Source organism: Cynocephalus volans, chromosome X (genome assembly GCF_027409185.1).
Source record: "Cynocephalus volans isolate mCynVol1 chromosome X, mCynVol1.pri, whole genome shotgun sequence".
In the NCBI taxonomy this organism is placed as follows: Eukaryota; Metazoa; Chordata; class Mammalia; order Dermoptera; family Cynocephalidae; genus Cynocephalus; species Cynocephalus volans.
This window is the reverse complement of record NC_084478.1, coordinates 124325488-124397576: the sequence shown is the minus strand read 5'-3', so window position 1 is coordinate 124397576 and position 72089 is coordinate 124325488.

Sequence of the window (72089 nt, the reverse complement as noted above, 5' to 3'; positions counted from 1 at the left end):
ATGTTAAAAATCCTTAAAATGGAAATTCTTATGTCTTACCACAATAATAAAAATTAAAAAGATGTTTTATAGTTTAGAATTATAAATGCTCTTTAGTTTAGAACTAATTTTAGTGTATCCTGTGAGGTAGAAATCTAGTTCATTTTTTCCACATGGTTAACCAATGGTCCCAACAACCTTTTGTGAAATTTGTTTTTCTTTTTTACTGACCTTAATAATAGGATTGTCATAAAATAATTCCACTCGTGGGTGGGTCTGTTTCTATTCTCAGTTTTATTATTTTAGTTAACATCTATTACTGCACTAAGACCAAAAAGCCTTATTTTACCTTTTTGATAATGGCATATTTTCCTTCTTCAGCAATATCTTGGCTATTGTTAACTCTTAGATCTCCACATATATTTATTTATTTACTTTTTTATTTTTTAAATATTTTTAGTTTTTATTATTTTTTACTCAAATATAATTGATTATACATATTTGTGGGGTACAGAGTCGAGCATCAATACCTTTATACAATGTGCAATTGATCAAGTCAGGGTAATTGTCCTATTCATCATTACAAAACATAATCATTTCTTGGCGATGAGGACATTTGATCTCCTCTCTTCCAGTCATTTTATAACATGCCGTAAATTATCAACAGTTATAGGTACCTAGCTTGACTGTATACATCAATAGAGCTTATTTTTCTTAATTCACTGTTTTGTATTCATTAGCCCATTTCTTGGTATAGCTTGTCAATTTCAGCACCAAAACAAGCAACAACAGCAAAACTTCTGGGATGTAGATTGGTATTGCTTTAAATCTATAGGCCAATTTGTGGAGAATTGACATCTCTACAATATTAAGTATTCTAGTCCAAGAACAAAGAATATCTCCCCTTTTATCAATGCTTTTAAATAGGACTTTATAATTTTCTCCACAAGATCTTGTGCATATTTTAAACTTGTTCTTCAGAAATTTATATTTTTGATACTATTTAAAATATTTTAAAATGATATATTCTGTTTGATGTTAGTGTATAAAAATTCAACTTATATATATATATATATATATATATATATATATATATTAATCCAGCAGACCTGCTCAACTCATCTTCATTTTAATAATTTTTCAGTAGATTTTGGGAAGCGTTTAAAGTAGATAATTATATCATCTGAGAACAAAGACAGTTTAATTTCTTCCTTTCCAATTCTTACATCTTTTTTGGGAAGGGTGTTTATCCTGTACTAGCGAAGACCTCCTGTATAATATTGAATAGAGGTGTTAATACTAATCCATCTTGTTCCTAATCGCAGAGGGAAAATTTTCAGTGTTGAATCATCCGATATAATATTTGCTGTAGGTTTTTGGTGGTGTACAGTCTTTACCAGATAAAATTTTTCTGTGCATTATTAGTTTTGTAAGAGTTATTTTTGCTGTTTTTGCTGTATGTGTGCATGTATGTATTCACAGATGGATACTTAATCCAATCCTGGGAGGTTAGTGAGAAATTGGGAAAGGGCCACAGAAAATGATTACAATGTGTAGGTTGAATATACTAATTATCCTTATTTGAACATCACATGTATTGCACACAGGTATTGATATTTAATGATGTACCCCACAGATACGGACTATCAACTATGTTTCAATAAACAAAACAAAACAAAACTTTTTTTCCCCATCTATTGAGCTCATTGTATGATTTTTCTCTTTTAACATGTTAAAGTGGTAAGTCAACTAAATGACGTGATTGATAGCTTCGATATCCCCAATTAATGTTCTCCTTGTATCCCTCCACTTTGCTTACTGATTTTGTTGTCCCCAACCATTCTGATTCTAGGTTGGCCTTCTGATTTATTTTGTTCAATAGAATGTGAAAGAAGTGACAGTGTGACAGTTCTAAACCTAAGACTCAATAGGCTTCGTATCTCACGTGCTGTCTTACATTATTTGGCTTTTGCACCCTTGGAACTCAGTCTCCACCATGAGAGCAAGGCCAGACTAGTCTGCTGAAGAATTGGAGACCTCATGGAGCAGAGACAATTAGTCTCAGCTGAGACCATTCTATACCATTCAGCCTCCAACAGACCTATCAGCCACAGATGCATGAAGGCACCCTGCTGAGATCAGTAAAACTTGGTTCAGATCAGGAAAATCATCTAGTGGAACTGTAGACATATGAGCAAAAAATAATAAATGTTTGTTGTTTTGAGCCACTATGTTTTAGGGTGGATTTTTGTACAGCAATAGATAACTGAAAGATACACTAGGTTAAACCTAACTTGGTTTTTGTGTATTAACTTTTTTATGCATAACTACCTTTGTTTGCTGTATGTTGTAGGATTTCAGCATCTATCTTTGTGAATTATATTGGCCCATAATTTTTTTCCTTATATCTTTTGAAGGTTTTCCCATAAGGTAATGCCAGATACTTGAAGCAACTTGGGGAGTATATAGGTTAGAACAAGTCAGGCCATTCTACAACCCTTTGTTCATTCACATACATTTAGAATTAGTTTGCCAGTCTCATTGGACTAACACAGGAAATGTTTATGGTTTCTTTGTGTTACATTCTGTTCACGTACTCATCCAACAGCCTTTCATGTGTCGATTCAACAACCGAGGGTCCTTCCATGGCTTGGCTCTGGGATCTTCAAAACATGACTAGGAGATGAGAAAAAAGTCTAGGTGGCGTGGAAAAGACATACCCACTTCTAAATGATTTAGAACAAAAGTGACGTAATTTCATCTTGTATTCCATTGGTGAGAACTAGTCACATGACCCACCTAGGTCCAAACCTCAAAAGAAGGAAATGATTTCACTGAGTATCTGGGCAACTGCCTAGGAAAGTTTTGTGTACTACTGTAATTAAATGTTCCATGAATGTTTGTTAGAACTTGCCAGTCAAAACTTGAAAGATTGGAAACTTTTCATAGGAATATTTTAAACTATTGGTTCAATATTTTTAATGGTTATCAAATTATGTTAGTTTTTTCATTTCTTCTTTAGTCAGTATTGGCAAATTATTCTAGGAACTTATATTTCCTCTAAGTTTTTATTTTTTGTGTGAAGTTTATAATAGTTCCATTTAATCCTTATAATATCTGTAACATCTATACTTATTTCTTCCTTCTCATTCCTAATCTTATTTATTAGTATCTTCTCTCATTTTCTGTATTTGTCTTATCAGATTTTTGTCAATTTTATTTACATTTTTCAAAGAACCAAATTTAAGTGGTTAGAATTTACACTTTTGCCTTGAAGTGAATATTTTATTATTATTTGGTCATCCTTTTTAACTCTAATGAAACATTTTGCACTAAAATTTATTTTGTATGATATTAATGTAGATATTTGGGCTTAATTTTATTTGCCTGGTGATCACTTTTTTCATTCTTTTACTTTCAAACTTTTTGTATTCTTATATTCCAGCATAGCTCTTGTAGACAATGTAGCTGGATTTTGTTTTATTATATGCTTTTCCAATTTGTGCCCTTTAACTTGGAGTATTTAGTCCCTTTTTACTTATCGTGATTGGTAATATGATATTACTATCACCTTCTCTGTACTTAGAATTTATTCCCTCTTTCTATATTTTCATTTCATTTTATCTTGTCTTATTTTGAATCAAGTTTTTTGTTATTGTTGTTTTGCTTTTCGTTTGTGTTTTTAATTCTGGCTTTTATAACACATATCACCTTATTCAGATTATGTCTAACCTACTATACACAGAGATAGGAAACATGTCTGTCCTTCATCGCTGTTCCTCAATATCTAATACAATGCCTGATATAGAGGAGATGCTCAAAAATAGTTACTAAATGATTTTCTTTTAATTAGCCACATAAGAATCATAAAAAATTTGGGGCACATCAGTTTTCTAAACCTTCAGGTATAAAAGTTTGACCTTGGATACTGGTGAAATTACCAAAATAGTGCTGGCCTGAAAACACCAGCTGGCTGGCAATTTCTCCCATTCTTGTTGATTGTGCACATCCTCTTGTATTAACCTTCACAAAAGTTATTTTATCATGTCTTTCACTTACGCAAGAACATGCTGTATTCCTACCCTTTCTCGTGTACTGCAGTCAACACTGTACATTTTGGCATTCTATCCTATGTACAACTACCTATTTACTTATCCAAGTCTGTCTTCCACTACTTCCCAATGCAAACATCCCAAACCATATCAGTTAGATAATTCTACTAACCGTCTTTTATTTTTGCACATCATATTCTGTTCTTCAGCTCATGTCAAACCTGTCCATCTGCAGGGCTTTTCTGCCTTGATTCCGTCATTCCCAATTCGAGCCAACTTGCATGGACTAGCAAAGGTCCTACAGACAGAAACGTGATGTCATAAATACTTAACATCATCTTCTCTGTCACTTGTCAGCTGTGTATAACCTTGGATAAATTACTTAGATTTCCATGCCTCCATTTCCTTATTTGTAAAATTAATATAATAACAGTAACTTATTTTATAATATCTTTGAGATGATTTCATGAGTTAATATATTAAGTACATAGAATGGATTCTGGTATACAGTAAGACATCAATAATTTTTAGTTATATTGAACTCCTCCTTGAAATCTTCCAATTCTATCTCCCTGTATTTATGGTGAGCTTATTTTGTACCAAACCCTTCACTAAGCATTGCTTGCAGAGAAATGAACAAGAAACCTCGAGGAACTCACAGAAGAATTCATTATAAGTACAGTATGCTTTCGAACATGAAGCAGGGCCACCAAAATCAACCCAGGGTAAGGGTTGAAGAGTGAATTATCAAGAAAAGACTGTCCTGGGGTAGTGAGCTGGAAGAGACTTAATGTATGTCACAGTTAACCAGATGAAGAAAGTGGTGGGAACTGGGCCAGCAAGAAAGGGTGAGAAGAGAAGAGTTTATTCTGGCAGTATGTGCAGAAGCCTCAGAGATTAGAGAGAACAAAGCACATTTAAGAGAACCACAAGTAGTTCTTCATGACGGTGCCTGTAATGGATTGAATTATGTCCCCCCAAAACTCACTGAAGCTTGAATTGTGTTTACCAAGTTTTATGTATTAGAAACTTGGCCCCACTGTGACTGTTAAGAGGATGGGAAATCCTATTATGGTAATTGAAAGGTGGAGCCTTGAAGAGGTGATTGGATTGTAGGACTGTGCAGTAGTGAATGGAAAAAATGGTGGTCAGGTGCATGGTTCTGAGGGCTTTAACAGGGGAGCATGTAGAGTCTGTCTCTGCTCTGCCATTTTCTCAATGTGGTATCCTGCTGTCACTGAAGTCACCACCAAGACCCTCACCAGATGTTTTCCCTGGACTTTGGACATTCCAGCCACAGAAACTGTAAGCAATAGATTTTGTTTTCTCATAAATTACGCAGTCTGTGTATTTTGTTATAAGCAACAGAAACGTACTAATACAGTGACATATGGTGGGAAGAAAAGAGTGGAAAGTTTGGAATACGCAAAAATAATGTGACCTCATAAACTTGTCATGACAGGATATTAGATCCATTGGTCCTACTTGTCAGTTGGAGCATTTTGAGAGAAAATTTGTTAGCAACTTACTGTTATCAGATTTTAATGATGAAAGAAATGTCCTTGGCACTGATATGGCATTCGTTTTTCCCCTTTATTTCTCAAATATTAATTAACTTCCTAATATATACTAAGCCATAGTGAAAGATATAGCAATAAATAAAGACTGGTGCCTGCTTTCAAGGAACTCACATTTTTTTGAAGGGGCACAAACAAACAGGTCATTATGATGCAGAGTGAGAAAAACTGAGTTACAGGCAAATGCAAGATGATAAGGGAGTACAGAATGGGCCCCTAACCCCATTGTATATGTGCATTGTTGTGGGGGCTGGAGAGGGCATAGTTCAGAGAAGGCTTTCCACAGTTTCCATCAATGCAAAGCCCTGCTATTAGCCAGGTGAAGGGAACAGAGAGTAAGGGGAATCCAAGCTTTGGAAAAACATGTGTGGCCTGGCCTGCTTTCATCTCTCTCCTTTCTAGATACTGATCTCATTTATTGTCTGAACTACTCATTTTGGCACCAGGTTATAATGCATCTTATGCATGTTTATTTTGTTGAATGACTGTTAATTTTGTCTTCCTAGTGAAAGTATAAACTCCTTGTTATCGGAGATAATGCCATGTAGTTTTTCTTATCAGAAAAGCGAGCATTATTAGATAGAAAAAATATATTTATTGCATTTATTTACTGAATTAGTTGGTCAACATTCAACCTCTTTTATTTAATCAGCCTTAGGCTATTTTTCTAAAACAAGTGTACACTTTCTTCTCTCTCTGTCTGTCTCTGTCTGACTCTCTCTCTCTCATATACACAAACATACAACCTCCAAAGAAAAAAGGTGCTTTAAACTTTGTTTCAGTCTCTTAGATTTCTTTAATAATTTTTAGTTGCACTCTTCTAAAACAACTGTACAACACCTACATTCCTTTCCAACTACAAAATCTTAAACTAAATGCAGCTCCACATTCCGTAGTAAAGATTTAGTCATGCCAAGTACAGACAGAAGATTATTTACTGGGTTTTACACATAGCTTACTTCTGTCATTACGTTTAATCATTAGATTCTTAAATTCTGTAGGTTACACATTCTTTGCTCTTCAGGAATTTTCTTTTTCTTTTGCCTTTTTAATGTTAATATGTAAAAATTCTGATTAATGCCTAGCACATAGTGAACATTGTAGTCATGTTAACTGTTAGTATTCATTTAATCATAATCATTTTCATCTCAATCCATTTTCTAACATAATTTTCACTTCCGTTTATTTGTGTTTGTGTTAACAATATTTGTATGACCCTATACTTTCCTTTAACAAACTTCTCATATTTAATGGATCAGCTTGAAATGTTATCTTGAATATGCTACCTATTTTTAGTAATACATCCAGAGGGCTAGAAGAGATCTTTAACTTTTACAGGTGTGTAAACAGACTCAGAAAAGTTTACTAACTTTCTCAAAGTCACATAGCTTGTTAATAGTGTTAAAGAGCCTTAAGCCAAAGAAATAAAGTACCAAATATTAATAGCTTGTTTTGGAGAACGACAAATTTTTCCCAGAGTGTCTAAAATAACACCATAGCTACCTGCTCCAAAGACCAGCCTTAGAGAAAAATATGGGAAAAATTAAGACTTGGCAAGATGGAAACATTAAAATGGTGTTTGCAGGCATATAATGACTCTTTCCTCCCTCTCTATAAATGATATCACTTTGGTGGAGAGGGAAATAAAATGTGCCTGATGTTATTTGTTCTTTGTGAAGCCATGTTGTTCATTATTTAGCATTTTACACCCTGTAGGCATTTTCAAATTGATAGTATAATGACTTTTTCCATTATCAACCCAGGTACTGAAGTTAAACTAACAGGTCTACAATTTTCTAAGATCATTCTTTTAATAAAATTTGGCATTGAGCTCTATTTCAGACTTCTGGCATTTCTCCTGTTCTAAGCAACTTCCTCAAAATAGCAGCAGAGAGCTTTGCAATAACATGCACCATTGCCTTTAGAATCCTTAGTCACCAATCTTTATGACCTGCTGATTTAAATGCCATCCAGAGTTTTCAGGTAATCTCCAACTATTTCCATTCCCAACTTACTTTGTTTCAGTACTTTTACATCACAGGCAGTTATCTAACTACCTTAGATGTAGGAGAAATCAAAAATGAAGAATAAACCTAAGTGCATTTCTAAGCAATTGATCAGAATTTAATTTTTTGTAGCACATTATAATTTCAGATTCTTTTCTGGGTTTTTTGTTTGTTTTTTTGTTTGTTAATTCTAAATTATTTCTAAGCAGTTTTTTCTTATTAACTGTTGAGATTTCTGCTCCAGAACCCAAAAAACAAGGGATGGGTATTGTCTTAAGTCAATGGCTTTCAGATAGAGTATTAGTTCTGCCCCTGTTCTTTTGGTTGGCATAAGTAAATTGCTATATGACTCATCTCATGGGATGAAGAGAGATTTGGGTAAAAGAATATTGGTTAAAACAAAAACAAAACAAAATATTGCTTTCCAGTTATGCTGCAAATCACTTTAGCAATAAGGAAACAAAATGTAAGATCATTCTTTTAATAAAATTGGGCATTGAGCTCAAGGAAACAAAATGTTTTCCTATCAGTTGGGGGAATTTCCTTATGTTATATTAGTAATGGGCGGGCTTTCCTACTGTTCTTTGAATTCAGTTGTATCTTGAAAGATCAATTTTAATTACTTTTTCCCCCATTTTCAAAATATCTCCATCACTTATATGGGAAATAAAAGCATCATCCATTCACATCAGACTGTGTATGAAACTTAAAGGCATCTAAACAACACTTATTATCCTCACCACCAGAAAAAAAAGTCAATTGTAGTTCCAACCAGGAAATATTTGAATGAGATAATTGAATGTTGTAAAGTTAGTAATGAAATTGACAGTGAGGAATAACATACATTTTAAGAATTTGTAGCAATATGATTTAGTAAATACCACACCATAAGCGGGTACATAACTCTGGTGAATGACTTAAGATTTATTTCTAAATATGTGAAAGCCTTGAAAATAAAAAGACAAGTTAAAGGGAACAAAACCTGCCTGAATATTCATAAAATCTTCTAAGAGAAATATTTGGACAAAATATTTGCATAGAAATTAGTGCCGTGGTAATAAAGTTTCTGTTAAAGATAACATACCAAATTAAACCAGGAAAAGTTCACAATAAAAAAAAAAGTCCTATGTTGATATTATGACTCCTGAGTCATTAATTTAGTAGATGACTGCAAAAGAAAGGTCTTTGCAAATTCAGGTTGACAAACAGCAAGCCCTTCCTTGGAGTGGCCAAAGGAAGAAGTGATGTAGCAATTTGGCGATCGTGCAACTTGGCCTTCCAATATGGTGAGTCATGATTCACATTTTAGACTTTAATTTTATAATCACAAAGCCCATTCTAATTATTTCTGGTCATTTTGATCATGGGAATTTGTATGAATGACACAGAGGTGAAAGTAGTTCTCATTTGTTTTCATGTCTACCACACAATCCTCCTTTTCTTCTACCATTGAAACAAAATTCATTTTTATTAATAGTCTTTACCTGCATCTGAACTATTAAAAGATAAATGAATGTAATTTCAATTAATTTTATTTCTTATATAACTTGCTTCAAGTTTTAATGCATGTTTTAATATTTCATTCTATAACTAAAATATGATATTACATTTATGATATTTTAATTAAAATCAATATACATTTTCTGTTATTCATGATTTCTTGATGAAGAGCACTGTACCTCCCACCCACTCAATTATTAGCCAAGAATAAGTTTAAAAATTTACTTTGTTTAAATTATTATGAACTGCCTGAAAATGTAAATTATAAGATTATTAAATTATATCCCTGGAATCATGAATGATATTCTCTAAGAAAGCGAACTAAGGGAATTGCCTCACTTTAGTATTTTTATTAAATTTCTCTAGAGTTATATATGATGATAGTCCCAATAATAATTTCTTCTAAAATAGTGAAGTAAAACTCAGAACATTTCATGGTCAGTCAGAAGCACAAAGTATAAATGGCATACAAATCAAAATAATATTTTTACTAGTAAATGGGGCATATATCTATTGGTTGCTGGTAATAATTGGTTGCTTGATAAAAAAATTTGCAAACCAATCAGAACCAGCAGTCTGTCAACCTGAAAAACTAGACAACTAAAGGAGTATGTTTGCATTCTTTTTTTCATATATGAAAAAGACATTTATGAATGTGTAGAAGAGCTATAATTGAACTGATTTGTAAAAGGGGATAATAACTTATTCATTTGTGATTACCTTACAAAAAATGATTAATAAGAAATAGCTTAACTTCAAGGTAAATTTCCTGTGGCTCAAATTTGTTTTTAGTACTTTTTCCCCTAACTTTTTTCTTAAGAAGTGTGTCCCATGAAATGTCGGGAGTTACATAGCCAAATTAATTTGAGAGATGCTGTATACTCTATCCTTCCTCTTGGTAATTCAGTGCATATTAGCATGTTACAGTCTTCTAGAAATGTCTCAATAAAGACATCTGTTTCATTTTGAGTAATGAAACATTTCTTGCTCATTTGACCATGATACATTTTTTTCTATCATTCTAAATAGTAGCCAGCAAACTGAAGTTCTATTTAAGCCAGTTTGGGAAATGCTGCTGTGAGGGAAATGGTAAACTTGAATCTTTCCATGAACTTGTTGAAGTACCCTTATTGTATCAGTCTGTTTCTGTTGCTTATGACAAATTACAAGGAACTGAGTGATTTATAAAGAAAAGCAAAATTTATTGCTTACAGTTTCTGAGCCTAGGAAGTCCAAAGTCCATCTCATGGTGGCAACAGTGACCCAGGGGTCTCACATTGCGAGATTGTGGAAGCAGAGAGAGAAAGGCAGACTCTCCTCTTCTTTTAATGTCTTCAGAACCATGCTCCTGACCACCATTTTTAATCCATTCACTACTCATGATCTTATAGTCCAATCACCTCTTCAAGGCTCCACCTTTCAATTACAGTGAATAGGATTTCCCACCCTCTTAACAGTCAGTGGGGGCTAAGTTTCTAATACATAACAGTTGGGGGACACAATTCAAATTTCAATGAGTTTTGGGGGGACATAAATCAATCCACTACACTCATACACATACACACACAGACATACTCCTGGCACATAGGAACATGGTGGCTCCTTAAATATTGTCAGATAAATGAATGGGTGAATAATGCTAGAGACAAAACTCAAGGTTCATGTTTCTCAGTCCATTTAATTTTTCAAAGGACTTCCCTTATTTTCTCTTAAGGACAATGTAATAAGATCACTGGTGTCTTTTATAAAAGGAGTTATTAACTCTGTAGCCTTGGGCACATATTCTCTTTAAAATCAGAATAATAACTCTTTCACAAGGTTATTTGTCCATATTAAGAAGTCATGCATGAGGAAGTGCTTAGTACACAATGCATATTAGGTATTCACTGTATGTTAGTTTATATTCATTTCTCCGACCAATTATCTATGAAAATGATAGTATCTATGATAGTATTGTCCCATTTGCTAAAACTATTTTATATATTTTTAAGATTATAACATAGCATAGAGAGTACAAATCATATGTGTACAGCTTGTTGAACAAGCTAACAAACCTGGGTAATCAGTAATCAATACTCAGGCTAATAAGCAGAGCATTATTAGAACTAAGGAAGACATGCCCATGCGCTCTTCCATTCAGTAATCATCAGGGGAGTTTTATGTAAATAGAATTACACAGTACATACTCCTCTGCATTTGACTTTTTTTTTTTTTTGCTGAAATTATGCTTGTTAGATCCATCCATATTGTATGCAGTTGTAGAGCATTCACTGTCATTGCTGTGTAGTATTATGTTATGTGAACATACTACTATGTTTATTTGTCCATTCTACTGTTGATGGATATTTGGATAGCTTCCAGTTTGGGGTCATAATGGAGAGTTCTGCAATGAACATTCATGCACATATTCTCTAGTGAACATATATATACATTTGTATTGGATTATACTTAAAAGTGGAATTTATGGGTCACAGGACATGTGTATGTTCAATTTTAGTAAATATCACTGTACAGTTTTCCAAAGTGTTTGTAACAATTTATACCCCCCACCATCAGTGCTTGAGACATCCAATACTTTCCAAAAGACTAAAAATAAAATTATTGCCATGGATTTAATATAGAGCAATAAAATACAAAATGCATGAATTGAAGGCAGCAGGTATTAATGAAAGAGCAATAGATTTTGACTGATTTCTTGGGTTCTAGAATAGGCTCTTCTGGAAACTCACTGTGTGATTTTGGAAAAAAACTATTAAATTTTAAATTAAACTATTAAACTATTTAATCCCTGTAAATTCAGGGATTTGAAGGGCTATAACTCCTATCTTTAGAAAGATGCATGATTCATTAGAGGTTACCAGAAACTGGGGGGAAGAAATAATGGGAAGTTATTGCTTTAATAGGTACAGAATTTATGTTTAGGATGAAGAAAATGTTTTGCAAATAGAGAGAGATGATGGCTATACAGCATTGTGAATGCAATTAATTCCACAGAAATGTATGCTTAAAAATGGTTAAAACAGCAAATCTTACGTTATGTACATATTATCACAATAAAATTGTTTTTATAAAGATTTTATTTTTTTAGAGCAATTTTAGGTACACAGAAAAATTGAGGAACATAACAGAGATTTCCCATATACCTTCTATTCCACATAGGCACAGCTTCCCCTATTATCAACATTCCCTACCAAAGTGGTACATTTGTTACAGTTGAACTGATATTGACACGTCATAATCATCCAAAGCCCATAGTTTACATTAGGGTTCGCTCTTCTATGGATTTGGGTAAATGTATAATAATATGTATCTAACATGACAGTGCCATACAGAATAGTTTCACAGTCCGAAAAATCCTCTGTGCTCTGTCTATTCATCCCTCCCCTGCCCTAGCCCCTGGCAACCACTGATCTTTTTACTATCTCCATAGTTTTGCCTTTTTCAGAATGACTTAGAGTTGGAATCATAAAGTACGTAGCCTTTTCAGATTGCCTTCTTTTACTTAGTAATATGCATTTAAGTTTCCTCCACTTCTTTTCATGGCTTGATAGCTTATTTCTTTTTAGCAGTGAGTATTATACCATTGTCTGGATGTATCACAGTTTTTCCATTCACCTACTGAAGGACATCTTGGTTGCTTCAGTTTTGGCAATTATGAATAAAGCTGCTATAAACATCTACGTGCAGGTTTTTGTGTGGATGTAAGTTTTCATCTCTTTTAGGTAAATAGCAAGGAGCACAACTGTGATTTGTATGGTAAGAGTATGTTTAGTTTTGTAAGAAACTGCCAAACTGTCTTCCAGAGTGGCTGTATCACTTTGCATTCCCACCAGCAGTGAATGAGAGTTCCTGCTGCTCCACATTCTTGCTAGCATTTGGTGCCGTCAGCATTCCAGATATTGACTGTTCTAATAGGTGTGTAATGGTATCACATTGTTGTTTTAATTTGCGTTTCCCTGATGACATATGATGTAGAGCTTCATTGCATATGCTTATTTGCCATCCACGTATCTTTTTTAGTGTGGTTTCTGTTAAGGTCTGTGAACCATTTTTTATTTGCTCTGTTTGTTTTCTTATTGTTAAGAGTAAGTGTTTTGTTCTTTTTTATTATTTCATTAATGTTTAGATAGAAAATTATATATTTTACCACAATAAAAAAAGTTTTTAAAAAAGAAAAATGCATAATTCATAAACAAACACAACTTTGATTATAATTGGGGGGAATGCTTCAAGGAACCCATAATGAGAGTTGGTGACTGGTACACATCATGAATTTTAGTTACAAATATCTGTACTAGGTGATATTTAAAGTTTCTTCCAATAGTAAGAACAGTAACAGGAATTTTTTTAAAAGCCAACATATCAAATATTTTTAATGTTATATTTCAAACATATATCTGGTATAATAAAATATTACCCAAATAAATCGTAACTGATGGTGCCAGCGGAGATAGGTATTTCCAAATCAGTTGTTATTTAAAAAAATATTTTTGAATCATATTCAGCTGATTTGGTGTCTTAGTCCATTTTGTGCTACTATAACAGAATACCTGATACTGGGTAATTTACAAAGAACAGAGATTTATTTCTTACAGTTCTGAAGTCTGGGAAGTTCAAAGTTGAGTAACCTGCAACTTTGAGTAACCTGCAATTGAAAGCCTTCCTGTTGTGTCATCCCATCGGGAAAAGCAGAAGTACAAGAGAGCACATGCACAAGAGAGCAAGAGATGGAACTCACCACCTCGGGCCCTTTTATAACGTGCACTAATCCATTCATGAGGGCTCCACCCTCATGACCTAAACACCACCCATTAGGACCCTCCTCCCAACACTGTTGCTTTGGATATTAAGTTTCCAACATATGCTTTTTGGAGGACACATTCAAACCATAGCATGTGGTCACAAGGTCACCAATAACCAATAATAAAAACCTGAAACATAGATAATACTCTACTATTATTATTGAATGCCAATTCATGCTATCATTCCAATAAAATCATGGGGGCATGAAAATAACTACATTTTCAAAAAATTACTCTTGATATTATTCATTTTTAAACAGGATAGATTTGATAATGTTTCAAACTAAGGAAAATTTAACATTATTTAAGTGGATGCAACTCATGCGGTGTTTGTAGAGATGACCCTCACTGTGACATATTCAACTGAATTGAGCAGTTTCCAAAAACAGTGTTGCCTTTTGTTAACTATGCACTTTAATATGAAAATATTCCCTTTGTGAAACCACCTCTAAGTTTTCCAGCCTAAAGTAAATGGAATGATTTGAAAATCAATCAGAAGTCTTATAACTCAAAATTTTACACCACAGTTCTTTATATTACTGTCATCATTAGTCACTCTTTAAGGACTTTAGTTGGACATTAAGAAGATGAAAACAGTAATGGCAATGCGTTAGCTAGCCATTACATGAGCCGGTATTCATTTATCTGGTCAACTCATTATCACTCATCCTGATGTTGGTGGACAATAGATCTCTAAAAGAATTAGTTGCTGGATGAGAAAGTGCCAAAGGGGAAAGAGTTTGGGAGCATAAGGAATGAATTAGGCTAAAAGGTTGCTGCTGTAATGGGTTGTGTGTGGAAAAAAACACACATGAAGAAAAGTGCTTTTCCAATATTCTTATTCTGCAACAATCAACACCAAAGACAGACTTCTGTGACTACATGTTTGGGGATGTCTCCCCACTATCAAGTAAGCAACCAGTTCTGCAGTGGATACGACCTTGATGTCTTCTGATTCAATTCTTATACTATATAACTGGTGATAGTGTCAGATCTCACAGGTTGAGTGAGGGCTCAGTCCCCAAGATTTGCACCACCCCAGCCACTGGTATGCCAGTTGTTTTATCTGGCCTTCTGACCTACTGGCTATAAATTGGGGTTCCCATAACCTCTTCCTTGGGTTGAATTAATTTGCTGAGCAGCTCACAGAACTCAGGGAAACACGTTTACCCATTTATTATAAAAGATATTACAAAGGATAGAGATAAAGAGATGCATAGGGCAATATACAGGAGAAGGGGCATGGAGCTTCCATGACATCCCTGGGACCACTACCCTCCAGGACCCTCCATGTGTTCAGCTATCCAGAAGCTTCCTGAACTAAGTTCTTTGGGGGGTTTTATGGAAGCTTCATTACTTAGACATGATTGATTAAATCATTGGCCACTGGTGATCAACTTAACCTTCAACTTCTCTCACCTTCCCAGAGGTTTTTCTAGGTCTTTTCTGTGACCAGCTGCCATCCTGAAGCTACTTAGGAGCTGCCAGTCATCAGTCAACACATTATCATAAAAAAGACACTTTGTAAATTCTAAGGATTATAGGAGTTGTATGCCAGGAGACAGGGAGGAAGACCAAATACATATTTCACAATATCACAGGTTGGTTACTCTCAGGGAAAATAAGTTGAGTAGGATATAGGGAAGAATCCTGAAAAGAGATGTGTTTTCCAAATTGCTGCATGGAATAAGCCCATTTAAAACAGATACCTAAAAATGAACCCTATCCTGCTTTTCCAGAAACAGTAAGAATAATCTGCTACATTATTTCTAGAGTTCAAAAGCAACATATTGCAATTATCTACTTCCTCTGTAGTGTTTAATAATAGAATAGATACCTCTAGTTATGTGCTGTCTTACCCGGGAGTAGGTGACTGAACTGTTTGAACTTCCCAAATCCTTTCTGGTAGCAGTATTCTTTAATATTTTTTGCTCCTGGGACACAAAGTAAGCACAGAGAGTACCAGAAAATGTCAGAAAAAAGCACCTGCAATATGTTTTTACATTATTTTAATGAAGAATAACATTTCTCCATATAAAACTGCTGAGACTGCCCATGCTTGTCTCCACAATAAAAATCTCTAAAAAAGGATCACTCAGATTCCCATCATCTTCAAAGACTCAACCTTGGAAATTAACAAGAGCCAGCAAATCATTTCATATAGATCTGTAATGAAAAAAACTCACAGTTCATTTATAAACAAGGGAATTTACAAAGCACTGTAGGGGTCAGAGGAAAACTTCATCCTTAAAGATTCATTAATAAAAATCACTGGCAAATTTAGATCAATAGGAAGAAAAGGCAGAACAAATTTTATTATTATTTAATGTGCTGGGCAAGGGGCATAGCACAGGGGAATCACAAGAGAAGAATGTCCAGATTCCAGTGGGAGTCACAAAGCTTATATACCTGTGTTCATGAGAGAGAGAAGGTGGGGGGAGGTAGAAGCCCCAGAACAATGGCCTGAGACCAGATTTTTCTGAAGTTCTGGGGGGAGGTGTTGTCACAGGTGAAAGAAGGAAGTCAGAAGTTAAAGATAAGTAGAGAAATCTTGAATGCAGACAAAAATATTTCAGGTAGTCTCATAGCTACCCTCAGGGTGAACAGATAGTAGCCAAAGGAGGGGTGCCTCAGAATAAACACGGGTGTTTGCATTTACAGATGTGAATATTTTCCACAAAAAAATAGCCTTCTACCTAATCTTGTTTTTCCAGTTTCTGAATTAGCCATCTTGAAATATGTCAAAGAATTATATTTTGGGGCTGAAATATTTTGCTTTCCCACAGTCCCCCCTTTGAAACTTGAATATTTAGAAAGTTTAACACATTAAAATAAGATTTGTAGCTATGGAGAGATTTGGGTTAAGTGTTTAGGTAAGAGCTAGGCAAAGAAAAACAAATTGGAACAAGAAGAAAATACAAATCTGTGTACTCCATTTCATATTTTCTTGAATCAGTCTTAGTCCTGAGAATGGGTCAGTTTGGTTAAGCAGTTCGTGTCCCATTCCAAGAAGTGGCATTGCAGATGGGTTCCCATTAAGGCTACATTTCTGCATGGTGTACATATACAGGTATTAAATAAAAGATTTTCTATGAAAACAATAGAAAACAAAGGTTGATGTCTGGAGTTGCCTATAATCTAAATTTTCTAGAGTCTCTGAAACATCTTCAGTTTAAGTAGCCAGGCTGTGGCAATCAGACAGTTTTTTTCTGGATTGCAGATGGCATGTACAAAGTTTGGCCAAATATAAGTTGCTAATGGTGATTTCTCTTCAGTCTGCAAAGCCTTAGGAAAAAGACAGCTTCATTTTCTAGTGGTTCCAAGTCAGAAATGTGCTAGAAAAAAAACCCCGAAAATGTTAGGGGGAAAAAAAAAAAAAACCTGAAAATGAGGCAGAGCAGAGTAGGGACACGTCCCAGGAGGCTGCTCATAAATATTCAGACTGGATCAGCCAGCACCTGTGCATTAGGTGGAACAGGAAAGGCAGAGGATGGGGGCCATTAGGAGTTTCCACATGGGACAGAGAGGAAGGAGATCGATGGCGCATGCGTCTCTCTCTGGCAAAGATACCTGTGCACTTTGGAACGTACCTTTGCTTGGTAACAAAGGCCTGTATTGTTCTGTTTCCCTGTCACTCTCTTCCCTTCCTTTAGCTGGTCCCGTGAAAAGATTTTTCTTCTCACAGATAGACCAAGAACCTGAATCTGCCACATGGTAACAAAAATGTTAGTCTGGAGAGTCACAGCCAGATACTGGAAGAAATTAAAAATTCAGGATTCAGTCCAGACAATAAAAATTCAAAAATAATGGACAGGGCTAGAATGCAATAAGAGGTGTACTATAGATTTCTTCTTCTGAAACATAATTTTTTTTTCTCTCTCCAAGTCCCCCCTTTTTACCAAAGATATTTATAACAAGACTAATTTATTGCAAAATAAGTTTAAGTCTCTGGCCTGATTATTTGCATAAAATGCAGCAAGAATAATGATTTATCACATAGGCTCTTTTTAAATTGGCTTTGCTGGGACTTATATAAGGAATCTCAGATTAGACACTTAAAAGCCTCTCAGGGCTTAGGAAGCCAAGCTGAGGATTTGACCAAGTCTGATTATGTGTAAGAATTGGGTGAATTCCTCTCTGTTGGAAGTCCCCCAAATATATCGAGGTTCTGGCCTATCAGAAAGCTACTTTCTTTACTTACTGCAAGGCCAGGAACCCTGTAATCATGTAGACAAGGTATCAGGCCAATCTTTCCAAGGGACTTTTTATTGGCTCCACAGAAAGGTCAATCTCAATTCCTTAAAGCAGTCTGGTCATATCTGAAAATGTGACATTCCAGTCAAAGCTTTGGTAAAATAACCAGTGTCTCCAATTTTGTCCTGTTACAAAAGAAAGCAGGTTCTTATTGAACTTACGCAATAACTATATCACCATAAAATAACAATACTCAAGAATACTTTCAAAATCCTGGAGGGATCAAGTACAGAGAAAACTCAGTGTTCCAGTTTTGCTCATAAGAATATACTTTACGAAATAGCCCAAAAGAGAAAAAACATTTTTTTTTAGTGTGGAAAAGAAAACATAAAAACAATTAGCAATGCTTCAAACAAAAATGTAAAAAGAAAAATCATCTTAGTCTTTTATCAGTTCAGTCCCATGTAATTAATTCTTGTTCTTCTTGATGTTAGGTTAGCAATTTTATGAGTCCCGTTTTTCCACTGGAGTTCAAACCAGTCCAATTGATCAGCAGAGGCCTGTATTCCAGAGTACCTGTCAGAGTCTTTTTATCTTTTTCATGAACTTCTTTGAGGAAATAACACTTTAGGATTTGTAAGGACCTTTTAAAAACAGTATCAAAATAAAACAATTTACTGTAGCATTGCTGAAGACACAATTATCCAGAAAAAAAAACTTAGTTATTCCCATGGGCTACAATAACTATGACTAATAACATACCAAGACATATCAAAATTCCAAGAATTTCATACAATTTTGGAGCACATATTAATAACACATTTATACAAATATAAAGTTACACATTCAGAAAAATAAGTAAATTTTTACTTCAGTTTTCCTAAGTAATCAAAAAACATAATAATGACACAGAATATGTTTCTCCCTCCTACCTGCCTTTTTTTTCTTTTTTGCAGTTTACTCAAAAGGTGAACAAGTCTTTTATTATCTCATATCAATGTTACATGAAAATCTTATTTAAAAGAGAAAAAAACAAATTTCATTTTTGTATCAGTGTACTATTAATACTAAAGCTAATTTCAATAAAAACTTATAAACGAATGTATCCAACCTCAAGTCAGTTTTGACCACACAAGACAAGATTTCTATACTTTTTACAACATCCTACAAATGTTTCCCAATTATGTCTATTCAGTTATGTCCATAACACTTCTATTTTTAAACTTGAAATAAGTTTTAAATACCCTTTAAACTAGACAAATTCTTTCTTTAACAAAAACCACACTACATCATTACATCCTTTATAACCTTCTTTACCAAAACCATGTTTTACTTTCCTCACATCCTACTTTCTTTAAACACTCTGTGTATATAATTTTTTATGCCTAGCAGTTTGAATTATGTATATTAACTATTATTAACTCTTGGTAAGCATAATTTCAACTGAAAAATTTAGGAAAGCAATTTTGAATTATTTTATATTAATATTTGTACATAAAAACTGTTTCTAATTTCTGAAGAAATATATTTTTAATTCTTTTAACAAATCGAAATATATTTAACTTTGGCTGAAATATTTTGCTTTCCCACAGCATTAAACTATCACTTTTTCTATTTTATATGGCTTCTGATGATGAAAACATTGCACTGTGAAATTTTCAAAAGTAAACAACTCATTATAGATATTTATAAACTTAATTAAATAAAAATTTAATTAAATAGATAAATGGATAAAAAGGTAAGTGGAATCAATATTAGGTGCAATAACAAAAATTTGTGATTGAACATTTGGTATACAAAGGATTAACAACCATTCTATTTTTCCATGGTTTGCAGAATCACATTACATGTGTCTATATATGATACTTATTATATGTGATACATATATGCACTGTATATATAGAAACAATTTCTTCAAAACCTGCCTTGTTCTGGCCTCAAGCTCACCAACCTTGCACATTACTATACCCACTCTTACTATACCCCTTGTTCTCGCCAGACTGGTCAACTCTTGTCTATTTTAGAATACATCCTATCTTTCTGGCTCTATGCTTTTGCTGACATTTTGTTTTCAATGTAAGATGCTTTCTGCCTTGGATTGAATATCTTCCCCACAAAACTTTATCCCCACTCTGACACTGTTAAGAGAGTGGGAAATCCTACTATGGTTACTGAAAAGTGGGGCCGTGAAGAGGTGATTAGATTGTAAGACCATGCCATAGAGAATGGATTAAAAATGGTGGTCATGGGCATGGTTTGGAGGGTTTTAAAAGGAGAGTGAATGAGGAGGTTGGTCTCTTGCTCTCTCTGCTCCACTATTTTTCTACCATGTGGGACCCCTGCATTGCTGTAAAACCACCACCAAAGAGAACATTTACTGGATGTGTTCCCTGGACTTTGGACTTTCCAGACTCTGAAACTGTATGCAATAAGTCTTTTCTTTATAAATTGCCCAGTTCCAAATATTTTGTTATAAGCAACAGAAACAGACTAATACACTTTCCCTCTAGGACTTTCCCCTCCCATTCTCATCTGTCTTCTAAGTACAACATATTCCCCCAGACTCAAGTCCCTTTTTAAGCAGCCTTACGTATATACATATTGAGTATGTAAACTGATCCTTTCATACTCAATATGATATAATTAAATTAAAATGCTTATGATTTTTAAAGCACTACTAGATTTGGGCATAATTACAAGTTATGAAAATTGTATTTGGTGTCTTTCTACTTCCCCTTTGAGTTTTTGTTTGTTTGTCTTCCCTTAGGAAACTAGTAGTAAGCAATTTCTCTGTGTTACTAGACATCCTTAGTTCACTATTCTACCCAGGACTTGGAAGTCAGTTAAAAATGACTCAGATTTCTATCTGCTGACTTCTAATTCTTCCCATCCTGTATCCTAGTCCTTGCTGATATCAAGTTAAAAAGCAATAAAAGGTAATTTCCTAAATTATGTAAATTATACATATATTAACATAATGACTTCCTCATAGATATGTACTTACACCTTAATGTTAGTTAGGTCCCTATATTTGTATATTGATTGTATCTTGAAAGTACTTCCATAACTATCATTTGTCTTATATATACAATAGAATGGAGAGTAAATTACGATTTTCATGTTACTGATGAGGAAACTGAGACCAGGAAACCTTAAATAGTGTAAAATCACATAGCTAGTAAGTAGTTTTGCACAGACTAGAAGTAAAATTTTCTGACTCCAAACAATAAATCTCTGTGGATTTTTAATTCACTTTTGAGGAATAAAAGTATTTTAGGGCAGGTAGTCCTTTCTAGTGTCTTTCAGTCATGCTATGTAGGAACCTGTCTATGTAGACTACCAACTCTGAAAGCATGATAGAACATTATAAAATGTTTGGGTTTTGCTCCCACGTACAGGCAAAAAGTTAGACTCACCTAAAGGCCACCTAAAATTTAATGAATTTTAAATGAAACTATATACTTTTTTCATTAAAATTAATTCTATAAGTAGGATATAGTAGCATAAATAATATATCATTGACTTCTTAGGATGTACAAACATTAAAAGTTGATAGGAAAAGGAATTATAGTATATTTCCTTAAATTTTTATTTTAAACAAAGTGAATTTTCTATTTTAAGTTAAATGGGAGGATGATGTCTCATAATTGGCGGAGTTCAGAAAGGCCAAGGGCATTAGCTATAAGTAGTATTCAGTAGTATTCAGGTCAGCATTCTCTTGCAAATACTAACAATTTAAGTTTTACAAACATAAACCAAAACATAACTTTGAGCAAAACTCTTCAGTTTTCTCATGTTTTCAATCCCAAAATTTCCTAACTCTATCTCTAGTAAGTACATTCATATCTATGTTATGCTATATTTCTAACTTGTACTTACCCCTCAAAAAAGTCCCAAAAAATGAAACAAAATACAAAACAAAACGAGCTGTGAATTGAAAATTTATTTTACTTTTTTGTAATTTTTTGTTTACTTATTTATTTTTTAATTGAAACATAGTTGATTGTACATATCTGTAAGGTTTAGAGTTTAATATCAATACCTGTGTGCAATATGTGAAGCTCAAATCAGAATAATTACTACATTCAACATTACACAATATAATCATTTTTTGTGTCCCTTTAACAATTTCTCACTAACCCCCCTCTCCCTCCCCTTTTGCCACCTCTGGTGGCCTCAGTTCTGCTTTGTGAATTTAAAATTTATCAGGAACTAAAAAAGCTCTGATCCTCATATATTCTTTCTCTCATCCTTGCTCTTCCTCTTACTCTTGCTTTCTTTTCACTTTCCTTTTTGCTTTGTGTTGCTTCACCCCCAATGGATTTGTCACCCCATTTCCCCTGGGTGATGGAGATGCAAAGGATTACTCAAAGGCCATCTCTTCTGAGCAGTGAGAGACCATGAAGTGGTTAACTTCCCTGGGACCCTCCAGTGAGAGGCAACCCTTCATCAGGAAATTAACCCCGAATTGGGGTTCTCTTCCTGCATTTATTTTCCAGACCAGGAAGTTACAGGAAGAGAACATAGGTGGGGTTATTGTTTAACAATATAGTCTGGTAACTTTCAGTGAATCAAGCCAGATGACATTCCAGTAAGGCAATTAAGTGGTCCACCAACAAAAGCTTGATCTTAGCAAACATTCCTTCTTACTGCAATTTTCCAGTATCTACACATATCAAGCAGTAACCTGTCTGTCCTTGAGCCAGCGACCTTGCTATGCCACAAATCTTTATCTTACACTAGAGACTTATAGCCTGAGGAAAATTTCTGGTCCTCTGCAAGGTCAATATTTGAAACTGCAAGACTTTGGAAAACCAGGCCCTGTGAAGTACATATGCTTTATAGTATATTCTGCATCTCCCCCGTTTTATTTATTTAAAAGAAAAAGCAAGGGCTATAGATCAGGTTGGTACAGTTAAGACAAAAAGCATTTTGGTAAATCAAAGTTAGTATCATTTAGCATGGCAAGTCCTTTTAATTTACTTCAGGTGAGGACTGATGAGGTCATCATCTCTCAGGGTGGCTGCAGCGGCATCACTCCAGGTGCTGTGAATTGGGTGTAATTACCAATTGTTGAAACTCTGGAATGGGATTCTGCTCCAAATAATATTTAATTTTGAGTCCAGAGAGTTTGTTATCATTAGTTCACCTGTCCAGGACATTACTGCTTTCAATGTGTCTAGTCTTACCTAAAATTTTTGATCTATTACAAGTCTTTTGTTTAAGAACAGGATGTCTCATCCAAGTTGCAAACACCCTCTTTAAGGCCAGGAAAATTTAGAGAACTGCTTTCGTAGAGAAGACGTTATTTCCCCCTTTATGATCAAGGCATTCCTCATAAAAGCATTGATGACCAATATCTTGATTGAAAAGGTCTTACTTTTCTTTGTATAAGTCCCAAGCTGCTGGGAATGCTGTTTCCCAGGTGAAGATCTGTCTGTCCCACGTTGGGGGGAAAGATGAACAGCAGGATGAAGCAGCAGTTTGGGCCAAGTTATGGAAAACATGAAAGAGAGATCAGCGACTTGGAAATGAGACATGCTATGTTATATCCAAAGTTTTAAATTATATCCTGTTATAAAGAGAGAGAGAGTTAATTTTCATTGAACTTATAAAAATAGCCACATTGCCATAATAATTATAAGGATACTTAAAGTTATTAAATTTTGGGGGGATCAAATATGGAGAAAACAAATGCTTTTATCTCTGTTTTAAATGAAATTTTACCAAACTGTTGTTAGTTATAGATAGCTGAAGAGAGGGAGAGTTTTCTTACATTTGGAAAAACATTAGGAGAACCAGCACTGTTTTAAAATAAGGAAACTGTAAAAACCCATAATACTTTTTAATTAGTTTACCAATTAACTTTTGTTGTTTTTGACCTTTGTGACTAATTTCACAAACCCATCAGTTTCTTCATTAGAATTTTGGAACTTCAGTTTAAAGCTATGAACTCAAAGTTTGTCAGAAAACTATACCTATCAGAGATTTTTCATGAAATATTTGCAGACATAACATTTTAAAATTATAATTAAACCAAGATTATGACCAGTAGCATTTATATCAAGACACAGATATTTAAGAACCTTGCAAGATTTTGGAACACATATCCATAACACCTTCAGTACTGACAATGCTTTCCCATATAGTCTAATTTATTAAATAAGCCAATTAGTTTTGATACATCTATTATATATCCTTTGAGAAACTCCAGTGTTGGGTCAGCTACCAGCCGACCTGAGCAGCCCTTGCCTCACTATCAGTCTCTCTCTTGGTGTCCCTTCTGGTGGACGAGCGAATTGCCCAGATTCCTCTTTCCCTCAGGTCCCCGTTGGAAGGAGACGGGGGAAGAGAGCTGTGAAGAGAGGTGAGCACAGCCACCGGCCCCAACCAGCCCGTTAAAGGACACTCAGATGTGCCAGGGGTTCTGTCGAGCAGTTCTGTTTATTATCACACAAGCACTTGCTTTTAAAGGCAAATGGGGAAGGGAGGTTTTTACATCCTCCAATCAGCTTAAAGATTATGAGAGCATGTATCCCGTCTCAATGCCTAGCTATTCCAATCATGCAGTGTTCACAAGCACGGAAGCGCATGTTTAGCCAATAAGGGCTAAGGCAAGGTTCCCGCAGACACTCCCACCCTACTTCCTCCCGGCACCGTCTTAGGCTGCCACGTTAATACGCCCTTGTGGGCCCATAATGGCGTCGCTTGTAATGTCACTTAAGGTGGTGTTAGTTTTTAAGGCCCGACATCTCCCCCTTTCTGTTTTAATAAGGCAGCTGGAGGCGGCTAACCTTCCCAGCCTCGCCTCCATTCCCTCTGGTGGCTGTGCCTGTCTTAGGTTGTTTCCCTCTGGAAATCTTACCTGTAGTTGACTATCCAGCCAAGCGGGGGTGGGGCAGAGCCTTACAGATTGGTGTTGAATTTTTAAAGGGCCATATTGACCCAAGGGCTGTCAGGGCTTTCATTATGGGCCACCTCCTCTACCACCTGGGTGAGCATCACGAGAGAAGTGGTGTTGCATCTTATAAGGGACACAACCTGGTGAATGGTGTAAGGCCCCAAGATGATTAAGAGAAGGAAAATGGCTAGGGGGCCCACCAGGGAGGACAGCAGGGTGGTGAGCCACGGGGAACTTGAAAGCCAGCTTTGGAACCAGTTACTGTTGGCTTCTCACTCGTTTTTTGCACTTTTCTAGCCCTTCTCTAAGCTTAGCTAGGGAATCTTTGACCACTCCAGAGTGGTAGGCATAGAAGCAGCACTCTTCTTTGAGGGCAGTGCATAATCCTCCTTGCTATAAGAACAACAGGTCTAGTCCTCATCGATTCTGTAAAACAACTTCAGAAAGTTCCTGGGACCCTCCAGTGAGAGGCAACCCTTTATCAGGAAATTAACCCCAAATTGGGGTTCTCTTCCTGCATTTATTTTCCAGACCAGGAATCTACAGGAAGAGAACATAGGTGGGGTTATAGTTTAACAATATAGGCTGGTAACTTTCAGTGAAACAAGCCAGATGACATTCCAGTAAGGCTATTAACAATAGCTTGATCTTAGCAAACATTCTCTTCTTACAGCAATTTTCCAGTATCTACACATATCAAGCAGTAACCTGTCTGTCCTTGAGCCAGCAACCTTGCTGTGCCACAAATCTTTATCTTACACAAGAGACTTATAGCCTGAGGAAAATTTCCAGTCCTCCGCAGGTCAATATTTGAAACTGCAAGACTTTGGAAAACCAGGCCATGTGAAATACATATGCTTTATAGTATATTCCACAATTCCCCACATAGGCAGCATGTAACATCTTAACTAATTGCCATTTCCCTCATCTCGCCGGCTAGCAGAACTTCACTTTTATTAAGATAGCAAAATTTGTTCAGCTCCAGAGGATGAATCATGAAAATCTAAGTCAGAGGTTAGAAAACTTTTTATGTAAAGATCCCGGTATAAGTATTATAGGCTTTGTGGCTCATATGGTCTCTGTGAAACTATACGAGTCAGCTGTTGCAGCATGAAAGCAGCCATAAACAATACATAAATGAATGGGCATGGTTATGTTTCAGTCAAATATTATTTACAAAAATAGGTGTAAACCATAAGTTTTCAAACCATAGCTTTAAGCCAATTGTGGCTCTCTCGTTTCTCTTAGCCAATGATACAACTGGAAATGGGCATGATACTGAACTCTGACCAAAGACAGATAAGGTGAACCTTGCTATGGGCTTTCTGGGAATGATTTTCATCCCTGATAAGAAAGAGAAACAGGAGAAGGCAGTTCTTCCCTTTCTCCTTCTCCCTTCCCTCTTTGGGTACTGTTATTTGAAGCCTGCACATGCAGCAACCATCTTTCAAACATGAGGCAACAAGCCTAAAGATAGAAACTCTTAAGGGGATGATGAAGTTAAAAATGGAATCAGCCTGGATCTTTGGTGACATTGCAGAGCTGCTTATCAATCTTGAAAACCAACCTCTGAATTTATAGTTAAGTATAAAACGTATTTATCATTTAAACTACTGTTGAAACACCAAAGTAAAGGATTTGACCCCCATGCTGGCCAGCTGCCCAAAGAAACAGAACAAAAAACTACTGTTGATTTGTTATAATGGCACTTGAATTAAATGTTTTCTAACAAATATGAGTAGATATTTGGTAATTGGCTCCATTTTGTCTACTTAATTGTATTACATAATTTACATAATTACATAATTTCTATTCTTACCTTTGTCTTTCACGTAGATGCATCTTGCCATGTTTTAGATTCCTTAATCCTTTATTGTCCCTCACAGCATTCTCTTAGCTTAATCCCATACTTGTAATTACTTTAACTCAACAGTTTCCTAGTACAGAATTTTTGAGAAAGCAATCTAATTATCCTTGCTCCTCTTTTTCTGTCAGACAACATGGATTATTGGCATACCTATGAATAGGCCACATTTGGGTCAAGTTCAAACTTTTGATCCAATCAACACTAGAGAAAAGGTAATTGGTAAAACATGGAGACTATCCCTGTACAGTTCTCTGGGTAAGACAGTTTACCTTCAAAAGGGATGGGGGTGGGGAGGTAGCATAAAATATATCTAGTGTAATAATTTATAATTTAATGTCAATGCACAACATTCTTCTCATTATCAGAAGGTTGATAGCAATTTTCAAATGCTATTCTGAGCACATTCAATTTTTTTAATCTGTAAAAAAGGGGAGGTGTTTATGTCATATTCCTGTCTTTGCTGTTTGCCAGGACTTCTCATGAGAGACATTGTCAACAGTTTTAATTTCTCACGACACATTCTTTTTTTACTGGTTATGAATATTCATGGGGTACAAAGCTGACCATCACCACCCATGCCCAAGATGTGAGGCCAGATCAATACTGTCAGGCCAAATTCTTGAGCAGAACTTTTTTCTGCCTTGATTTGTAGCACCAAGTTGATAGTGTACTCCTCTTTCTCCCTATATCCTTAGAAAGGTAATATATATGTTTTCTCTTTCAAATGGAATTCTATGGGCTATTAGCCTGGATAGAAAGAAAGCTGAGCATTACAATGGTATCCATTGTCTTTCAAGAATGAGGTTTTCCACAAAAGTACATTTTCAAGGTAACATCATAGAAACACCAACACGATTTTTAAAGTTTAACTTTTTTATGGGAAATCTATCTAAAATCTTTTACACTTCTTTTATAAATCTAAAATCTATATACTTCCTGGCCTTCCTAAATAAATGACATGGAACATAATTTGCCTTAACCCATTTTAATATTTATAAATATTCAATATTCAACATTCTACAATGTCATAATCTAGTATGAAGATGGGTTTTGTTTTGTACTTTTCTCCCACTTTTAGAATGTTACTATTCCTGATTAGAATTTGTCTTCATGTCCCCAGGCCCCTCAGATTTCTGATTTTTCTTTCCTGTGACAGGGGACACCAGATAAGTAAGAATTTTCTGTTGTTTAAAAGTCAACAAAATATTGAAGGAAGGCTATGAATTGTAATTTCAGGCTTTGCAATGGCCATTTTATGAGCTTTAAAGTACTTTTCATTTTTATTTATTTTTTTGGTGGGGGGGTATGTCCTAGCTGGATAAGTTTGTCCATTGGTTCTGTATTTAAGTACAGATATACATAGTTATAGACCTACAAATATATTTGTAATGATATGACTATGCATATATGTAAATATACCATATATTATATATTAACTGAATTTCAAACTAATATATTGTATAAAGCAATAACTTATATACACTTCTAACTCAATCGCCAGAGTAGTATGGAAGCATTTTCTTTAAAAATAATAGAAAGTATCAAACATATACAAAATAGAAAGGTTATTAAGAAAAATATTCTTTCAAAGCACAATACCATTTACATTAGCATTCCCAAACATGAAATACTTAACATATAAATCTAACATAATGTGTATAAGATTTATACGAGGAAAACTACAGTACTCTGACAAAAAATAATCAAAGAAGAACTAAATTGTGAAATATTCCATGTTCATAGATAGAAAGAATATTGGCAAGATGTCAGTTCTTCCCAGCTTGATATATAGATTTAATGCAATCCCTATCAAAATCCCGGAAAGTTATTTGTGAATATCAACAAACTGATCATAAAGTTTATATAGAGGCAAAAGACTCAGGATAGCTAACACATATTGAAGAAGAACAAAGTCGGAGGATTGCCACTATCCATCTTTAAGACTTACTATAAAGTTACAGTAATCAAGATGATGTGGTCAATACTGAAATAAAGTAGACAAATTTTATTTGTGAAATTTTATTTGTAAAAAATAAATAAATAGATAGTGGAACAGAATAGAAATCTCAGAAATAAACCCATATGAATATAGTCAACTGATCTTTGAGAAAGAAGCAAAGGCAATACAATGGAGAAAAGATAATCTTTTCAACAAATGGTGTTGGAGCAACTGGACATCCACATGTAAAACAATAAATCTAGACATAGACCTTACACCATTAACAAAAATTTACTTGAAGTAAATCACAGACCTAGATGTAAAACAGAAAACTATAAAACTCTTAGAAGATAACATAGGAGAAAATCTAGATGACCTTGGGTTTGGTGATGACTTTGTAGATTCACCACCAAAGGCATGACTTATGAAAGAAAGAACTGATAAGCTAGACTTCATTAAAATGAAAAAAATTCTCCTCTGCAAAAGACACTGTCAAGAGAGTGAAAATGCAAGCCACGGACTGGGAAAATACATTTGCAAAAGACATTTCTGACAAAGAACTGTTTCCAAAATGTACAAAAAACTCTTAAGAACTCAACAACAATAAAACAAACAACCCAATTTTAAAAAATGGAACAAGCAAAGAAGATATACCTCACCAAAGAAGATATACACATGGCCAATAAGCATATGAAAAGATGTTTCACATCATATGTCATCAAGGACATCAAGACAACCATGAGATACCACTACACCACTTTTAGAATGGTCAAAATCCAGAACACTGACAACATCAAATGCTAGCGAGGATGTGGAGCAATCCTTATTCATTGCTTGTGGGAATGCAAAATGGCACAACCACTTCGGAAGACAGTTTACTGGTTTCTTACAAATCTAAACATGCTCTTACCATACAATCCAGCAACAGTGCTCCTTGATATTTATCCAAAGGGGCTGAAAACTTAAGTCCACACAAAAACCTACATAGAGATGTTTATAGCTGCATTATACATAATTGCCCAAACTAGGAAGCAACCATGTCCTTCAGGAGGTGATTGGGTAAATAAACTGTGGTATATTCAGACAACAGAATATTTTTTAGTGCTAAAAAAGACATGGAGGGAAGTTAAATACATATTACTAAGTAAAAGAAGCCAATCTGAGAAGACTATATGCTGTGGAAAAGGCATAGCTATGGAGATAGGAAAAAGATCAGTGGTTGTCGGGAGGTGGGGTGAGGGAGGGATAAATATGTAGAGAATAGAGGATTTTTAGGGCAGTGAAACTATTCTGTATGATAATACAATGGTAGATAAATGTCATTATACATTTGTCCAAACCCACAGAATGTAAAACACCAAGAGTGAATGCTAATGTGAACTATGGATTCTGGGTGATAATGATGTGTCAATGTAGTTTCATCAGTTGTAACAAATGTACCACTCTGGTGAACAGTATTGATAATGGGGGAGGCTGTGCGTGTGTGGAGACTGAGGGAATGGTACATCAGAAATCTCTGTTTCTTCTGCTCAATTTTGTTGTGAACCCCAAATTGCTCTATAAAATGAAGTCTTTTTTAAAAAAAGTATTGTGGGGTCTTTCAGAATCCATGGACTTTGGAGTTTCCATAACCAGAAGACTGGCTGAATTTATAAGGAAGGAAAATTTTAATGGTAAACAACACATTTGGTTTGCTCATAGCTCACTTCACCTTTAAAGTTAGGTTGTTTGGAAATGAATGTCAGATGCAGAGCTGTAACTTAGGCAGGGTTATTAGAAAGTTGCCTAAGGCATTTAAGTACATGGGGGTAAAAATGTGAAAAATATGGTGCTCATAATGTATAATCATGCAAAAGAATAAAATTGGACCCTTACCTTACACCTTATACAAACATTAACTTAAAATGGATCAAAGATCTAAACATGAGAGCTAAAACTATAAACCTCTTAGAAGAAGACATAGGTGAAAACTTCATGATATTGGATTTGGCAGTGATTTCTTGGGTATGACACCAAAAGCACAGGCAGAAAAAGAGAAAATACAGAAATTGGACAATATCAAATTAAAATCTTTTGTCTATCAAATGACACTATTAACAGAGTAAAAAGTCAGCCCATGCAATGGGAGAAAATATTTGCAAATCGTATATCTGATAAGGGGTTAATACTCAGAATAAATAAGAACTTCTATACCTCAATAACAACAACCCAAAACCCTAACAACCTGATTTTAAAAATTGGCAAAGGAGTTGAATAAACATTTCTTTAAAGCAAGTATACAAATGGAGAATAAACTTGTGAAAAGATGCTCAACATCACTAATCATTAGGTAAATGCAAATCAAAACTATAATGAGATACCACTTCACTCCTACTAGGATGGCTATTATGAAAAAAAAGCAGAAAATAACAAGTGTTGGCAAGAATGTGGAAAAATTGGAGCCTTTATACACTGCTGAAGGAAATGTAAAACAGTCTAGCTGCTATGTAAAATAGTCTGACTATTTCTCAAAGAATTAAACATAGAAATAACATATGATCCAGAAATTTCACTTCTGGGTATATAATCAAAAGAATTGAAAGCAGGAACATGAACAGATATTTGTACACCCATATTTATAGCAGCATTATTCACAGTACTCAAAAGGTGGAAGCAACCAAAGTTTCCATTAATGAATGAATGTATAAACAAAATGTGGCATATACATATAATGGAATATAAAGGAAGGAAATTTTGACACATACTACAACATGGATGAACCTTGAGGACGTTATGCTAAGTGAAGTAAGCCAGTCATAAAAAGACAAATATTGTATTAATCCACTTATTTGAGGACTTAGAGTACTGAAATTCATACAGATAGAAGTAGAATGGTGTTTTCCAAGGTATGGACATTATTGCTTAATGAGTGCAAAGTTCAGTTTTGTAAGATGAACAAGTTCTGAAGATTGCTGGTAGTGGTGGTTGCACAACTTAATGCCACTAAAACTGTACAATTAAATTGGTCAAAACAGTAAATTTTATGTATATTTTGCCACAATTAAAAAATAAATATTGACACACATACTTGAAACATGTACAATCAATATTGGCTCATTAATGATAATATACAGATTATAATAGTGCAAGTTGTTAATCATAGGGGAAACTATGTGGGAGAGAGGAGATGTATGGGAAATCTCTGTACTTCCTATTTGCTTTTTCTGTAAACCTAAAACTGCTCTAAAAATAAAGTCTACTTTTTTTTTAAGCATATGTACATACTAAGCTTCTTATTGCCTCAACCAGCATCACCTTCTCCTCTATCAGAATTCTCTAGTCACATCAGCACAGTGGTGAGCTTGTCCCTGGCCCTAAGCCAGATATCTTGGCAGGCAATAGTGATGGATGAGCCAGAAATCCTAGATCAAGGGCAGAAAGGCTGATGTCCTAGAGCTTATCTGATTTCTTTTTTTCCGCCTCTACTTTTTTCTACTACATATTTTCTGTAGAGTTATGGTTGAATTTGGTGCTGCCTGCCCCAAAGGCCACAGTTTTTTGTTACAGCTCTGATATTTAATTAGGATCTGACCAATTCTAATAATAAATGAATTAATTTCTACATTTTGGGTTATTCTTCTTGAGTATTCCCCCTCACTGGCTTATACCAGGGTACTTTAAAAAATTCGTGGAAAAATGGAGTTAAAAGATAATATAAATCTTTCCACGAACTTTTTGAAGACCCTTCATGTAAACAGTAGTATTCATTCATTCATTTCTTTAAATATGTTTTTCCTTTTTTCCAAATATTTATTGAAAACCTGCTTCCAAAGTTCTGGGGCTATATTGAAAAAAATGTGTTTTTCTACCTTAACAGATAATACAGTCTAGTGAGGGAGACAAACATTAAACAAATAAACATGTGAATAAAATGTAAACACATTCTAGGAAAGAAAAAAAAATAGGTGAAATGAGAAAGAATGATTGTGTGACCTACTTTAGGTTAGATGGTCAGGAAAAAACTTCTTTGTGGGAAGTTACTGTAAGCTGAAACCAGAAAGATGAATAGTGGCCAGGCAGGTGAAATGTAGGGGGAGAATATTTAGGCAGGTGGGAGAGCAGGAGTGAACTTCCTGAGGTGGGAATGTGCTAGTGAATTCATACAAAAAGAACAGAAAGATTGGTGTGACTGGAGTATAGTGAGGGAAAGAGTGGCACAAGATGAGGTTTGAGAGGTGAACAACTGTCACGTCTTACAAGATCTTATATGCCATGGTAAGTATTTTAGTATTTAGAAAAATAAGATTATACGAGTAGATAGATACTATAAGGCAGGTAGACACTATTAATATTCTCATTTTAAAGATAAGAAAAGTGAGGAACAGATTAAGTGACTGGTAAGTCACAGGTCACTGATAAGTAGTACAGACAGGATTCAAACTCAAGTGGTCTGGCCCTAGAATCAAAGTTCCTTATCCCTCAGTCAGTATTAAAAAAAAAAAAAAACAATAGAAAGGTTTTAAATAAGAGGCTTATATGTTAGATTTACACATTTAAAAAAAAATTCTAGCTGAATTGGAGAGAACTGCTTGAAGATGAGCAAAAAGGAAAGGGGAAAATAATTATGAGGCTGTTAACAATACTCAAAGCAAAAGACAACTGTGGCTTGGTTCCTGACGAAGTGAAAAAATAGACAGATTAAAAATATATCTTTTAAAGCAACCCAATTAAAAAATGGGCAAAAGAGCTAAGTAGGCATTTCTCTAAGGAAGATATACAAATGGCCAACAGACATATGAAAAAATGCTCAACATCACTCAGCATCCGGGAAATGCAAATCAAAACCACACGGAGATACAATCTAACCCCAGTTAGGATGGCTAAAATCCAAAAGACTCTGAACGATAAATGCTGGCGAGGTTGCAGAGAAAAAGGAACTCTCATACATTGTTGCTGGGACTGCAAAATGGTGCAGCCTCTACGGAAAATGGTATGGAGGTTCCTCAAACAATTGCAGATAGATCTACCATACGACCCAGCTATCCCACTGCTGGGAATATACCCAGAGGAATGGAAATCATCAAGTCGAAGGTATACCTGTTCCCCAATGTTCATTGCAGCACTCTTTACAACAGCCAAGAGTTGGAACCAGCCCAAATGTCCATCATCGGATGAGTGGATACGGAAAATGTGGTACATCTACGCAATGGAATACTACTCAGCTATAAAAACGAATGAAATACTGCCATTTGCAACAACATGGATGGACCTTGAGAGAATTATATTAAGTGAAACGAGTCAGACACAGAAAGAGAAATACCACATGTTCTCACTTATTGGTGGGAGCTAAAAATTAATATATAAATTCACACACACACACACACACAAAAAAAACCGGGGGGGGGGGGGAGAAGATATAACAACCACAATTACTTGAAGTTGATACGACAAGCAAACAGAAAGGACATTGTTGGGGGGGAGGGAGGAGAGGGAGGAGGGAGGGAGGTTTTGGTAAGGGGCAACAATAAGCAACCACAATGTATATTGACAAAATAAAATTAAAATATATATATATACCTTTAAGAAATATTTTTTCATTATGTAGAAAGAATGGATGGAATTTGATAATGTATTGGATGGGGGTAAGGGAAAGAACGCAGTACAAGACCATATCTTGTACATGGTCCTATTGCAGATCATTGTGATGTCTTTAAGTTGCTTGCAATTGTCATTGAACTCAGCTAATCATTCCTTTTTTGACAACTGTGAGGTTGGCACTTTTTTTTTTTCCCTCCAAAAATGGGCCTTTTACTAACTTGTTTTCCCAGTATCTACTGTGTAAAACCTAGTTTGGCAAATTTAATTTTTAGACTTTTACTCTTTACACCAAGAAGATCAAACATAAAAAAGAAGGAAGAATACATCTTGTCTTAGTCTGTCAGCTCTGCTGAAAAAAAAACACAATAAACTGGGTGGCTTATAGACAACAAACTTTTATTTCTCACAGTTCTGGAGGTTAGAAAGTCCAGGACCATGATTCTAGCAGATTCGGTATCTGGTGAGGGCCCACTTCCTGGTTCACAGATGACCATCTTTTCACTGTAACCTCACATGATGGAAGGATAAGATAGCTCTCTTGAGCCCTTTTTTTATAAAGGCACTAATTCTATTTTTGAGGGTAGAGCTATAATCACCTCCCAGAGGCTCTACATCCTAATACACTTACCTTGGGGGTTAGGATTTCAACATATAAATTTTGGGGCAGGGGACACAAATATTTAAACTATAGAACTTCCTCACCCCCAGTGTCATCAGTAATCTTAAATCATCATAGATTAGGCTTGACATCTGAAGAACATCAATGATCTCATCCTGATCTTTAAATAGGTTCACATTAAATCCTTGGTAATTATTATGCATCATGGATTTATCTATCTACTATCATTATGCTCAGTACCAATATCTAATATAATTTTATACTTTGTAACAACAACAAAAAAATCACCACAATTACCATGTAAGTTTCAGAGCAAGTGTCAGTGATCGATGGGTGGGGTAGGATAAGGCATGATCCTTTTCAACATTACTTTAGAAATTGGATGTTAAAATTCACCATGTGCATTTAGAGATGTCACATGTTCTCTGTACTCTTGGGTATCTCTATAGAGTCATGTCAAGTCAGTGATTACGAGTTAATATACAGGAGACCTCTGGTTTATTGCTTGCTTTCTCAGCATCCTTTTATAAAATGCTATTATGAGCAGTGATAATGGAATTATACATTTTTGTAATATGTGGGTACTTCAAAAAGTTCATGGAAAATAGAATTAAAAGATAATAAAAATATTTTCATGAATTTTTTGAAGTGCCCTCATATTTACAGTACCAGATACTGTTTTACTTTATCCTTTGCTCATTCAAAATATGGCTCTAAGTGTCATGTGTCCCTGTTATCTATAGCATTCTGTGCTCCCTAATTTCAAAAGCATATATTCATGTTTGCATGTATATAAATGGGCATAAATGCTGAGAAATGCTTTAGTTTGTGTGAAAAATTATTACTGTTTTAAAAATCTAAGTATAACTTTCTCCAGAGCTAAGGATCCATGATCACTATAGACAACATCCATCACTTTGGATATTTGGCTTTGGCTGGGGATGAACTACGAGGGTACTTCAAAAAGACCATGGAAAGATTTGTATTATCTTTTAATTCATTTTCCACGAAAATATACTTGCATATACAGTAAGAGACAGATGGAACCTTCTCTACCAAACTGTCACTATTGTCGAGAACTAAAAATTTCCCTGAAAGTGTTTTTTATTTATATAATGTTATTGAAAGCTAATGGCACAAATGGAGAAGCAGTATGTGTGAAAATTAACTGATTTATCCGTCTGCCTATTAGATTAATATTTAAGGAAGTTTCTACACAAGAGTTATTTTACATAATAGAAAATTATTTTATCTTTACTTAACTAATCAGGCCTCCCCAGTGTCTATCAAATAAAAATCAACCTTTTCAATGTTGCATTCAATGTTCGTACATAATATAGAATCCTTAACTTTCTAGCCTTACCTTCTACTTTTCCTGTTCATAAGACTTCTTCATTAAGCCAGACTCTTAAAGCCTCCAGAAGTTAAAAAAATATATATGTATAAAGCACTTACTACATGCCTGGAAAATCATCCTTTTGCTTGTCATACTGGTTAGCCTTATACAGCCAATTCTAATTTGCCCAATGATTCATTCATTTAATAACTAAAACCCAACTGCTATGTGTATAGATATGAGACGCCAAATATCTTAAGCCCTAAAATATTTCAAAACTATAATTCTTGTTTACTTTTTCAACATAATAAAAACAGTATTCAAGGACCCAAAATAAATATTGTATGTTATTTTCCTCTTTGCTTAGATGATTTCCAACTATGTCTTATAGTAGGTATATAAATATTTTAGGACAAGGTAATGCCTTTGCCATTTTAGACTCAGACACCCCCTTCCTAATCTTGTTTATTACAGATGATTTTACAATTTAAAAAGTATTGAAAAAAAATGAACTCCCAGTGTGAGCGTTACGGACCCCATAGGATTCTATTTGGAGGACTAGACTGTGGGTAGCACGCATCCAGAAATTGCTAAACTAGGAATCAGTCAAATGATCTCAAATCTATATTCTTTTTGAGCATATCATGCAATCCGAAAGAATGATGATACTTCTTAGGTCAAGAGTGGAAATCCTTGAACACCCCTATTAATATCTAAAATATCTGAGTTATGTCTTAGCAAAGACGTGGAGTCTAGTATTCAGTGGTACCACCAGCTGTGGATAATTAAGCCAAATACATGGAAATAATTATTCCCTTGAAACGATTTTTTCTCTAGGATCATTAAAGATAACGGCTTTAAATAGTATGGTCTCCCCCCCCCACCCCCCCGTCCCAATAAACCTTCCATTTTGAGATAATTGTAGATTCACATAAAATTGTAACCAAGAGTACAGAGAAATCCCGTGTACCTTTATCTAGTTTCTCCCAATGGTAAGAGCTTGCAAAACTACATTACAATTTCACAACCAGGATATTGACATGGATAGAATCAACCTATCTTATTCAGATTTCCTCAGTTTTACTTGTACTCATTTGTGTGTTTAGTTCTATACAATTTTATCACATGTATTACTTCCTTAATTCACATTTGTCCATGATGTTGCAAGTTTATTTTATCATTGCTGTGTAATATTCAAAGCATGAATATTCATAATTTATCCATTTTACCATTGGTGGGATATTGTGCTTATTTCAAGTTTTTGTCTACTTCCAAGAAAATGGGTATAAATATTTTTATTCATTTCTTTCAGTACACATGTATAAGGGTTTCTGTTGGTTTACTTAATTCAACATTTTTCTTTACATCAAGCAGGTAGTATTGTTTGAATTCCTTTCAATCTTGAATGTCATAAATCTACCTTAAAATCCACTATACAGACATTTATTTAAGTCAGAGATTCAATTTTCCACTTAGGTAAAGTGAATGAAGCCCTAGAACATTTTATTCGTATAGTGAAAATTGTTGAATGAACTTGTGAGGTTTGTGTTACTTTTCTTATGTCTCTCTGTATGTGTTATTTTTCTTGTTTGGATGACCCCTGTTTTACTTGTACTCATCTCTGTGTGTGTGGGTTTAGTTCTATACCATTTTATTAGGTGTGGATTTGTTTACACGCCACCACACTCAAGATACAAAACAAGGGCCCCTTGCATTGCCCTTTTATAACCATACCAATGTCCCTCCTGCTCCTTATCCCTAAACATTGGCAACTGCTACTCTGTTCTTTATCTCTGTAATATTGATATTTCAAGAATGTTAAATAAATGGAATCATATATTATGTAACTTTTTTTAAATTAACATTTTTAAAAAATTAATATTGTTTTTTTACATTCTATGATGTTGTCGCAGAGCAGTTGGGAGTGAGGAGGAGAGGGAAAAGGGGAAGGAAATGGGAAGGAAGAAGGAGGAAGGAGGAGGGGCAAGACTGAAGACTGAGGCACCCCCCTCCTTCCCACAGGGGAGATCAGGGGCTTCCAGCAGTGTCTGGGTCATTGCCAGGCTGGGTGCAGATGTCAGGGGTGTGTGGCAAAAGCCCTCACCCCCCCACCACCCCAGCTTGGGAACCCAGGGCCCTTCCTTCTGTGGCTTGGTGGTCATCACTGGGCTGGTTTCGCGTGTCAGGGATATGTGGTTGAGGCCCTCGGCCCTCCACTGTTCTGGCTTGGGAGAGCCTGGGGCACTTCCTGCGGCAGCTTGGTGGTCATCACTAGGCTGGTTGTGGGTGTTGGGGGCATGGCTAAGGACCTCAGTCCCCCCACCACTCTGGCTTGGGAGAGCCCAAGGCACTTCCTGCAATGGCATGGTGGTTGTCACTGGGCTGGTTGTGACGGTTGTGGGGGCATGGCCAAGGCCCAAGGCTCCCCACCGCCCTTGCTCAGGAGAGCCTGGGGAGCTTCCTGTGGTGGCTCAGTGATCATCACTGTGGTGGTTGTATGGGTTGGGAGAGTGTGGCTCAGGCCCTTGGTCCCCACTCTCAGAACTGGTTGCAGGTGTTGGGGGGCATGGCTGAGGCCCCTGGCCCTCCCCCCTTTCTGCTTGGTAGCTTAGGGGACTTGCAGTCCTTCTAGGTGTTATAGGTGTTCTTTGATGAAATGAGACCTTTAGTAGTTAATATCAAACTTTGTCTCTGATTGTGGCTACTTTGTTTTGTCTTCCAGTTCTGTGTTGGACTATTTGCTGTTCCCACCACTTAAACTCTGCACTGGAACTAATTTATTGTCCTTTACTTACTTCTAAAATGGGGGAACTTCCTGTGGGGACCAGTTCTTTAGCTCTGTGGTTGAGCTAAATTGCTGCTTTGCTCCTGATATCCTAGGAAAGGCTTTTTGTGCAGCTCAGGTTTTAAAGGTTGACTTTATAGGAACTTCTGGGTCTAGTGAAATCCAATGCACCTGGGTTATGTAGAAACTCGGGTCTGGGCCTGAGTCTTTTCATCAGTCTGCATCCCCTGCAGTTCTATACTCATTTCCAGTCTCCTCTGAGTGGTTCTATGCTGGCTGGGGGGCATATTAGCTGTCCATTCTGTGCCCCAGTTTCCCCAGCCACCGCCTGTGCTCCGAACACTTCCCATGGGACCAGCCATGCTCCGGTCTCTTGTGATGACTCACCGGCCTCTGAGTGGCTCCTTTTTTCAGTTGTTGTGGCTCTTTGCTTCTATGTGGGTCCATGGGAACCCTATTAGTGATCTTGATGGCCTGGGGGCCACCAAGGCCCTCTTCTCCCCTGCTGCCTCCAAGCAACTTCATCCAAAAGGCACAGCTGCAGCTTTTGCCAGCTCCTGCTCTGTGCACTCAGCAGCTCCAACCTGGAAGCAGCCAGGATTTGAAATGGTCGGAGTGTTTTTTTCTTTCTCTTGTTGTGGCTTCTCCCACATTCATGTGCTCCATAGGTCTCTCCTCTTCTTCCCCTGAGCTCTAGTGGCCCCAGCTTGGCTGTCATTGCTTTTTTATAGTTGTAAATTGGTTGATTTGTGGGAGAGAGTGATGCTGGGGACCATCCATTCTGCCATCTTGACTGGAAGTCTCCTATATTATGTAACCTTTTGACATTGGCTTTTTTTCACTCAGCATACTATCCTTGAAGTTTATACAAGTTGTTGTGTGTATCAGTAGTTCATTCCTTTGTTTTCTGAGTAGTGTTCTACTGTATGAATGTACCATAGTTTACCCATTCTTCTATTGAAAGACATCCAGACTGTTTCAAGTCTTTGGCTATTACAAGGAAAACTACAATGAATATTAATATATGAGTTCTTTTTGTAAATATAAGCTTCCATTTCTTTGGGTTAGATGCCTAATATTGCAACTGTTGGGCTATATGGTAAGTCCATTTTTACTTTTAAAATAAACTGAGAAACTATTTTCGAGAGTGGCCTTATCATTTTACATTCCCACCAGTAATTTGACTTATCTGCTATCTCTTCATCTTTGCCAGCTTTTGGTATCATCACTATTTTTTATTTTAGCAATTCTGATACTTGTTTGGTGATATCTCATTTTGTTTTTTATTTTCATTTCCCCAAAGGATGATGTCAAAAATCTTTTTGTGTACTTACTTGTGGTTTTCTTTTTAATTACATACTTGATTTGCATAGTGATTTTTGAATTTTTAGCTTCATGCCTTTCAGTTTTAGAAAATTTTCATCTATTATTTTTTAAAATAGTGATTTTTGCCTCATTCTTTTTCTCCCTTCCTTCTACGACTTCCATTACATATATGTTACTACTTTTAGCTGTATTTCCTGTCTTTTACCATGTATTTTTCATCTATTTGGCTCTCTTAGCTGTGAATATTCTCTTAGTACTTATCTTCTAGTTTGCTAAATTCTCCTTTGACTATGTAAATTTTTGTTAAAGCAATTATTGAGTCATCAGTTTTGATTATCAATTTACAGTTCTATAATTTCCACCTGGTCATTTGTTAAGAGTTTTCAGCTTACAACAAAAAATTTCAATTTTGTTTATTTCTTTGAACATATTAAATGTAGCTTATACATTCTGATAACTATATTCTGCTACTATGTATTGATTTCTATTTTTCATTGTTTCTCTTGATTTAATTCATGTGTTCTGGTCTTATAGTTTTCTCAATTATTTTTGATTGAATGCTTATAATTATACATGAAAAATTACAGAAATAATTTCTGGCATATAATGGTATCTTTCTTCAGAGAGGAGTTATATTTGCTTCCAGCAGGTGGCTAGGGGCACTGGCAATCTTGCATCACCTCTGACTGTTTTCAGGGATTGAGATTATTTCATGTTTGGCTTCATCTCTTGAGGGAGCACTTCTACTTCTGGTTCACCATTTACTCCTAATGTTTAACTTTTTGTGATTCCAACCCAAACTGTAGGGGATTATCACACTCCCTTGGAAGGCCTTGGACTCAAGTTTTAGTCTCCATGTGACCAAAAGCTTATCAAAATATTCCTCAACCTCTCTCTTCTGGGATAGACACGTTCAACGATAAAGCTCCAAATGCTGTGCTTATTATTGCTCTAGATTTTCTTGGTTAGAACCCCAACTCCAGTGTTGAATAAAAGTGGCAAGAGAAGACCATCCTTGTTTTGTTCTTGATATTAGTGGGAAAGCTTTCAGTTTTCATAATTAAATATGATGTTATCTGTAGATTTCCTATGAATGCCCTTTATCAGGTTAAGTGCCCTTCTATTCCTACTTTTTGGGGGGTGTTTTTTTCTTTTTATCCTAAAAGGGTTTTGAATTTCTGATGAAAAATTGGCTGTTAATCTTATTGAGGATGTCTTGTATGTGATGATTCATTTGTTCTTGTTGCTTTCAAAATTCTCTTTTTGCCTTTGTCTTTTGACAGTCTTATTATAATGTGTCTAGTTTTGTGTCACTTTGATTTTATCCTGCTTGGAATTTATTGAGTTTCTTGGATGTGTCATTGCCAGGGGCAGGGGGTAAGGGGGAAAGAGAGTGACTGCGAAGGGGTGAGGAGTTTCTTTTTGGAGTGATGAAAATATTCTGAAATTAGATAGTGGTATGGTTGCAAAACTTTTTGATTTTACTATAAGCTACTGAATTTGAAGATATATGGTTTATATCTCAATAAAAATATCATTTATAATAATTCAAAAAATGAAATAAATGGATATAAAAATAACAAAACATATCTAGGATCTCAATGCTGAAAATTACAAAATGCTAACAAAAGAAATCAAAGAGGACCTAAAATAAATATGGGTAGACACATTGTGTGCCTGAATCAAAAAATGCAACATTACAGTTGTCAATTGCTATAGATGTTTTATGCAATTTCTATCAAAATCTCAGCAAGATTTTTTGCAGACATAGCCAAGCTTATTCTTAAGTTTGTATATAAAGGCACAAGCCCTAGAATATATAAAAATATTTAGAAAAATGAAAAATAGGTACAAGGAATCAGAATGCCTGGTGCTGTGTTTTACTATATACCTCCTGTAATCAAGAGTGTGGTACTGTCAGAGGGTTAGTTACATAGGTCAATAGAAGAGAATAGAGAACCCAAAAATAGACCAGTACAAATGTGCTCAACTGAAAATTTTCAAAGATACAGAAAAGATAGCCTTTTCAATAAATGGTGCTTAAGCAATCGGATATTAATAGGCAAAAAAAAAAAAAAAAAAAAAAGAACCTAAACCTCGAACCATATACATGTTTAATACACACTTAAATATCAAATGAAAGCATATTAAACTTTTATTTTTAGAAATGGAGAAATCCTCAGGATCTACGGCTAGGCAAACTTTTTAGACTTGACGTCAAATGCACAATTCATTAAAGGAAAAATTGATAAATTTGTCCTCATTGAAAATTAAAACTTTTGATCCTTGAAAGACACTGTTAAGAGAATGAAAAGACAAGCTGCATATTGGGAGGAAATATTTGGAAATGGCATATATTACAAGGGAATCATATCTGGAATATATAAAGAATTCTCAAAATTTAAGAGTCTAAACCATGTGTGCATGCACACACAGACACTCACTCCAATTAGGACATGCCTAAACAACATGAATGGACATTTCACCAAAAATGATATACAAGTGGCAAATAAGCCCATGCCAAGGTGTTCATCATAATTAGCTATTAGAAAAATGCAAATCAAATGAGATATTGCTATACACCTACCAGAATGGCTAAAATAAAAAAAAAAAATAGTGAAACCAGTTTAAATCTACTAGGAAGGTGTTATTTAAATAAAATTATAGTAATAATAATAATAATGGAAAATAACGTCTTGGCAAGGATGTAGAGAAATAAGAAATCTTGTTTATTGCTGGCAGAAATGTAAAATGGTGCATCCACTGGGGAAAACAGTCTGGCAGTGCCTCAAAAAGTTAAACATGGAATCACCATATGACCCAGCAATTCCACTCCTGGGTGTATAACCGAAAGAACTGAAAACAGGGACTCAGATACTCGCACAACAATGTTCATTGCAATGTATTCAAGTAGTCAAAAGCTGGAAACAACCAAATTATTTATCAACAGATGAATGGATGAACAAAATGTGGTATATATAAACAATGGAATGTTATTTGGCCATAAAAGGGAATGAAATAGTTGCATGTGCTAAAATATGGATGAAACTTGAAAACATTATGTTAAATAAAAAGGCCATATATTGTATGATTCCACTTATATAAAATATCCGCAGCAGGCAAATTTATAAAGACAATAAGTAGAATAGAGCTTACCAAATGTTGAGGTGGTGGGGAGGAGAGTGGGGAAAGTTATTGCTTAATGAGTACACAGTTTCTGTTTGGGGTGATGAAAAATTTTGAAAATAGTGCTGATAGTTGCAGAACATTGTGCGTGTAATTAACGTGACTGAATTGTACATTTCACAGTGATTAAAATGACAAATTTTATATTACATGAGTATATGTTTTACTACAATAAAAAAGTAGTAAAAAATATGCTGTTAGACCAAAAAGAAAAAGAAGATAGTAATAACACCTAATTCTTCTTGAGGATAGAGGGAAACTGGATCACTTATAATTTGCTGGTAGAAATGTAAAATGGACAACCAGTATGAAAAATTGTTTGGCAGCTTATTTTAAAACTAAAAATGGGTTTGCCAGATTGATCCAGCAATTTCACTCTTGGGGATTTACGCAAGATAAATGAAAATGTATCTTTACACAAAAACCTATACATGAATTTCATAGCAGCTCATAATAACCCAAAACTAAAAACAGCTTGAATTTGTTTTCTATTGCTCCTGTAACAAATGTAAAAGAAAAAAAATTTACCAGATGCTTGTCAAAAACAGCAAAGAAGACTTTATTCAAGGCTATTGCAATAGGGGTCAAGAGCATTGCAACAGGGGAGAAAGATTGAACTCAACTATAAATATAGCAAGGACAAGTGGGGATTAACAGCCAACAGGCAGGGTGCAGAAGTGGCTGGAAAACTACTAAGAGGACTTTGGTTAGGTATCAAGGGTAGAGGGAGGAGGAACTTGATTAGATATCAAGAGCCGGGGAAGAAAAGCTTGATTGTTTATCAAGGGTAGAGGATTTTGGATAACCTGGCTCAGTAGGATTCTTTGCTAAAACTGGGTTTAGCAAGCCAAGGACAGGGCCCAAAGATAAAAGCTAGTCAAAAAGAGGCCTTATAAGAGCCTGATTAAATTTTGATCAAGGAGAGAGTCCTTGTCACAAATTACCACAAACTTAGTGTCTTAAAACAATACAAACTTGTTATCTTAACATTTCTGAATGTAAAAAGTCTGAAGCGGGTCTTACTGGGATAAAATGAAGATTTCACAAGGCTACATTCTTTCTAAAGACTCTAGGGGAGAATCCATTTCCTTGCGTTTTCTAGCTTCTAGAGGCTTTCTTCATTTCTTGGCTCATTTTTCTTTTCCATCTTCAAAGCCAGCAATGGCCACTTGTCTTTCTTGTATCATATCACTTTTATACTGACTCTTCTTCCTCCTTCTTCCATATTTAAGGGCCATTGTAATTACATTGGATTCTCTTGGATAATCCAGGAACATCTCCCTGTTTTAGAGTTAGTTTAAAATCAACCTTAACCCCATCTGCTACCTCAATTCTCTTTACCATGTAACATAACATATTTATAAGTCATGAGGATTAGGAGATGTACGCATCTGGGAGGCCATTATTCTGCCCACCACACAGCCTAGATATTCTTTAAGACGTGAATGGTTAAACTGTGGTAATTCATGCCAGGGACTGTTACTCAGCAATAAAAAGGAATGAACAATTGATAAATGGGACAACTAGGATGGATTGTAAGAGCATTATGCTGAATGATAAAAGCCAATCCCCAAAGTGTACATACTATATGATAGTATTTATACAGCATTCTTGAAATGACAAAATTATAGAGATGGAATACAGATTAGTGGTAGACAGGGGTTTGGAGACAAGGAGGAAAGAAGATAGCTGCGGCTATAAAAGGATAGCATAATGTGATGGAACTGTTCTCTATTTTAATTACAGTAGTGGCCACATGAATCTACACGTGAAAAAATTTCATAGAAATAAATATACACACACATACACATAAGCAAGTGCATATAGACCTGGTGAAATCTAAAAAATATCAATGTATTATATCAATGTCAATATCTTGATTGTGATAGTATGGTTTTGTAAAATGTTACAGTTTGAAGAAACTAGGTAAAGTATACATAATTTCTCTATTATTTATTATGTAGAGGCCTAGGGGAAAACTTCCTGATGGATTTTGGACGTGACCAGCACCACTGTGCACACAATAAGCAGAAAATAGCCACCAGCCTTGTCTTCCACTCCAGCACTAAACCCCTCCCCCCTTCCCTTTACCAGAAGCCTCCTGACTTAAACAGAAACCCTTTTGCTTCTGTAAGGGTGCAATTCTCCACCCTGGTTGCATAGTTTCCACATTACCATAATATTCCTTCTTGATGGTATCAGCCAGCCCTTGTCGCACTACATAAGCTCTCTTAGCCCCACACCTGGCTCTGTCCCCGTCACTTTGAACACAGCCTGGCAGATTATTTTCCTTTAATAAAGCTTGAATGGTACCCTGCGTTTCAGATCACTTTCTTTCACTTCCTCTTTGCCCTCTGAAGGTTTGAAAATCAATTGACAAAAAGGCAGATTAATAGAGGAAAGGACATAAATTTTATTCTAATATGCATGGGGGAAATCACAGGAGAGTGATTGCAAACACCCAAATAATCCAATAGGGTACAGATACTTATATAACTTTTCTTTATAGGGGAGGGGGGAGAGGGGAAATGTGCGTAATTCTTTTGAGAGGCAACAAATGTGATAATTAGGGTGAATGAATGGGCCAGGAAAACAGAAATCAACCTGTAAATCATTCTCTTGGAATTTGAATGAGCCTGAGAGACAGAGATTAACTTGTGAAAAGTCTGTCCAGGTGTGGCTACATTCCTCATTCCACCTTTCCTGTGATAGAAAATGAGATTTTAGGCAGGGGATGGAAAGCAGTTGTTCTCCTTGGCCCAGACTTCATGCAGATAAGATAAAAGCTTCTTCTTGCATCTACTGTTCCCTAAGGGCCTCTTATCCAAAATATTCATCATACCAGGATGCCGTATTTTGAGATGAGATCCCCTAGGTTCCTTCACTTACAACAGCATGTGAATGTACAATTATCTCAATAAAAGTTTCAGTTAAAAAGGTCATACAATACTTAGTGATATATTTAACAAAATTTATGAAACATCTGTACGCTGAAAACTACATTGCTGAGAAAAAGTGAAGAACTAAATAGGTGAAAAAATATACTATGTTTATGGATCAGAAGTCTCAATATTGTTAAGGTGTCAATTCTTCTCAAAGTTATTTAGATATTTAATGCAATCCCAGTCAAAATCCTGACAGTCTTTTTGGAAGAAATTGGCAAGCTTATTCTAATATTTATATGAAATACAAAGAACCCAGAATAGCTAAAACAATTTTCTAAAGAACAAAGCTGGAGGGCTTACACTACCTGATTTCAAAATTTACTCTAAAGCTACAGAAATCAGGACAGTAAAGTATTAGTGTAAGGGCAGACAGTGAAACAAAGTAGAAAGTTTAGAAAAATACTTGTATATATAAGGTCAATTGATTTTCAACAAATGTTCCAGGTAATCCTATAATGATAGGAACATCTTTTCAACAAATGGCAATAAAAATTGGTTAGCCAAATTGGAAAAAAAGGAAAGAAATATCTTTTTGACCCTTACATTATACCAGAGATCAGCAAATGAAAGACTGATGTCTCTTTTTCTAAATAAATTTTTATTGGAACATAGTCATAGCCATTTGTTTAAGTATTATCTATGGCTGCTTTCACGTTACAATGGCAGAGGTGAGAAGTTGGGACAGAAACCATATAACCTGCAAACCTAAAATATTTACCATCTAGTCCTTTATAGAAAAATATGCTGATCATGCCTTATACCTGATGGATCTTGGATTTGATTGGCGCCATTTTGCACACAATAAGCACAAAATAGCCGCCAACCTTTCCCTTATGAGAAACCTGGTGGTTTCTGAGAAATAAAAACTCCTCTACTTCCGCATGGGTGCAACCTTCCACCTGATTGCATCTGCCAGCCTTATCTTCCACTCCAGCACCAAACCCCTCCCCGATTACATCAGCCTTCCTTGCAGTATACATAAGCCCTCCCACCCAACGCCAGCTGCTGCTCTCCATTTTGAGGGCAGCCTGGCAGATTCTTTTCCTTTAATAAAGCTTGACCGGTACCCGGTGTTTCAGCTCACTTTCTTTCAAAACCATGTACAAAAATTAACACAATATGGATCATAGACCTAAACATAAGAGCTAAGACTATTAATCTATTGTAAATAAACACAAAAGGAAATCTTTGTTACCTTGGGTCAGGCAAACAATTCTTTGATAAAACATAGAAAACATGAATTACAAAAGGGGATATTTGTAGGGTAAATGCTGTACATAGATCTATTACCCCTCCCCATGCATACCAGAGTTCCCCTTCCCCCCTGGGAAACTATCCCTGGTGAAGGTAATTACCCAAGGAAAGACACGTCCCCTTTAAGACAAACATCCCCTTTAAGACAAATGGAAGACTGGAGGAAGCAGGTACTCTAAGCAAATTAGCACGCTGGTGTTAAAGTACACTGGCACCAGGAGAGCAGCTGAGTAGATAAACTATTGGTTAGATAAATACTATTGGTGAATGTACAAACAAATTGTGACAAATCCATGCAATGGGAAGTTACTCAGCAATAAGAAGAAAATAATAATGGTACGTGCATTCACAAGGGAAAACTTCCTCTTTACCCCTAAAGTTTCACTAATAAAAATCACTGACAAATTTAGATCAATAGGAAGAAAAGGAATAACAAATTTTATTATTTAACATGCAGGGAGGGGACAAAGCATGGGGAAATCACAAGAGAGTAGTGGCCCAGTTTTCAATGTGGGTCCAAAGCTTATGTACTAGCGTTCATGAAAGAGAAGATGACGGGAGGTACAAGCCCCTGAACAATGGCCTGAGACCAAGTTTCTCTGAAGCTCTGAGGGAGAATGTCTTCACAGGTGAAAGAAGGAAGTCAAGAGTTAGAGACACCTTGCACGCAAATGAAAATAATCTGGGTAATCTCACAGCTGCCTTCAGAGTGAATAGATAGCAGCCAAAGGAGTGGCGCCTCAGAGGAAGCCCGGCTGTTTGCATTTACACCTGTAAACTTCTTTCCACAGAAAAACAGCCTTCTAGTTAATCTTGTTTTTCCACTTTCCTTTAGTTATCCATCTTGAAATATGTCAAAAAAAAATATATCTGGTGGCTGAAATATTTTGCCTTCCCACAGGTACATCTCCAAATCATTATACTAAGTAAAAGAATCTAGGCACATATGCATAATCCATGATTCAATTTATAGGAAATTCTAAAAAGGGGAAATCTAATGTATAACTACAGAAAAAAAGATTGAATTACTATAGTCCAGAGGTAAGGAGAAGCAACTTGACAGAAAGATAGCACAAGAGAATGTTTTCCTGGGTCAGAAGCATTCTACATCTTCATTGTGATGAAGGTTATATGACTATAAGTATTTGTTAAAATTTATAAGAACGTTCACTTAGGATGGGTGAATTTTATTTTATATAATTTATACTTCCATAAAGGTGGGCAAAAAAATAAGTTGAGTTATTTCTGTGTGTATGTGTGTTCGTATGTACATTTGTAAATATTTTAATAACAACAAAGGATTTATGTTGTGTATGTTTTACTTAATGAGAACTACATTGATGAATGCTTATGGTGTATTGGGGTGCAGAAAGTTGTCACTCCAAAATATGGTACTTTGACATAGTGAAATAAAGAAGCAGCCTCAAGGTCTCTCTGACCTCCCCGCTTCTGTCTCTCAATCCTCTGTCACTTTCCAAAGCACAGGATAAAGCTGTTCCCTTATCTGCCTAAAGCCTGGACTTGCCAAAGAAGAAGGCAATTTCTGGTGCTTTCCCTGAGTTTTCATTAACTTAATTCATATTACAGGAGGAAAGACTAGAGTCTGTCAACAAATCTGGAGAAATTTTTGTCACAGACTTGTCTTCTATCTCAGTCACATTCAGTATTTTGAAGAGAATTATTTACCAGTCATTGTATGCTCTGCAAGCCAAATGGGCTTTGTCCTGGGCCGTTGTATGTTGTACAGGCCCATTGCATCCCCTTAAGAATCATTTATTTCTGTACCCCCACTTCCCCTTTCCTTATGGAGATGGGTGTAGAAGCTCTGTACCCCAATGAAAAATTGGGACATTACTCTCTTGTGATTGCCCTATGCTTTGTCCCGTCCCAGCACATAAATAATAAAATTTGTTAAGTCCTTTCTCCATATTAATCTCTGTTTATTAGTTAATTTTTCAGAAAACCTTCAGGGGGTGAAGGAGAAGTTTTCCCTTGCCCCCCCCCCCAGATGATTACATTTTTTCTACTAAAAACAATACTGTATTTGAATATTTTAACACTGTGCATCTTTGTGCACTGTTGAAGTTGTCCTTTTAATGGAATTATCTGCAAGGGTACTTCCAAACGTTCATGGAGAAATAGAATTAAAAGATAATACAAAGCTTTCCACGAACTTCTTGAGGTACTCTCATATTTAAGTAAATTTCTTATGGTAGAATTGTTCAGTAGATGAATATATATAATTTTTAAACATATTACCAATCTGTTCCACAGCAAAATTATACCAATTTACACTTTAATCAGCAGTACATGTGATAACCTACTTCCCCTTTCTTCCACCAATATAATGGGTGAAAGATAATAACGCACTCTGTTTTAGTTTGTATTTTTTTGATTAATAATGAAATCAAACAAGCTTATATCATTTTTTGGTCATTAGTGTTATTTTTCCTTTTTTTCAAATTGTCTGTACATGCACTTTGCACATTTTTCCACTAAGAATTTTTCTCTCTTGCATTTTCAATACTACAATAGATTTTTACATGTACAATATGTAACAGCCTTGTCATGTGCAAATATTTCTCAGTTAGTCATCTGCATTTGAATTCTGCCTGTTTTCTTTTTTGTACATACAGCACACAGATACTTAATATGTACATATACTATAATCTGTCAGTTTTTTTTAAAGAGTTTCTGCCTTTATTTTATTTTTTAAAGATAATTTATTATACATACATGTGGATTACAACTTTGATTTTCAGTAACTGTGTACAATGTGTGATGGTTAGATCAGGATAGTTAGCTCATTCTTCATTCTTTGTGTCAAAATCATTCTTTGTGTCCATTGATCAATTCCTCATTAATCCTCCTCCCTCTACCCCTCCCCTCCCCTTTTCCACCTCTAGTAACCACGTTTTTTTCTCTCTAAAAGTTCAACGTATTACTGTGATTGTTGTTTCTTTCCTTCTCTCTCTCTGTCTCTGTTGTTTATTTGTTTATTTTTGGATTCAGCTCCCAGTTATGATGAGAACATGAGGTGTTTCTCTTTCTATACCTGGGTTGTTTCACCTAGGATCATTTTCTCTAGGCTTTAAAACCATACTTACAAAGGCCATTGCCTTCCTCTTTATATATAAATATTTGCCAATGTTTCTTGGTTCTTTATAATTTTTATCTTTAAAACTTTGTCTTTTTATTCTACTTGGAATTTGTTTGAATATACACTATTAGAAAGGGATTTATTTATTTATTTATTCTTTCATTTTAATATTCATTGTTTGTTAGCATATAATTTAGTACCTAGGTCTCTGCTAACTTTTGTGTGGGGGTAGGGAGCATATTAGGTATAATATTGGAATTCCAGCTCTGTCATTTCCTACTGGTGAGTCATTGGACAAGATTTATTTATTTATTTATTTTTAGAAAGAGATTTAAATTTTGTCAAATAATTGATTTGTTTTTCCAGCACTAGATACTAAATGATACTTCCTTTATTCACTGATTTTAAGCTACCTTTATCATATACTATAACCATACAGGTAGTTGAATCTGTTTCCAGACTTTCTACTTCATTCCAGAATTTTATTTTTGAAGCAACACAATTTTGTTTTGTTTTCTTTTCCTTAAAACAAGTTTTTTAAATTAATTAATTAATTAAATTTGTTTTTTGAATTGAAACATAATTGTACATATTTATGGGATAAATTGAAAAATAATAATAAATAATAAATTGATAGTCAACAGAGCTGACTGTCAGTATTTGTGTACCGTATGTGATGACCAAATCAATTTTATTAGCATGTTCATCCTTACAAATCGTAAGTATTCTTTGTGTCCCTTACCTATCCTCCCTTTCCCTCCCCCTTTCCCACCTCTAGTAACTATAGGTCTGTTCTCTCCTTCTGAAAGTTTATAATATGTTTTGAAATCTGTCGCAATTTTTATTATTCTTAAAAATATTTCCTGGCTCTTTTGTCATTTTTAATTTCAATTAAATTTAATTATTTAAAATACTTATGTCCTTCAGTAAAATTGTTGGGATATTAGTACATTATAGGTTTATTTCAAGGGACTTTTCTGTGTGTGTGTTTAAAGTAAATTGAAGTGAAGGAGATTTTTGTTACTTGTTTTATTTTATAACTCTTTATTTATGATGTATAGGAAAGCTCTTATATTTTATATTTAATTTATACAATGTACTTTAATAAATTAAATTTAATACCTCATCTATTTTTTGTGTTTTCCTGATATGCAGTTATATCATATGCAACTAATGGTAACTGAGAGTTATATCTATTATTTAACAATTTATCTATTTATTTAATCTTATTCTGTTGACAAGAATCATAAACATATTATATATTTTTTCTTTTAAATTTGTTGAGGCATATTTTTATTGAAATGTTGATTATATATTTATGGGGTACAGAGTGACATTTTAATACAAGTATACAATATGTGATGTTTAAATCAGGGTAGTTAGCATATTCATCATTGTAAAATTTAATCATTTCTTTGTGATATAAACATTTGGTCATCTCTCTTCTAGCCGTTTGATCACACGCAGTAAATTATTGTTAATTATAAATGCTTAGCTTGACTATACGCCAGTAGAACTTATTTTTCTTACCTAGCTGTAATTTTTTGTCCAACAACCAACATCTCACTATACCCACACCCCCTCCCTTTTCCCACTTCTAATAAATATAGTTCTTCTCTCTCCTTCTGAAAGTTAAACTTATAATTTATTTATTTATTATTTTTTGACAGTTTTTTTATTGAAACACAATTGACTATACATATTTGTGGGGTGGAAGTTTGAATATCAATACCTGTGTACAATATGTGGTGATTAAATCAGGATAATTACTCATGTTTGCAAAACATAATCTTTGTGACCCTTAACCAGTTTCTCACTAACTCCCCTCCCCGTCTCTCTCACACCTCTAAAACCCGCAGTTCTATTCTCTGTTTTTGAAAGTTTAGTGTATTATTGTGATTGCTGTTTGTTTCTTTCTTTTCATTTATTTATTTATTTGTTTGTTTGTTTGTTTGTTTATTAGCTCCCATTTATGAGTGAAGGCCTTGTGGTATTTCTTTTTCTGTGCCTGGCTCATTTCACTTAACATAATTTTCTCTAAGCTCATCCATATTGCTGTGAATGGCAGAATTTCATTCTTTTTTATGGCCAAGTAGTATTCCACAAAGTTTATAAACAACATTTTCCTTATCCAGTCATCTGTTGATGGACATTTAGGTTGATTCCAACTCTTGGCTACTGTAAATAGAGCTGAGATAAACATGGGAGTGCAGGTATCCCTTCAACATGATAATTTCCATCCTTTTGGTTATATACCCCTGCAGTGGGATTGCTGGATTGTATAATAGTTCTATCTATAGCTGTTTGAGAAACCTCCATCCTGTTTTCCATAATGACTGCAGTACTTTACAGTCCCACCAACAGTGTAGGGGGGTCCCCCTTTCTCCACATCCTAACCAGCATTTGTTATTCTCTGTCTTTTTGATAATAGCCAGTCTAACTGGGGTTATCTCAATGTGGTTTTGATTGCATTTCCCTGATAATTAGTGATGTTTAGCATTTTTGCATGTGTCTGTTAGCCATTTGTATATCTTCCTCTGAAACAGTTTCTGTCCAACTCCTTTGCCCATATTTAAATTGGGTTACTTGTTTTCTTACTGTTGAATTGTTTGAGTTCTTTGTATATTCTGGATATTACTTTCTTCTCAGGTGCATAGTTGTCAAATATTTTTTCTCATTCTGTAGGTTGTCTTTTCATTCTGTTGTTTCTTTAGCTGTGCAGAAGCTTTTTAGTTTGATATAATCCTATTTGTCTATTTTTTCTTTTGTTGCCTGTGCTTTTGGGATCTTATTCAAAGTCTTTGCCTGGTCCTATATCCTGAAGTGTTTCCCCTGTGTTTTCTTTCAGAAGTTTTATAGTCTTAGGTCTTATATTTAAGTTTTGAATCCATCTTGAGTTGATTTTGGTATATGGTGAGAGATACAGATCTAGTTTCATTCTTCTACATATGGATGTTCAGTTTCCCCAGCACCACTTATTGAAGAGGCAGTCATTTCCCCAATTCTTGGTGCCTTTGTCAAAGATCAGTTGGCTGTAAATATGTGGGTTGATTATCTGGGTTCTCCATTCTGTTCCATTGGTCTGAGTGTCTGTTTTTATGCTGATATAGTTTGGGTTACTATAGATTTGTAGTATAACTCAAAGTCATGTAGTGTTATGCCTCTGGCATTATTTATTAATTTATTTTTGGCTCGGGATTGCTTTGGCTACTTGGGGTCTTCTGTTTCATATGAATGTTAAGATTGTTTTTTCTATTTCTGTGAAGAATGGCATTGGTATTTTGATGGGGATTTCATTGATCCTGTAAATTACTTTGGGTAGTGTCGACATTTTCACAATGTTAATTCTTCTAATCCAAGAGTATGGAATGTCTTTCCATCTTTTTTCGTGTCCTCCATAATTTTGGGGGCCGTGATTTATAGTTCTCCTTGTAGAGATCTTTTGTCTCTTTGGTTAAATTGATTACTAGGTATTTAATTTTTTGGTAATTATTGTCAATGGCTTTGCCTTCTTGATTTCTTTTTCTGCTAGTTCATTATTGGAGTATAAAAACATTACTGATTATTGCATATTTATTTTGTATACTACAACTTTACTGAAATCACTTAACTGCTCTAAGAGTTTTCTGGTAGAGTCTTTAGGTTTTTCTATACAAAGGATCATGTCATCTGCAAAAAGGGACTGTTCGACTTTGTTTTTTCCAATCTTGATGTCCTGTATTTCTTTCCCTTGCCTGATTGCTCTGGGTAATACTTCCAATACTATGTTGAATAGGAGTGGTGAGAGTGGGCATCCTTTTCTTGTTCACATTCTTAAGGGAAAATCTTTCATCTTTTCTCCATTCAGGATGATATTGGTGGTGGGTTTGTCTATATTGCTTTTATTGTTTTGAGATACTTTTTTTCTATACATAATTTGCTGAGAGTCTTTATCATGAAGTGATGTTGAATTTTGTCAATGTTTTGTCTGTTTCTATAAGATAATCACATGGTTTTTGTCCTTGATTTTGTCGATATGGTATATTGCCTTTATTCACTTGCATATGTTGAACCATTCTGGTGTATAATTTTTTTGATGTGTTGCTGTATTCTAATTGCTAATATTTTCTTGAGGATTTTTGCATCTGTGTTCATCAAAGATATTGCTCTGTAGTTTTTTTACAATGGTGATAACAGTGGGCCTGTCATGGTCTTATTCTGTGGGAGAAAGGCATCCTGGGTTCCTCTAGTGTGCCATCTTCCTGCAACCTTTTTATTTATTTATTTATAGCTCCCATGTATGAATGAGAACATGTAGTATTTCTCTTTCTGTGTCTGGTTTCTTTCACTTAGCATAATTTTTCTCCAAGATCATAATTTTGCTGTGAATGACAGAATTTCATTGTTTCTTATGACAGAACAATATTTTATTGAGTGTGCATACCACATTTTCTTTATCCAGTCATCTGTCAATGGACCTTTAGGTTGGTTCCATATCTTGGCTATTGTGAATAGAGTTACAATAAACATGGGAGTGCAGCTAGCCCTTTGACATGATGATGTCCATTTTGGGGTGTATATACCCAGCAGTGGGATTGCTGGGTCAAATAGTAATTCTATTTGTAGTTGTTTTTGAGAAACCTCCATACTGCTTTCCATAATGGCTGTGCTGATTTGCAATCTCATTAACAGTGTATAAGGGTTCTCCATTCTATGTATCTGCACCAGCATTTATTTCCTGTCTTTTAATAATAACCAATCTACCTGTGTTTAAACAATATCAATGTGGTTTTGATTGCATTTCTCTGATGATTAGTGATGTTGAGCATTTTTTCATATACCTGTTGGCCATTTGTATGTCTTCTTTCGAGAAATACATATTCAGCTCCTTTGCCCATTTTAAAATAAGATTATTTAGTTTTTTACTATTGAGTTGTTTGAATTCTATGTATATTGTGGATATTAATCCCTTGTCACATGCATAGTTTGCAAATATTTTCTCTGATTCTGTAGGTTGTCTTTTTGCTCTGTTGTTTCCTTTGCTGTGCAGAAACATTTTAGTTTGATGTAATCCCATTTGCTTATTTTTTCTTTTGTTGCCTGTGCTTTCGTGGTCTTAACTATAAACTCTTTGCCCAGTCCTACATCCTGAAGTGTTTTCCCAATGTTTTCTTCTAGAAGTTTTACAGTTTCAGGTCTTATATTTAAATCTTTATCTTGAACTTTTGCATATGGTGAAAGGTAGCAGTCTAGTTTCATTCTTCTACCCATGGATATGCAGTTTTCTTAGCACCATTTTTTGAAGCAGCTGTCTTTTACCCAACATATGTTCTCAGTACCTGAAAAAATGTGGATTTATTTCTGGATCCTCAATTCTGTTCCATTGGTCCATGTGTCTCTTTTTATGCCAGTACCATGCTGTTTCAGTTACTATAGATTGGCAGCATGTTTTGAAGTCAGGTAGTATTATGCTTCTGGCTTTATTCTTTTTGCTCAGGATTGCTTTGGCTATTTAGAGTCTTTTGTTGTTCCAAATGATGTTAGGATTTTTTTTTCTATTTCTTTGAAAAATTTTATTTTTATTTTGGTAAGGATTGCATTGAATCTATAGGTCTGTTTGGGTAGTATCATCACTTTTGCAACATTAATTCTTTAAACCCATGAAAATGGAATGTCTTTCCATGTTTTTGTGTCCTCTTTAATTTCTTTCATCAATATTTTTGGTTTTCAATGTAGAGATCTTTTACCTCCTTAGTTAAGTTTATTCCTGGGTGATTTTTTGTTTTTTTTTTTTGGTAGCTGTTGTAAATGGGCTTGCTTTCTTCATTTCTTTTTCTGCTAGTTCATTGTATAAAAATGCTACTCATTTTTGTATATTAATTTCTTATCTTGCAACTTTACTGAATTAATTTATCAGCTCTAATAGTTTTTTGGTGTAGTCTTTAGGGTTGTCTATATATAAGATTATGTCTTCTGCAAACAGGGACAATTTGACTTTCTCTTTTCCAATGTGGATGTTCCTTATTTCTTCCTCTTACCTACTTGCTCTGGCTAAAACTTCCAATATAATATTAAATAGAGGAAAAGCTTTCAAATTTTCCCCATTTGAGATGATGTTTTCTGTGGGTTTGTCATATATGGTTTTTATTGTTTTGAGATACTTTAGTTGTATACCTAATTTTTTGAGTTTTTATTGTGAAGGGATAGTGAATTTTATCAAATGTTTTTTCTTCATCTATCAACATGATCACATGGTTTTTGTCCTTCATTTTGTTGAGATGCTGTATCATATTTATTGATTTGTGTATGTTGAACCAACCTTGCATCCTCAGAATGGGTCTCATGTGATCATGGTGTATAACCTTTTCGATGTTCTGTTGAATTCTGTTTGCCAATATTTTGTTGAAGATTTTTGTGTCTGTGTTCATCAAGGATATTCACCTCCAGTTTTTTTGTTGTTGTTGCTTTTTTTCTGATTTTGGTATCAGGGTAACGCTGGCCTCATAGACTGAGTTTGGGAAAATACCCTCTGCTTTGATATTTTTTAATGGTTTGAAAAGAATTGGTAATATTTCTTTTAATATTTCTTCTTTTATAGATGGCAGTGAAGCCATCTGGTCCTGGGCTTTTCTTTCTGGGGAGACTGCTGATTTACTGCTTCAATCCCATTGCTCATCACTGGTCTGTTCAGGTTCTCTGTTTCTTCTTGGTTCAGTCTTGATGGGTTGTATGTTTCCACATATTCATCCATTTCTTCCAGATTTTCAAATTTGTCGGCAAATAGTTGTTCACAACAGTCTCTGATAATTCTTTGTATTGCTGTGGTATCAGTTGTAATGTCTCCTTTTCCATTTCTGATTTTTACTGTTTTGGTCTCTTCTCTTTTCTTAGTTCATCTAGCTAATGATTTGCCAATTTTGTTTATCTTCTCAAAAAACAAATTTTTGTTTTATCAATCTTTTGTATTTTTTTGGTATCTATTTCATTTAGTTCTGCTCTGATATTTATTATTTCTTTCCATCTACTAATTTTGGGTTTTTATTATTCTTGCTTTTCTAATTCCTTGAGATGTAACATTAGGTTGTTAATTTGAAATCTTTCTACTTTTTGATGTAACTACTTATTGCAATAAATTTCTTTCTTGATACTGCTTTTGCAGTATACCATAGATTTTTTATGATGTGTTTCTATGTTCATTTGTTTCAAGATATTTTTTGATTTCCTGCTTAAATTCTTCTTGGACCCATTGGTTGTTCAGGAGTATGCTGTTTAATTTCCATGTATTTGTATAGTTTCCAATGTTTCACTTGTTACCGATTTCTAGTTTTATTCTGTTGTGGTCTGAAAAGATAATTGATATGATTTCAATATTCAAAAATTTGTGGAGACTTGATTTGTAACCTAACATGTGGTCTGTTGTAGAGAATGATCCATGTGCTGATGAGAAGAATGTATATTCTGTAGTTTTTCTAATGAAATGTTACATACATGTCTGTCAAGTCCAGTAGGTTTAAAGTGCACTTTAAATCCAATGTTGCTTTGCTGATTTTCTGTCTAGATGCTATGTCCAATGTGGAGAGAGCAGTATTGAAGTCCTCAACTATTATCGTATTGGGGATCTGCCTCTCTCTTTAGATCCAATAAAATTTGCTTTATATATCTGTGTAATGTGATATTGGGTATGTATATATTTATGGTTGTTATAGCCTCTTGCTGAATTGATCCCTTTATCATAATATAATATTCTTCTTTATTTCTTTTTGTAGTTTTTGGTTTAATGTCTACTTTTCTGGTATACCTATAGCTATTCCTGCTTATTTTTTCTTGCCATTTGTATGGAATATCAAGAAAGAAAGAAAGAGAGAAAAAGGGAAAGAAAGAAAGGAAGGAAGGAAAGGAAAGAAAGGAAGGAAAGAAAGGAAAGGAAGGAAGGAAAGAGAGAGAGAAAAAAACAACAATCATAATAATACATTGAACTCTCTGAAGGAGAGAACAAAACTGTGGTTTCTAGATCTGGGAAAGGGGGAAGGGGAGGAGGATACCAAAAAATGTGTTAGTGGACACAAAACACCTGCTTAGGAAAAAGAAGTTCTAGTGATGGACAGTCAAGCTAGGCACCTATAATTAACAATAATTTACTGCATCTTATTAAATGACTAGAAGAAAGGAGATCAAATGTTCTCAACAGAAAGAAATGATTGTTTTTTAATGATGAATTTGCTAATTATCCCGACTTGATCATCACCTGTTGTACACAGGTACTGATATTCCACTCTGTACCTTAGAAATATGTATAATCGATTACATTTCAATAAAAAAAGGAATCATTCCTTCTATTTCTAATTTGTTAAGAATTTAACTGTTTTCAACTAAGAATTGTTTTGGATTTTTATTAAATAGGTTTTTAGTATTCAGTATTATCACATTTTCTGTGATATACTAATGTGATTATATTAAATCGGACTTCCTGATATTTTACTATTCATGCTATTTTTTCCAAAAGTCCTCGAAGACGTTTTTTAAGTTTATTAAACTATTCGTAAATTTTAAGGGCTAGGAAGGGACAACCTTGACTTTAGAACATATTGTGAAATGGTAGATATGCAAATATGGTTGCCAATCTTTGCTGGATGAGGTTGACCACTGAAAGGTGAGAAGAAATCTTGAAGATATTGCTACTTCTTATCCCTCTTTGTCTTCATTTATTTACCTCTAAAGAAGTGATTTGTTAAAGTATTTTCACTCATTTATAGGCTGTTCCATAAGTGTCCTTACAGGTTTATATGCTTATTTTTATGTTTGTCAGTGTCTGCATGGGTGCATACTATGTAAACTGGTTTTTGTCAATTAGAACATAAACTTTTCTCTCCTCTACCTTATCAATGTTGCTGTCCAACTGATTCCAGGCCCAACTGGAACCTTTTAAGGTTTCCTAGATTACATACCTCTTTTTATCTTGTTGAATGACTTATACTTCTTTTTCTTAGTACTGGAAAACAAGAGAATCCAAAAATCAATAGAAGCTACTGCACTGAACACGTGAAGGTTTCTGTGGGAACATAGGACTCTGTCTCTCACCATCAACTCAATTGCTTTTCAGCTCTGCCCCACTCTGTTCTGTCAATCAGATCCCCACTCCTTTGTTCATTTATTCTTTAGTAATAAGTTAATTGACCTAAAGTAGTTAAATGATTCAGTTAGCTTCCTAAGCTTCACTCAAGCACCATGATTATCTAGATTTTTAGTTTACTCAAACAGAAAATTTATTTTTAAGAATTCTAAGGAATGTTCCCTTTAAAAAGCTGGTTGATATTATAAGAAAAATGAGTAAACATCATGATGTGTAGCATCTTGTGAAAACACACACTTGTTTTTTCTCTCCTTAGATTTTTTTCTATATGTCCACTTTAACGATATTGTATAAGCCATGCAGGAGCCACAGGAAAACTCCACCCCTAAAGTTTCATTAATTAAAAACACTGACAAATTTAGATCAATGTGAAGAAAAATCATAACAAATTTAATGTGCTGGGAGAGGGCAAAGCTGAGGGAAATCACAAGAGAGTAATATTTCAAGTGTCCCAAATTCCAATGGGGGTACAAAGCTTATATACCCGTGTTCATGAGAGAGAGATGCAGGGAGGTATAAGCCCCAGAACGATGGTCTGAGACCACTTCTCTGAAGTTCTGGGAGGAGATGTCACAGGGGAAAGAAAGAAGCCAGAAGTTAAAGTTAAGTAGAGACATCTTGTATGCAAGTAAAAATATTTCAGATAGTCTCACAGCTGCCCTCAAAAAGACTATATAGTAGCCAAAGGACAGGAGCCTTAGAAGAAGCCTGGCTGTTTGCATTTACATATGTAAATTTCTTTCCACAGAGAAACAGCTTTCTAGCCAATCTTGTTTTTCCAGTCTCTCTGAATTTGCCATCTTGAAATATGTCAGAGAAATATATTTTGGAGCTGACATATTTTTCCTTCCCACTGCCCCACCTAGCATAGTAAATGATTATATTATTAGCATGGCAAATTATTCAGAAGTAGAAGTTTCAATGTGATATTTTTGTAATCACCTATGCATTTTCTTAATTCAAAGTAAAGTTTTCTGTTAAGATCTTTTTAAAAGCTCCCACTATAGACTACTCAGCAAACATAACTTAGAGATAAATTCTCGAAGTGTTAATATACATCATTTCTATATGTTTGTAAAGCAAAATAAACAGTTTCTAAGGGCGTATTTTTAAAAAAGCAAAATAATGCATTAAATGCATATCTTTCATGATCTGTTAAGCCTACTTGTAATATATATTATAATATATAAACCGAGGACGGAATTATTCAGACTCAAAATAAACTTTAGGCCTATTTTTCCTCTTTCCAATTTTTCTGTTATGCATTTAGAACTCCAAGCACAACATAAATAAGATGTCACTGTGTGTAGACAGCAATTAATGTTCCTTGTTTCTCATGTTTTCCAAGATTGTCAAGTGGTACTGGACTAAATTGAATCAGCAATATTTTGTTTTGATAACTTCTTATTATATAATTGATTTTGTTAATAAAGTAGGAATAATATAATGCTTTTTCGGTTAATGGCAATGTTCATCAAAGTTGAAGACAAACTGTTCTAAGGTGGCTTCGTTTAAATTTGACTTCAGTTTGAAAAAATTCACAGCTACCTGGACATAGATCTATAAAGCACTTTTATCAGTAGAGGGGACGATTATTTTGTTGCTGCTGTAATGTTGCAATGTAAGAAGACTGTAATTTAAATGCAAACAGACTCTTCTATAGCTTATTTGCCCTGACAACAATTACTTATGAATTTAATTACTTGTTATCAAAGAATGATCTCAGGAATTAATTCGGCAACATCAATGTGAATTACTTTTTCTTTTTAAAGGTTAGTTAGAACTCTAAATGTAAGTCATTTACAATAGCATTCCCATGATTTTTTCAAAGAATGAACATAGAACAAATTGAATATACATAAGCATGATATTTCTCACTCATTGTCCTTAATGATTCCTTATTTCTTCACACATTTAGCTTTTTATTTAGTGTTTCTCAAATTATGCTTTGTAATTCACCTGCATTAGCATCATGTAAAGTATCAATTATAATGAAGATTCCTGGGTTCTACCTCAGATGGACTAAATTAGAATTGCTAGGTGTGGAAATCTGCATTTTCCCAGACCTCAGGGTGATTCTGAGACTGTAGAGTTTGAGAACTGCTGTATTAAGGGTAAGGGTTTTGACAATACCCTATAAACATTCTTGAGAAAGCTCAACCACACTCATTTATATGTTGATGGCTCCAAAAGCTGTAGGAGGTTACTTCAAAAAGTTCATGGAAAAATAGAATTAAAAGATAATACAAATCATTTCATTAACTTTTTGAAGGATCCCTTATATCTGCACCAAACATTTCTTCTGAGATCCAGACCTATGTACAGGCTTGCTTATCTTATAATGTCTCAAAGTGATCTCTTTACCTTCCACTTGACTCGCAACACACACAGACACACATACCACACACCCTTTCACCCTTGACATATGCTCCTTCTTTTGAAGCCTAATGCCAACCAAACACTACAGTATTATGTCAACCACATCCGCTTAATCATCTAATCTTGCTAGTTCTATCTATTTTTTATATATACTTTTATCCATTCACTTCACTCTATTCTTATTGCCTTGTCTTATTAATGACCTCTATTATCTCTTGTTGGATAACATGATGTATTAGTTCTCCAGAGAGATAGACCCAATAGGATGTTTATATAAATATACGAGAGGGGATTTATTAGGAGAATTTGTTCATGTGATTGAGACTGAGGAGTCTCACAATAGGCCATCTGCAAACTGGATGCCTGCAGCGTGGCTCAGTCCAAGTCTGATGGCCTCAGAACCAGGGAAGCCGATGGAGCCCTTGGTACAAGTCCTGGAACCCAAAAGCCGAAGAGTCTCAAGCTTTGATGTCCATAGACAGGTGAGCAGAGTGCATCCCAGCTCCAGCAGATAGAGCAAGAGATTTGCCTTTTCCTCCCTTTTTTTCTCTCTGGGATTGGATGCATGCCCATATTGGAGGCAGACATTTCCCACCCGGTCCACTTAGGTCCACCTGCTAATCTCTTTTGAAAACACCCTCATGAACACACCCCAAAAGATTGCTCTACCAGATTTCAAGGTATTCCTTAATCAAGTTGACACCTAGAATTAACCACCACACATGAACATCATTTTTACTGATTTTTCTACTTCCCCTCGGTCTCTCTCCAAACTTTTCTCCAATTGACAGCAGTAACAATATTCTAAAATACAAATATGATCATGTAACTTCCCTGCTTAAAACTCCCTTTATTGGCCTCCTTTAATCATCGAGATAAAAGTCCACACTTATTAAACTCTCATACTATTCTTTATGATATAATTACTCTTTACCTTTCTAATCATTTCTCCTACCACTACTCCTCCTCACTGGCATATTTTGTTCCAGTTTTATAGAACTAACAATTCTCGGGTTTAGAAACAAGCCACAGCATCTCTTTCCTCCGTAGCATGTACCAAAGCATTATGAAAATTTTTATTTATTGATTTGTCTCCTCTTCTAGACTTAGTTTGTTGAGCTCTATATCCCCAGTGCCGAGCACAGTTTCTAGAAGAAAGCATAAGCTCAAAAATTCTTGTTGATTGAGTAAATGATGGCTAACATAGTATTTATTTGTATTTATTAATAATATGCAATATAATATAGTGTTTAAAAACATAGGTGCTGGAAAGAGAATCTCTGAGTCACACTCTGGCTTTGCTTCTTATTATGTGAACTCAGAAAATTTACCTAATCTTGTCTGTGCTTTGGATACCTAGTCTTTATAGTGGTTAAAATAATAGGACCTTTCTCCTAAGATTTTTGTGAAGATTAAATGTGAAAATACGTATACAGTTGTTAGGAAAGTGCCTGGCACACAGCACATAATAAATGTTAGCTATTGTTTTTACTTACTCATGTATCAAGAATTATTCTTCATTTCTGAGAGATCTCATCATTTTATCCATTTCAAAATTTTATTTCTGTCCTCTCAGCCATCATCTTGGAGGAGTCACATGTGTTTAATTGTAACCGTAATGGATGTCTCGCCATACCCTCTATCATTTTAGAGGTTTCTTTCTGTATCTTCCCCAGCTCTCATTGTTAGGTGTGATGACCAGAATATTAAACAATATTTTTGGTGAGTTTATAGACTCAAACAAAAATATGTTTAGTTTCTACAGAATTTTCTGATAATAGCCAGCATTTCTCTTGCCTTGGTAACTACATCAAATTTGGAGGAATATCTTCAGGGAACAGTCTACCAGAACTTCAAGGTTATAATAATTTCCTGGAAGTATAACTGAGAGCTCTAACCCCACATCTCAAATCCTTTGCTTGAATAAGCGTTTTTCTGACAATAGAAGGAATTTTTGATTTTTATTGTAAAGAAAATGAATAATTGGTTCAGCCTTAGGGAAGACTTATGCCAAATACAGTATTATTTCTTACTTGGCTGATTCTTAAAAAGATTTGTTAGGGACAACAAGTAAGTTTTACCAGATGAGAGAAAAGGGACTTTAATATAAATTTGTACATAAAACTTTATAAGATTTGAATTCTTAATTTACTTTAGCTATTTCAAACTGTGGCTTATTATTTCAGAGAGTTCAAAAAGAATAGTTTCCTAAAGAAATAATGTACTTTATTTATAGTTTTGAAATAATACTTTGAATAAAATGTTTTAAGGTACAGTTTAATTTTTTCCAAAACAAATTTAAAAATCCGAATTTTAGACATGGAAAAGATGTTAGAAGTTATCTATTCCAGTGTATGAATATATGGAAACAGGGGACCAGAGAAGAGATGTGACTTAACTGGTTTCACAGCTGGGCAAGTGTCAAGATAGAACTGTGAAACAAAGTTTATGGGAGGCCATTGTTTTGGACTAGCCCCCTCAATTAGGCCCTAGAAGAACAGACCAAACCAGAATGGAGTCACTTGTGCTAAGTGCCATGTAATGAAACTGTAGTTTGAAACAAGCCAGTTTTCCAAATAAATAGATTTCTGTCAACGTTAGTCAGTGTAATAAGTTCCCTCTGTTTTTTACCCTATCAAGAAAGTAACTTTGAAACAATCAATCTACTTTTTGTTCTCTGTTTCTGCTTTCTTCAGTCCTTTTCTGCCTATAAAGTCAACCTCCTCTGCTCAGCTCATTGGAACACTCATTCTGTTTTATACAGTGAGGTGTTGCCTGATTTTAGAATTACAAATAAAGAGCAACTCAATATTTAAACTAAATTTGTTGTAATTTTAACTTTTGGCAGAACTTATGTGTGCTCTCAATTTATTATTTGTCTTATTAAGCTATAATTAAATCAGTTTATTATAATATAAAAATATTTATAATTAGGCAACAACAAAGAATTGACATGGAGAAGAGAACACTAAAACACAGGTTAAAACTGCCAGAATAGGGAAATTGTAGCAATAGGATTTTATAATGAGGGAGTGAGGTTTATATCTTGTCAAGAACTCCAAAGTCACAGGTAACTTCAACGGATTAAAAAAAAATACTCATATAATCTCAAATGTTGTACTGAATTGGATCTTTTATTTGGGAAGACAAGCATTTTTATGTAGGAACAATGCATGAAATTAATTCTGAAATTTCAGAAGGAACAGAGAGCTGCTGGGCCCACAGGCCCTGAGGCAGCCATGCCAGAACTGGCAGGCACTGCATTATTGGACCCCCCAGCCCAGGAAAGACCCCACTGCCTAGAGAGGCCTGAGAGCCACTGGGCCCACAGGTGCCAAGGCAGTCATGCTCAATTGGCAGTTCCTGCAGGACCCAGGCCAGACACCAGGGTGGAATGAGTGGATGGTGAAACGCCCTACCACAAGGACTAAACACCAAAGGAAAGATACCAGAAATGTGAAAAACCACGAAAGTATGACACCACCAAAGGGAAATACTAACTCTCAAGTTCTAGATGCTATAGAACAGGAAGTCCTTGAAATGACTGACAAGGAATTTCAAGCAATAATTCTAAGGAAACTAAATGAGATACAAGGAAACTCAGTTAGACAACACAATGAAATGAGAAAAAGTATATAGGACCTGAAAGAAGAAATGCACAAAGAAATCAATGCCCTACAAAAGGAATGTAGCAGAGCTTGTGGAGCTAAAGGATTCATTCAACAAAATAAAAAACACAACAGAGAGTTTAACTAGAAGAGTAGAACAAGCAGGAGAGAGAATTTCTGACCTTGAAGATGGTCTGTTTAAAATAACACAGGCAGACAAAACAAAAAAGAAAAAAAAAATTTAAAAATTGAAGAAAATCTAACAGAGATAACAGACAACCTTAAGCACTCAAATATCCAAATTATGGGTATTCCAGAAGGGGAGGAAAAAGGAAATGGCATTGAAAACATATTCAATGAAACAATAGTGGAAAACTTCCCAGGTATAGGGAAAGACACAGATCTTCAGATTCAGGAGGCTCAAAGATCCCCAAACATATTCAACCCAAAAAGGTCCTCTTCAAGACATGTTATAATGAAACTGGCAAAACTCAAAGACAAAGAGAAAATCTTAAAAGCTGCAAGAGAGAAGCATCAAGTCACCTATAAGGGAGCCCCAGTCAGACTAACATCAGACTTTCCACTGGAAACCCTAAAAGCCAGAAAAGAATGAGATGATGTATTCAAAATACTAAAAGAAAAAACTTGCCAACCAAGAATACTTTACCCAGCAAGGCTATCCTTCCAAAATGAAGGACAAATACTATACTTCTCAGACAAACAAAAACTGCAGGAGTTCACTACTACATGACCAGCCTTAGAAGAAGTTCTCAAGGGAGTACAGGGTTTGGTACCTGAAAATAAACCATCACTGCCATGAATACTCAAGAAAGAGCAAATCCCACCAGTAAAATAAAAATGCTAACAATAAAGAGAAAAAAGTTTATCTATCATCCCAAGAAACCAACAATCACAGAAGACAAACAGCAAATGAGAAAGGAACAAATAATACTTTTAAGACATCCAAACAAAAAACAATAGAATTCCAGGAGTAAATCAACACCCTTCAGTAATAACTCTCAATGTAAAAGGAATAAATTCCCACTCAAAAGACACAGATTGAATGATTGGATTAAAAAGATGGACCCAACAATATGCTGCCTTCCAGAGACTCACCTCACCTGTAAAGACACACATAGACTAAGAGTGAAAGGATGGAAAAAGATATACCATACAAACAGAAACAAAAAATGAGCTGGAGTAGCTATTCTTATATCATATAAAAAAAAATTCAAACCAAAAACATAAAAGAGATAAAGTAGGCCACTATATAGTACTAAAAGGACCTATCCATCAAGAAGACATAACAATCATAAATATATACACACCCAACATTGGAGCAGCTGGATTTATATAAAGCAAATGCTATTAGAACAAAAGAATGAGATAGACACTCATACCATAATAGCAGGGACCTGAACACTGCACTCTCAGTATTGGACAGATCATCTAGGCAAAAAATCAAAAGAGAAACACAAGATCTAAACCACACTTTAGACCAATTGGACTTGGGAGATATCTACAGAACATTCCATCCAACAACCTTAGAGTATTTATTCTTCTCATCAGCACATGGATCATTCTCTAAGATAGAACATACATTAGGTTACAAAGCAAGTCTCAACAAAATTAAAAAAATTGGAATTATTTCATGTATTTTTTCAGATCACAATGGATTAAAATTAGAAATCAATAACAAGTGAAATTCTGGAAAGTATACAAACACATGGAAATTAAATAACATTCTACTTTATGACATATGGGTCCAAGACGAAATTAAACAGGAAATCAAAATACTTACTGAAAACTAATGAAAATAATGACACATCATAGCAAAACCTGTTGGATACTACAAAAGCAGTTCTAAGGTGGAAATTTATTGCATTAAATGCTTACTTCAAAAGAATGGAAAGATGGTAAGTAAACAACCTAACACTTCACCTTAAAGATCTAGAAAAACAAGAACAATCCAAACTCAAAGTTCATAGACAGAAAGAAATAATTACGATCAGAGCAGAACTAAATGAAATAGAAAACCAAAAAAAGATACAAAAGATCAATGAAACAAAAAGTTGGGTTTTTGAAAAGATAAATATAATTGACAAACCATTAGCAAGGTTAACTAAAAAAAGAAGAGAGAAGACCCAAATAACAAAAATTAGAAATCAAAAAGGTGATATTACAGCTGATACCTCAGAAATACAAGGAATCATTAGAGACTATAGATGCAAAAATCCTCAATAAAATACTAGCTAACAAAATACAGCAACACATACACAAAATTACACACCATGATCAATTGGGATTCTTCCCAGGGATGCAAGGTTTGTTCAACATATGCAAATCAATAAATGTGATACACCATATTAATAAAATCAACCACAAGGTCATCTCTATAGATGCTGAAAAAGCATTTGATAAAATTCAACATTCATTCATGACAAAGACCCTCTATAAGTTAGGTATAGATGGAAATTATCTCAACATAATTAAAGCCATATATGATAAACCCACTGCCAATATCATCCTGAATGGGGAAAAGCTGAAAGCTATTCCTTTAAGAACAGGAACTAGACAAGGATGCCCACTCTCACCACTCCTATTCAACATAGTGATGGAAGTACTAGCCAGAGCAATCAGAGAAGAGAAGGAAATAAAGGGCTTCCAGATTGGAAAAGATGAAGTCAAACTGTCCCTGTTTGCAGATGACATGATCCTATATCTCGAACAGCCTAAAGCCTCTACAAAAAAACTCTTGGAGTTGATAAAGGATTTCAGCAAAGTAGCAGGATAGGAAATCGGCACACAAAAATCAGTAGCATTTCTATACTCCAACAGTGAACATGCAGAAAAAGACATCAAGAAAGACTGCCCATTTACAATAACCACCAAAAAAAAAAAAAAAAAAAACTTAGGAATAAAGTTAACCAAGGATGTGAAAAATATCTACGATGAGAACTGTAAACTACTGTTGAGAGACATTTAAGAGGACACAAGAAGATGGAAAGATATCCTATGCTCTTGGATTGGAAAATTAACATGGTGAAAATGTCTGTACTACCCAAAGTGATCTACAGATTCAATGCAATCCCCATCAAAATTCCAATGACATTTTTCTCTGAAATGGAAAAACCTATCCTAATATTTATATGGAATAATAAAAGACCACACATAGCCAAAGCAATCCTGAGCCAAAAATAAATAAATAAATAAATAAAACTGGTGGCATAACACTACCTGACTTTAAACTATACTACAAAGCTATAACAACTAAAATAGTGTGATACTTGCATAAAAACAGACACATGGATCAATGTAGCAAAATAGAGAATCCAGAAATTAACCCATACACCTACAGCCATCTGATCTTTGACAAAGGCACCAAGTCTACACACTGGGGAAGAGACTGCTTCCTCAGCAAATGGTGCTGGGAAAACTGGATATTCATATGTAGGAGAATGAAACTAGACCCATACCTTTCACCATATACCAAAATCAACTCAAAATCGATTAAATAATTAAATATACATCCTGAAACAACAAAACTCTTTAAAGAAAACATAAGGGAAATACTCCAGAAAGTAGGATTGGGTACAGACTTTATGAATACAATGCCAAAAACACAGACAACCAAAAGAAAAATTTAAAAAATGGGATTATATTAAATTAAAACCTTCTGCACTACAAAAGAAACAATTAACAGAGTGAAAAGACAACCAACAGAGTGGGAGAAAATATTTGTAAAATATACATCTGACAAAGGATTAATATTCAGAATATACAAGGAACTCAAACAACTTTACAGCAAAAAAACCCCACAAATAACCCAATTAAAAAATGGGCAAAGGAGCTGAATAGGCATTTTTCAAAGGAAGATATGTGAATGGCCAACAGACACATGAAAAAATGCTCAACATCACTCAGCATCTGAGAAATGCAAATCAAGATCACTTTGAGATGCCATCTCACTCCAGTCAGGATGGCTAATATCCAAAAGACTGAGAATGATAAGTGCTGGAGAGGTTGTGGAGAAAAGGGGAACCTCATACACTGTTGGTGGGACTGCAAAATGGTGCAGCCTTTATGGAAAATTTTATGGAGTTTCCTCAAACAATTACAGATAGATCTTCCATATGACCCAGCTATTCTACTTCTGGGAATATACCCAGAGGAATGGAAATCATCATGTCAGAGGGATACCATGTTTATTGCAGCACTATTTACGATAGCCAAGAGTTGGAATTAGACCAGATGTTCATCATCAGATGAGTGGACAAGGAAAATGTGGTATTATCTACACAATGGAATATTACTCTGCTAATATTAGCATTTGCAGCAACATAGATGGAATTAGAGAAAATTATATTAAGTAAAATACCACATGTTCTCCCTCATTTGTGGGAGCTAAAAAATAAATGAAAAATAAATATACAAAGAAATAAACAGTGCGGGGCATGGGGGGAGAAGACACCATGATCATGACAATTCCTTGAACTTGTTAAGACAAGTAAACAAATATAGTTGATGGGGAGAGAGAAGGGAGAGGGAAGTGGGAAAGAGGAATTGGTAAAGGGACGATTACATTGTATATTGATAAATTAAAATAAGAAATAAAAATAAAAGAAAAATATCTCTGAAAAAAAGGAATTTCATTAGGAGGTTTGTTCTTTAAAGGAATCTTGTAAAATATGCTATAAATAATAATTACCTTATGCATAAAGGGAGTAGCTACAGTAAAGCTAGCCCCCCGAGGGAGTTGTTCAGGGCCTTTTACAGGGAAAAGGGTTAAGGGGTACAGGTCAGCATCACTGGAGGTGATCCATATGTTCTTCCTGGTTGCCATCACGGGTGCATGCTCAGTTAGGGCTTTGGTCCTTGAACCTTCTCAACAAGTCCAAAATGGCGGTGGTGTTCATCATCATGACCCTATGAGGGTCATTGGAGCAGTCACCTTGAAGCTTTGTGCACATGAGGGAATTTCCTAAAGGTGTCTTAAGGTTAATATGTCACTTGATTTTTACAATTACAGTAAACAAGCCTTGGGTAGGGGTTTTGCACTCAGTGAATATCTGTTACTCTCTCATCTCAGTTTATTTTATCAGGGCAGGCCATGGGGTAATTATGTGCCCTGGGGGGTCTCATGACTGAGGAGTAGAAAAGTAACAAAGTAACAAACTGTCTTCTGCAGGGAAAATGGAGTCAGTTTGGTTCACAGGCCTTCTTCTTTCAAAAGCTTTATTAAGAATGCAGAAGGAATTAACTTCTATTTAACTGAATTTCTAGTTTAATATGTGCCAATGAAAATTCTCTTTCTTTCCATATTCCTTGTTGATAAATTTTTCTAAAACTATTTACTACTTTAGAAACTAGAGTGTGCTGACCACATTTTTGTTGTTGCCTTGAGGACTTTAGACTTTGCAGTGTCATGGGGCTAACCTTTGGTATTTTGCTACTATTCAGAATAAGAGATACAGAACTGAATCTGCTTACCAAAGACATACCCTTGAATTCATGTAGGAAATCCTATATCTGTATTTAGCTTTATTTGAACATTTCAAATGTAAAATAAAGCATAATTTAGAATTTGAAAAATGAATATGTCCCTAGTCCCAAGATTCTGATAGGTACTCTTCCATCTCTCTTCTCTTCCTCTTTCAGCTCTTCCCTGTTGAGAATCACTTTCCTAAAACTAGAAATTCTTCCCCCTCCCACTTTCAAACATCTCTAGCCACTGCTGTGGCTGCTTTGTGTTTGTCATTAACTTAGCTTAAAAAATTATTTTATTAACTAAAAGTTCATGTTAGTTGGCTGTGTGTTTGTGATGCTTTTATATATCACGTTTGTTTAAAGTGGAGCATGACTGGTTATGAAAGCGCTGATTTCACAAGTGCTGATATGTCTTCAGCTTCAACTTTACTACATACGAATAGGAAAACCCAAAGCAAGGATACAATCTACAAGAATCCCTTTGGGATTATGTACAATTATCGAGAAATAGTTTATATATTTAAATTTAAAAAAAATATTTCCATGGACTGGAAGCATTAT